A 72,089-nucleotide genomic window follows, 5' to 3' on the forward strand; every position below is an offset into this window, starting at 1 on the left:
AACTTTCCTAGAGAAGGCCCAAGTGAGATTTCTCTTGAAAGATTGGTAACATTTCAACATAGAGAGTTGACAGATTTCAGAAAATGGAAACAACACAAGTAAAGACATGGATAAGGAAAAATGGAGCTTGGAAAAGTAATTCCAAGTAGGAGAGGAATGTGAGATAAGGCTAAAAATATGCACATGTGACTTAATTCAGTGAAGCAAAATAATCAAAGGTTGGGACCGTGGAGACGTGCAAGTAACTTTCACAGATCCCAGCTAATAGGCATAGCTATCCTCAGAAGGTAGCCAGCTGAGCTCTGTGCTCAGGGAAGATCTACCAGCTTAGACAGCTGAATAGGTTAAAATGGAAGAATGCTGTAAGAGAGATGCAGAGGTAAGAGCTGAACTGGTAAGTAGAGCCATTTTTGTCCAGACACAGCAGGAAAAAATTAGTATCAGGGTGAAAAGTGTTATGGTATATATTACAAGTGGGAACTGGGAGAAAGTCCCTGGGAAATCAGCCTGTCAGCAAGGGTCAGTTTAAACCATGGAGCCCATATCTCTTTGGTCTTATCTTGTACGTCTTAACGTAGCTCCGATCAAGGATTCTTACTTGGCAAGATTTTTTGGAATAATCATGTTGTTATATTTTTCCTATTACTATAAAATTCTAGTGACTCTCTGTACAATTTGTTGTCAGATCCATGAGCACTCTGGAATTAGAGTTACTGTGAACTGATGACAATTATAAATACAATAATGGCTATAATATCAGAATCATTTGATTTGGGAATACAAGTGTTGGTTTGTATCAACTTAGTTAAAATTTAATGGAATTCGATCATCGATGATAAGCCCCATACATCTCATCAATTTGTGCCTGGGGACAGTAATCTGGGTAGGATTCTTAAGTTTCTTTTATCTCAGAGATACTTTCTTAACCCTCAGATCCCCTAAATTTTACTTTATTTCTGTATTCTTCTTCACAGGGAAACCTATACAATAATTAGACTCACTTAGACATCACATCCTGCAGCCTCCTAATGCACCCTATTTTCCACATTACACAACTCACCACTCTTTGTTGTAATTGCCTCTTTGGACCACTACCAGTCTCTTAATTCCAAGAGGGCAGGAGCAGGATCTGTCTTATTCACTAGGGAATTTTCATCTCCTAAACAGTAGTGTCATGCAATAATGGGTTTTTTCGGTGTGTTTATTTCGAGAGAGAGAGAGAGAGAGAGAGCACATGCACATGAGCAGGGGAAGGACAGAGAAAGAAGGAGAGAGAATCCCAAGCAGGCTCTTCACTGATAGCGTGGAGCCTAAAGTGGGGCTCAATCTCACAAACCGTGAGATCATGACTTCAGCTGAAATCAAGAGTTGGATGCTTAACCGACTGACCCACCCAAGTGTCCCTAAATGTTTTTTTAACTAAATGAATAAAAGAGTGGGGACACAGAACAGTCCATAAGGTGTGAGTGACTATATTCTGCTCAGCATCAATCAAAACAAGTATCAATTCCAATAATGTAATGAACTTTCAGAATATAATGACCGTAAAGGACAGAAAACAGACAATAATTAAAACACACACATACAAACCACAAAGTGAAAGTCTTCAAATCACAAGTGGCTTAATTACATTTTTTTGCTTTGGGTAAATCAAAAGGCTTTTCAAGCTCTACTACAATTATTATAAAAGATTCTAAATATTAAGTGCTAGATCTAAGAATAAGTAAGCTGAAGTAACTGAGTGTGAATAGGAACAAACACTATCAAGTCTTCCTTAAGAAATGTCATTTAAAGGTCAGCCTTGCTCTTTGCTTTTATTTTCTTTGGATTTAACAAACCAAACATTATTGTAAGCCATTTCTCAGAAAATGAAAGCAATCAACTCAAAACTCAAAGTCCATTAAAGAAGATTAAAAAGTATACACTTTTACCATGTATCATATGCTATTTTCACCCTAGGCCATACTTTGATAACTTGTGTTTTTGTCTGTAAGTCCTCACCAGTGAAGTTCTAACATGTAAGATACTAGAATATAGGTTATTTCATCAGGAGTCTTGATTAGATGAGGAATTAGGAAGCTGCTCACCAGTTAAAGAGTTTACACAAGTTATTCCTGACACAGTACAATGAATTCTTGAGTCTAACAGACCGTGCACACTCATTTAGATTTTCAGTGACTTGGTCTATAGCCTCACTCATTCAGATGTTACACTCATGTATTCAGATATTACTTTCAAAGATTGCCATTCATTTCATATATATTTGAATAGGCATTCCCACACATAAAGACCTGAAAACAAACCTTAAGTTTTTTGAAATTCAATTTTCTCCTAAAACACTCATTAGAAACCTGTTGGAGTACTAGCCCTTTTATATCACCTTGTACCACATCATGAGGATAACAGCGGGTCTGTGCTGCACATGTTACATAATACCAAACATTATACATGTAATTTGGTAAAATCACTGTATGCTCCAGGGAACAGTCTTAACCTTTATCTTATGTTCTTACAGCTAGTGTGTCACCCATAGATCTATAGTCTCTCAAAGTTCTAAGAGTATTAGATAGAAACCTGCTGTTTATGCTAATTAAAGGCCATTGCTTCTGCTAACTTCAGTTACCTTCCATAACTCACACTTATTAGCAAGTACATTCACTTATGTTCTAGGTGTTTGATTTGTGGTTAAACATTTTTCATACATTATAGTTACAATAGTTAAAATTACTGACCTTTAGAGCTAAGTGAATTTGACCTGGGATAGAGGAAGCTATTCATTCCTAGATTAAGCAAGCATAATTTTTAAAAGTATGACAGTCAAACATTACAGAATAGTTTGAAGCTTTGGGGAATGAAGGCAAGAGGATTTTAAATCTCTGTATTTAAATAAAGGTCTCATGGCTTCTGCACCCTGATTAAATTAAATCAGCTGCCTGTAAAACATACTTGCATGCTTAGCGTTACCAATTTACTTTCTACTTGGCACACTCTGAAATGTGTCATATCGAAAACTAGCGTAATTCTAATTGACATTGACCTGTGTCAACTGTGGATTAGCAGTTTTGCTTCAGCGATTGCGTCAAGAGTGTGCAATGCCTAATTGCCATAATTTTATTTTAATATAGGCTGCAGCTAAACTAAACCAGCTAAAAATGGCAATGTACCCTTTGAATGAGCTCTTATTCACTTAACTATTTACAAATGAAAGCTAGGAAACAATGTGGAAAGAGGTGAAGACAATTGGATTCAGAATTCAGAATCTATTACTGGATTTGTTATGAACTTGCATGGCCTTGAATGAGACATTTTATATTTCAAGGCCTCACTTTCCACATCTTTAAAATATGGGATGGATTGAACTATTCTTAAAGTCCTCTACAGCCCTAAAATGCCCTGACTTTCAATCAATTACTAAGGTTGCATTTTTAAATTCAACAAGGAAATCACAATATATTCTGTTTCTTGAACATGGTTTATTTCTGCTGGAAGCTGTGCGTTTGCTCAAAGATCTGTCATTTTGATCATATTTTTATGCAAATTTTATGTGCATGTAGCGATTATTTTAATACAAATAGGTACTCTGGGGGTAAGATTCTACTGGTTTATCAAATAAAATTTTTTTTAATTTGAATGTTTGAGTGCAATACCCCTAAAGTCATTGCTGATCGAATGGCGTCTAGTCAATTGACAAATTTCTAACACCTGATCCAAATAAACATCTGCAGAGGAACTTTAATTCAGAGGCAGGTTGGAGGTTTTGTTATTGTTTTCCTTGTTGTTTTGACAACTTTTGTTGGCATGGTAATAGAAGTGCTTTTGTTTCAGGGTGACATTGACATGGATCTGCTTAAATAAATTAGCATTCCAACATCACATTGACATTTGGTTGGAATAACAAGTTCATGTCAGTGTGAACTGACCCAAATAATTCCACTAAAGTTCATGAAAAATACAAGATATATTATTATGTATGCTTGCTACCAAAATGGGGTAGTAGCATTGGATTGACATCCATTGCCCTACATCTGATCTTATGTGTGTGCATGTACTGAATACTAATAGCATAGAGAGAAAACATAGGTAAAGAGAAGGAACAGAAGCAGTGTTATTTATGAAGATGTGATTACTGGCACTATTTCAAAAAGCTATTTTCAATGGAGATGTTACAGGGCAAATATAAAATCCTTTTACCTAGTTTACCAGACCATTCATGTTCTGACCCTTGCCCAACTCTTCAGCCTTGCTGTCTATTTCTTCACTTCTCATTTTGTCTCAGCCCCACTAACCGATTTTATTTATCGTTTTCTGAATATGTCTTCCTTTCATGACTCTGAGACTACATGCTATTTTCTCTGCCAAGTGTGTCCTCCCTTTCTTGTTCACCTGGCAAAATCCTCTTATTCCTCTCAATCTCTGCTCCAACATGACTTTCTTCATCCACTATTTGAGCAATATTTACCACATACCTTCATGTGCAAGAGGCTGGTATAGATGCTAGGAATGGTTCTGAAAGCTTACAGTGAAATGAAATAAGCCAGCAATTTATAAATAGTGTAAGAGTTTGTGAGGGGGAAATATAAAATGTTATAAGGAGGCACAAGTCGCCCAAATGGGTAGAGGCTGGGAAGGTGTCCCACTCAGACCCACCCTTCAAGACTGAGACGATTGTCCACCCATCTTCTGGGAGTGTTGGTGTCAAGAAGACCTTCCTCTGCCCTTCAAGGTCCTTCTAGTTGGACTTAGAATCAAATTGATATGAGCTAGATTAATAGGAGAAAATCAGGCTTAATAGGCATTCATGTGGGGAATCCACAAACATGAAATTCCAAAGATAATGAGGCAACATGAAGCTTATATGAGCTAAGGAGAGGTAGGGCCTGAGGATATAAGGAGAGGAAGGCCATTAGCACAAAGGTGAAAGGAGATGTTTTGCAGGTAAGTTTTTTAAGTAAAGGGAGGACTCTGTTAATAGCTTCCTTCCAGGTATAGGCTCTCCTTTCCATGTGAATTTAGACAGTTATGGACCAAGAAGAGAGCTTTTCTTGTATCTTCTGTTTTTTGTTTTTTTTTTTTAATTCAAAGTATTCATACTAAAGTGGCCCATCTTGCCCTTTGTCCCTACATTTGCAAGGGACGGCTCACAGCTGAGACCATTTTTGAGAATTTCAAATGGCAAAGGGAGCTTTCTTGTCTAAATTTACACCCCCTTCCCTGCATCAGTTCAATGTGGAGTAGAAGGATACCAAGACCTGGCTGACCTCTTTGCTTCAATCTCTAGCCATTACAACTTTCATTAAGATTATCAGAAACCTCTGATAAAAATGGGATCACAGGGGCGCCTGGGTGGCGCAGTCGGTTAAGCGTCCGACTTGAACCAGGTCACGATCTCGCGGTCCGTGAGTTCGAGCCCCGCGTCAGGCTCTGGGCTGATGGCTCAGAGCCTGGAGCCTGTTTCTGATTCTGTGTCTCCCTCTCTCTCTGCTCCTCCCCCGTTCATGCTCTGTCTCTCTCTGTCCCAAAAATAAATAAACGTTGAAAAAAAAATTAAAAAAAATAAAATAAAATAAAATAAAATAAAAATGGGATCACAGTGCAATTTGTGCCCAGCCTAGTTTCCCCACACTTTTTAAGATATCGATCCTGACAATATTCTGCAATAAACCTCCACAAGCAACTTTCCACATTGGAGTTGTTTACCTGGGAACATGACCTAAGACAGAGGAAGGGTTTACGAGAGGACATTAACATCTGGGATAACAGTTAAAGGGTAAGTAACAGTTAACTAGGTGAAGAAAATTGGGAAAAATTCTATGTAAAGAGAAACACATGCATAAATTCACAGGCAAGGAAGGGAAAGTGTGTTTTATTTTGTTTGGTGTTTGACTATGAAATTTTGACTACTCATAGAGGGTAAGGTGATCACCAAAGAGAGATGAGGCTAGATCTTGTGGTAAAACCTGAATCTGAGGCCACCTTGATCTTCATAATTAGCATGGTGATCTTTAATAGGTATTCTTAAGTTCACATGATTGATTTACTAACCCTCATTGTATATCTATAAATCTTACATTTTTTTCCAGGAGGACAATAGAAAGCCCTTGCACATCACAGAGCAGGAATTAAACCTTTTACATAACAACCCTCACACACTGAAAGCTGTAAATAGCCACTACTAAATTTACACAGGGTAAGGAAATGTTACAGGCCACTGCACCCCCTCACTGATCACCAATGCCATGTCCCTTTAAAACTCTCTTGGCACTGCAGAAACTTGGATTTGGCTTTTGGACAAGAATCCTCCTTCTCTCCAGATGACTGGCCTCTTGAATAAAGTTTATGTACCTTTTCAGGCAACACTCTTGAGTATTGGCCTTTGGAGCAATGGACAGCTGAACTTGGGGTTCAGTAACAAATCCTGAAAGACAATCACATAAGACAGTTGTAACTTAGACTGACGCTATCTGAGGCTGAACCCACTATTATGCAGGGTTTGTTATATCTTTGCGTATAGAATATAGATACTCCTAGCGCCTGGGGGGCTCAGTCGGTTGAGCGTCCAACTTCAGCTCAGGTCATGATCTCGCGGTCCGTGAGTTCGAGCCCCGCGTCAAGCTCTGTGCTGACTGCTCAGAGCCTGGAGCCTGTTTCAGATTCTGTGTCTCCCTCTCTCTCTGACCCTCCCCCATTCATGCTCTATCTCTCTCTGTCTCAAAAATAAATAAACGTTAAAAAATATTTATAAAAAAAAAAAAAAAAGAATCTAGATACCCCTTAAATTCCTATGTTAAAGAATCCATTTTTTGCTAAATATGTTATAGAACTCCAAGGGGGGCTCTTTAATGCATACCACATAGCAAACAGACTCACAAATTTCTTCTTTCTTATGTTCCTATCTGTAACCATTTTAAACATTTAAAAATGTTTCCGTAGGTTCATTGGTATTCCTCCCAACAATAGCTAAAGCTGATTCCTCTCCCCTTGAATGTAGGCTACAAGTAGTGACTCCCTTAATAATAGAATATAGAATAATAGAATGTGACAGAGGTTCTGCTATGTGACTTCTGAGGCTAGGGTGAATAGCTTCTGAGTGTCAATATAGCTAGTGGTTAAAAGGATAGCTCTGCTTTGTTCTCCTCTTGGATCACTTATTCTAATGGAAGGAAGTCACTATGTTTTGAGGACATTCAGTGAGCCCTAGAGAGAGCCCACCTAGAGAGGACCCACTATGTCCCTCTTCCCATCCCATTTCTCCCTATTGGCAGCCTTCAAGTCTGACAGCTAAGGCTCCAGACACTGTGAAGCAGAAATAAGCTCTCCACAGCATATCTGTCTAAATTCCTGATCCACAGAAACCATGAGATAATAAATGGCTGCTGGTGCTTTTAAAGTACAACTTTTTGGGGTGATTGATTTCACACTAGTACGTTAATGCACTTTCCCAAGTCCCTCTAGTCGTTCAAACATCTAAGAGTTCTCTTTGTTTCTCTTGTTTGGATCTACTAAGCATTACCCACTCCAGCTCCTTTATTTTTATTTTTTTCTATATATACCCAGAAGTGAAATTGCTGGATTGTATGTTAAAGATCCATTTGTATCTCATCACCCCTCTTGGAAGGACTCTTTCTGCTCACCATACTCAACTGTCTAGATTCACACAGCTGGTAAGTGAGTTTTCCATAATTAAAACTGTGGCTAAACTCAGTCATTGTGATAGACTGCTTCACCTACCCCACACAATGAAGTGCAGTTGAAGAACTTTAAGCAGAGGAATGTATTCAGCATTGTACTGAATATGCTAGTCAGTGACATCAGATAAGAAAAAGAAATGAGGTATAAAAACAATTAAAGAAACAGAAAAAGTGATCCTGCATGGAGATGCAAGGCATCTCTACATAGACATTTATTGATTCAGTCCCCAGCTTTAAAACCAACAATTAAACAATTTCCAAAACCCACTGGTAAGCAGGGCTATGGGTAGAAAGAACTACTATTATCCCAACTCCTTATATTTTATGTTTCTCAAAATATGTGGAATTTTTTAGGTAATCTTGGTTGTGGTTAGGAAATTCAGAATGAGTAGTGCACTTAGGACAGAGTATATGCAGAGATACCCTTGTTTAATTAGATGAGAGTTTCTATACGGTTTTTGTTTCTATGTTCTATGAACCCCCACTCACTTTTTATTAAAATTCTATCCCTGACTGATTACCGTAAAAACCTTGGCTCATTAAAAGCACTTCTACTGACTTTTGGATCAAGCAACAGGGCAGGTTAAATTAACATGGTCCCCTTCACCCTCTAACACAAAGAAATATTGGATAGAATGCAGAGACAACAATAAAAACAAAGAGAAATAAGTAACTTGAGTTTTAGAAGAGAGAGAAGAAATTCTTTTTTTAATCTTTTCTTTTGGAACTCATTGTGTATTTTTGTTGTTGTGGTTGCCAAAAATGAAAATGAAAGCAAGATGAAGTAGCATCTCAGGGGGGATTTAGTTAGAAGACGGCCCAACAAGAGCATGAGGTCTTAACACTCATCTGAGGACATGGAGCCATTTGAGGCAAGGAGCTGTGACTGAAAATCCCGCAAAAATCCAGAATCTTAAAAGGTCTGCCTGTTCACTGACAGAACTAAATCGACAGCTCACTTACAAGCCAGGGAAATGATAAGCCATTTACTTAAAAATGCCTGGGTTGGGGTGCAGGAACTGGGAATAGCCTGCACCTAAAAACAAGTTTAATGGTCATATTTACATTAACTAAATTATTTAGGAATTTCCAAACTAAGAAATTAACATAAAAACAACTCCCACAGAGGGCACCTAATCGCCCCAACCAGCCTGGATTCCTAACGTAGACCAGTACGAACTCCTGGGACCCTCTGGGAGGCGCCTGATTCTGCCATCAAAGATAGCTAGTATCCCTATATTTTGGAAAGAAAGCAACAAACTTCTCAATAATCCACCAGTGAAATAAATAAATAAATAAATAAACTTCTGAATCAATGCAAACATTAAGGATCCCAGCAAGAAGAAAAATGTAAAACTTTTTTTTAAAAATAATGATTTCTTGGGGCACCTGGGTGGCCCAGGCAGTTTAGCATTGGACTCCTGATTTTGGCTCGGGTCATGATCTCATGGTCGTGAGATCAAGTCCCACATCAGGCTCCATACTGAGCGTGAAGCCTACTTAAGATTCTCTCTCTCTCTCTCTCTCTCTCTCTCTCTCTCTCTAACCCTCTCCCCCACTCGCACTCTCCCTTTCTCAAAAAAATAATAAAATAAAATAAAACAAAACAAAATAAAATAAAAAATGATTTCTCAATGAGGGGCACACCAAAAATAGAAATAATTCATCCTAACCGATATTCTCCAGATACATGAATAAAAGATTAGTATGTCTTGAAAACTAAATTGAAAGAAAATCTGAGAGTATGAAATAAGTATTTCAAAATTTAGTGGATAAAAAAAGAATTGATATAAGGGAAATGAACAGGCAGTTTTGTAAAAGAAAATCTGAACGCTTTATATTTCTTGAAATTAACAGTTCAGTGAAAGAGGGGTGCCTGGCTGGCTCAGTCAGTAGAGTATGTGACTCTTAGTCTCAGGGTTGTGAGTTCAAGCCCCATGATGGACGTGGAGCCTACATAAATAAATAAATAAATAAATAAATAAATAAATAAATAAATCTGTGAAAGAGTTAGATTAGATATGACAATTTGCAAACTGAAAAAAAAAGAAAAAGAAAAAGAAAAGATATGAGGACAACACACAAATAAAGAGCAAGACAGAAATGTCCCAGAAGAGAGGACTGAGAGTGCTAAGCTAGAACTTACATTGAGGTAATACCTTCTGTACAACCTTTAAGGTTATATAGCCCTGGCAGTTGATATGAAAGTTCAAAAATTGCAAGGCAGTTGATGTAACCCCACCCACTACCCTACTATTGGTATAGTACATCCCTCCAGCAGACGTGCTATGCAACAACATGAAACATACAAAAAATAGGCATGACTATTTTTTAGGTTTTAGTGCTAGAAGGATTTAATAGCAGCCTATTAAGTACAGTACAATAGTAGCTCATGTTATAGAAATGTACTAAATGTTCTGTGCCTAACTAAAATCTGACATTTGAACAGTGGTTGCTAGAAACCCTGAGACTGATCTGCCTAAATATATCAATCTTCATCAAAAGAAGAGGCTATTCTGATGCAGATGAGGAAAGCAAATTAAAATAACCACCATGTTACACAAAAGAGTATCAGCATGTAATGCAAAATCAAGAAACATAAATGTATGCAAAAGATAAGAAGAAAAATAATACCCTTAACTGAATTTGCCCAAAAAATTCTCTAATAGTTTCTTGGGGGCAGTATTGGAAGTTATTACCATGTTGGAAAGCTGCTACTATATTAAGAAACATTTTATATATTGATGTAAAATGCAGATGTATAGCATATAATTTATGCTTACTTCTGTTATACTTTTATATTAATAAGCATTATCTGTTTTATTGCATTATTTGCTTTGAGCTCAAAATAAGTTCTTCTGCTATTACTAAATAAAATAACTAGACAAAATGAAAATTACAACTTTCTGTTTCTCAGAAAGAGCCAGTTCAGGTAATCTTATCACACTTGTCTCATAATCCTCACCTGTGACCTGAGTCTTTTAAATGTATCATTAGTAAATAGAATTACAACATAAACTTTTTTATGAAATATACTCCTCTGTGAAAATATTAAGAATAGCAAAATGTGGAGTGCCTGCATTAGTTGAAAGAGCATGTGACTCTTGATCTTGGGATCATGAGTTCAAGCCCCACACTGGGTGTAGAGATTACTTTAAGTAAATAAATAAATAAATAAATAAATAAATAAATAAATAAACAAACTTAAAAAATAAAGAATGGAAAAATGAAAATCATCAAGGACTTATCCACTGACACATTAATGAATATATCATTTCTCATTGAGATTATATTGAAATAATTGATTATTTCATATTTATAAGAGAAAATATCTTTGGGTTGTTACTAATGAACTCATTATGCATCAGGTAAAGAAAAATGAATGTGCTATACAATGGATGGAAAAGACAAACTCACTATGAAATGACAAACCATCCTGTTATATTGTCTTTAAAGAGATAATTATCTCTATCTTTAAAATATCTTTAAAGTATATGAAATCATCAGTGGTTTGACTCCATTTGGCAATTGAGGAGAGGCTTTGGTGTTTATAGGTAGAGTAATGAATAAAATATTCTCAAAAATAAAGAGTATGCCAAGTAAAGTGGGAAATGGCAAACTGAGATCTCAGGATCATGTAGAGCAGGCCTGTGGGTAGTCAGTCCTCTGAGTTGTCTTCAAGTATTATCCTCAGATTTCTTTCTGGGCATCTTGGTTCCTCCATTTAAGAATGAAAACTGCTTACATCATGAAACTTGTATTATTTACTTTCTCCATAATTTCTTACTCACCTCCATATTTGTCGAAGTTTTGAATTTCCAGTTAGTAATATTGACTAGGACACTATGATTATTATCCCCATTTTACAGATCAGGAAACTAAGGTTCAAATGCTAAATTGTTTGTCTGAGATCAGATCACAGAGCTTACAAAGGCGTAACAAGATCTAAAAGAGCAAGAGTCAGGCATTTGGATTCCAGCCTTAGCTCTTTCACTGTGAGCTTTGGATGAGTCACCAAATTCTCTCTGGGCTTTTTTTCAGTTGTCTGTGAAATGAGGTTTTGGACTCTCAGAAATGTTTCTAGGTTTCTTTAAGCCCTAAAATAGTATGAAGTTTCTTAAAGAATATTATGGATAGTGAAGATTTCAGTCATCTGAAAATGGAGTTCCCCCAGATAGGACGGGAGATAGGGGCATTTAGAACTTGGTAGAGTCCTTTATTTTCGTGCCATGTATTTCCAAAAAAAAAAAAAAAATTTTTAACGTTTATTTATTTTTGAGACAGAGAGAGACAGAGCATGAACAGGGAAGGGGCAGAGAGAGAGGGAGACACAGAATCGGAAACAGGCTCCAGGCTCTGAGCTGTCAGCACAGAGCCTGATGCGGGGCTCGAACTCACGGACCGCGAAATCATGACCTGAGCTGAAGTCGGACGCTTAACCGACCAAGCCACCCAGGCGCCCCTCCTGCCATGTATTTTCACAAGTTGTCTCCATTTCATGCAATTACATACATTTTAATGAAGATTAGTTATTAAAAGTATTATAAAGCATGTGTTTTAAAATAATTATATAAAACTCTTCACACTTTTCCAAATTTGCAAACTCCAAAACATTTTTCTATCAGATCATTAGTTATAATTTTGGTCAGGAAATGTGGTCTCTAATAACTAACTCCCCATGTACAAGGCTGGGCCTGTGTGAACATGAAAATAAAAAAGTATATAAGCTTCTGTAGAGTTTTATGTTTACTTTTATCAACCTGTGTCTCTCAATCTGTGTTGTACATGAGAATTTCTTCCAGGAAGAAAACTCACAGAGGTAAATATATCAGAAACAAAGCAGGATGATTAACAGAATACTCAGAGAGTAGGGACCATAATCGCTAAATACTGCAGTACTGTTCCAACACGAGAAACGATACATACTTGACTGACCTTTTTCCAGAGAATAAAAGAGAAAATATGGAAAGAGAATATAGAAGAGAATAAAAGAGAAAATAAAGAATAACAACCAAAATGCCAGACTGCATTAGATAAATGGGGTCTTACTCTCATTCAAATCACTCCAATTTAATGAAATATAGAGGGTTCTCATGCAAGGTGACATGTGTTGAAGTCAAGATTGTATGAAAGAAAGCAACCATAAATAAATATACATGTAAATAATGTAAATATTTATTTATTTTAATATTATGTATTTTATATGTATGTACGATTGCACGGGATTGCGTTGACAGGTGGCGTGAGCCGAACTCCTTAGGAAGAGTCTGGGAGGAGGAGCCTCAGCGCCAGGGCACCCAGGTGTTTCTCATCCCAGGCCTCCCAGGCCAGCCGGCTCCCAAGACCCCGCGAGATCAGGCTTCCACCCGGAAATGTACCTGCAGCTGCTTGCAGTGCCTCGCACAGATGCATTTACTTGGCTGTCTCAAAGTTTTCAACACCTAGGAAAAAAACAGTTTCTCTTTCTGGCTTTTATTCTCGATAATCTTTAGCTAAATTTGTTTCACAAATTAAAAAGAAGAAGGAGAAGAAGAAGAAGAAAAAGTGAAGAAGCAGTTTCTTGTTCCTGCTTCTAAGGACACTAGAAATCCAACATAGAAACCAGGGGACATTGATGACTGGATCTATGTAATAATGGGTGAGTTGCCTGACATCTCTGTATTTATTTTCTTTGGATGTAAAATGGATATAACAATACCTTCCCCGTAAGTAGGGTCATTTTGAAAATTAAAAGTTTTAATAAATGTACGTGGCACATAGTAAGCTCTAAATAAATAGTAAGTGTAATTCTCATGGTGTCATCGTCAGTATCCACAGAGGCAGCAGCATTAGTTGCCATTTATTCCTGTAAATAAGAACTTATCCATTGGATTGTATAGTCAAGTAACTTATCCCACTGACCTGATAAACACTATTTTATATAATAACCCATAGTCAGCTTTACATCTAGTAGACAAGAGAATTTGAATTGTTTTATGAATTATACTACTTTGTGAAAGTGAGGAAGTCACTGAAGCAGATGGGCTACACTTGTTTTCTGTGGAAACCTACCAGGATGGTTCCTGGAGAGAGGAAGATTAGTTAATTCACCCAGAAAACTAAGATATACATATGCAGAACAAAGTGGTACAGTTGCCTTCCAAGTAAATTTTTGTTTTCCTGCCTTGAAACAGAAATTTTGTATGGCCCTAAAGCATACTAATCTCACTGCAAGGAATCATACGTCCTTGACGAATGTCACCCGTCCAGTCTGTTGGGAAACCAGTGACAGTGTGGGCAAGGATAAGACACAAGGGTAAGTGAAAATTGTCTCAATCATTGGAGATAGAAAAGATAGTGTAAAAGAGACATTTTCCTAATATTTAAACTTCTTTCCATGATAAATTGACCTTGCTATGTAAATTATTTTGCTATAATTTTGGATATGATTTCCTGTTGGCTTATTTAGAATTTTCTCATTTACTATCATAATTAACAACCATCTATACTATAGTTTAGTATTGAAGGTTTTTTTTTCAGGCTTTTTCTACCAGATACATTATAAACCATTAGATGGTTTTCTGTATTTCTTCATGCTCTGAAAAGGCAATTATAGTATTAAAAAATGCTATACAGACTTAGAAGTTAAATTAATGTAGAAAGCTATTTACTCAGAGTTTATCTCATTATTTCCTTATAGTTTTCTATATCTATCATCTGTGTTTCTTTGAGTCAATTCATAATAGTGGTTTGAATACAATGCACAATTGTAGATACTGAATATATCAGTCAGGGTTCTCGAGAGAAATAAAACCAATAATAAAACCAATAGAGTGGTGTGTGTATAAAAATATTTATATTAGGAAATTGGCTTATATGATTGTGAAGGTGGGCAAATTCAAATACTGTAGGATAGGTTGGCAGACTAGAAATCCACATAGGATTTCTGTGTTGCAGTGTTGAGTCATAATTCCTTCTCCAGGAAACCTCAAGCCTTCAACTGATTGGATGAGGCCCACCTCATCATCAAAAGCTATTTCCTTTGCTTGAAGACAACAGATTATAGATGTTAAACAAATCTGTAGGATACTTTCACAGCAGTAACACAATATCCAGAATACTGTTTGACCAAGCAACTGGGAACTACAGGTTGCCAAGTTGACACACAAAATTTAATCATCATAAACATCCTGCTTTTTAGAGTCAAATTGATAACAACTCTTCTTGAGCATTTTCTCTCTTAGCTTAGCCTTAGTTGCTAATAAATGATCTGAGGTCTCAAAGACTGACAGAACACATGTTTATTCTTCACATACCCTACCCGTGGGTAGGCTTGGCTATGGTTCTGCCCCATATTGTCTTCCTTTTAGGACAAAGACTGGTGAGGCAACCTCTAGCTAAAACACTGCCAGTCTCATGGCAGACAGGAAAAAAAGAGATGATGAACCCTATGCTGGCTTTTAAAGTTGGTATTTATGGTATACGTATTCAGAATGCATTAGCCACAGAAGATCACTTGGCCAAGTCTGCTGTGGGGGTGTGGGAAGGGTTATATAATCCTCTATCCAGGCAGAGCCTGGTAGGTGAAATGGTCAAGCCTGACAACTATGAGACAGTGGTGTGTAATCCTCCCACAGGAGGGAGAAGCAAAAAATAGTACTATCTATCATAAAGGTAATTTTCAATGTGTCATCAAAATAGTCTTCTCAAATGTTTAAATAGTTTGAGCTTTCTATAAAATTGTCAATGAATATTCACTATGCAAACAAGGACTTATAGGAAGTAATGTTAACTTCAATGTATTTATAATAGAACAAGATTTTTTTTGATGTTTTTTCTTTAAGATGTGAAAGTGGTTAGTAGTTTTAAATTGATTCTCCTACTTAATAGTTTATATGCTCTGATTAATTCCATAATTAGTAAGTTTGGTAAATATGGGATTATGGAATATAAACTATTCAAGATAAAGATGTCAAATAGTTACAGGTGTTGAATTCTTCTGGCTCCCTACCCATCTGATCCTTAGTAATGTGACAGAAATGAGCATGGAGATGTAAAAATAAGGGAAAATATGCATCACTACTGAGAGCTATGGAGAGTTTCCACTTAAATTCTAGAAAATGCTGTACCTAATGTGGACAGTTTAGGGAATAACCCAGTGGGTAGCTTGCTATTCATCTTCTAAGTAAACAATACAGAGCCCTTTGGATACGTAAACAAAGATTGTGTACCCCAAGGATAATTCCACCATTCTGTAGGTGGGAGAATCATAAATAAAGACAGGATATGAGAAATGTAAAGAATAAAGAATATTTTACTTGAAAACCCCTTTCCTGCCACAGAATACAGAATTCGAAGGTATCTAGCTGATTGGTGCAAGGACTGGGTCCAAGTCTTCAAACACAAAGTTTGTAGTGATGTGTGTGGCAGTGTTATCCTTAAATGACCAGAGAATCTCTACTGATAGCATGAGAAATGAAGATAAGAATAATTTTAGGAATTAATTACCGTCTAGGAAAATGTAAGGAAGTTACATTAAGAAGGATGATCGAGGGGAGAGGGAAGATGGCGGCTTAGGAGGACCCTGGGCTCACCGCGCGTCCTGCTGATCACTTAGATTCCACCTACACCTGCCTAAATAACCCAGAAAACCGCCAGAGGATTAGCAGAACGGAGTCGCTGGAGCCAAGCACAGACGAGAGGCCCACGGAAGAGGGTAGGAAGGGCGGCGAGGCGGTGCGTGCTCCACCGACTGGCGGGAGGGAGCCGGGGTGGAGGGGCACCTCGCTGGCCAAGCAGAGCCCCCGAGTCTGGCTTGCAAAAAGCGGAGGTGCCTGACGGACTGTGTTCCGACAGCAAGCGCGACTTAGCGTCTGGGAGGTCATAAGTTAACAGCTCTGCTCAGAAAGTGGGAAGGCTGGAGGACAAAGGGAAGGAGGGCTGCTGGGCCCCCTGCCGACGGAGCTCAGTTTGGTGGGGAACAAAGACGCTCGCCAGCGCCATCTACCCCGCCCATCCCCCAGCCAAAATTCCAAAGAGAACCAGTTCCTGCCAGGGAACTTGCTCGCTCCACGCAAACACCCAACTCTGCCCTTCTGCGGAGCCAAACCTCCGGCAGCGGATCTGACTCCCTCCTGCTGCCACAGGGCCCCTCCTGAAGTGGATCACCTAAGGAGAAGAAAACTAAGCCTGCCCCTCCTGTCCCTGTGCACCTTGCCTACCCACCCCAGCTAAGACGCCAGATCCCCAGCATCACAAGCCTGGCAGTGTGCAAGTAGCCCAGAGAGGCCACCCCACCCCACAGTGAATCCCGCCCCTAGGAGAGGGGAAGAGAAGGCACGCACCAGTCTGACTGTGGCCCCAGCGGTGGGCTGGGGGCAGACATCAGGTCTGACTGCGGCTCCGCCCACCAACTCCAGTTATACACCACAGCACAGGGGAAGTGCTCTGCAGGTCCTCACCACGCCAGGGACTATCCAAAATGACCAAGCGGAAGAATTCCCCTCAGAAGAATCTCCAGGAAATAACAACAGCTAATGAGCTGATCAAAAAGGATTTAAATAATATAACAGAAAGTGAATTTAGAATAATAGTCATAAAATTAATCGCTGGGCTTGAAAACAGTATAGCTGACAGCAGAGAATCTCTTGCTACAGAGATCAAGGGACTAAGGAACAGTCACGAGGAGCTGAAAAACGCTTTAAACGACATGCATAGCAAAATGGAAACCACCACGGCTCGGATTGAAGAGGCAGAGGAGAGAATAGGTGAACTAGAAGATAAAGTTATGGAAAAAGAGGAAGCTGAGAAAAAGAGAGATAAAAAAATCCAGGAGTCTGAGGGGAAAATTAGAGAACTAAGTGATACACTAAAAAGAAATAATATACGCATAATTGGTATCCCAGAGGAGGAAGAGAGAGGGAAAGGTGCTGAAGGGGTACTTGAAGAAATAATAGCTCAGAACTTCCCTGAACTGGGGATGGAAAAAGGCATTGAAATCCAAGAGGCACAGAGAACTCCCTTCAGACGTCACTTGAATCGATCTTCTGCACGACATATCATAGTGAAACTGGCAAAATACAAGGATAAAGAGAAAATTCTGAAAGCAGCAAGGGGTAAACGTGCCCTCACATATAAAGGGAGACCTATAAGACTCGTGACTGATCTCTCTTTTGAAACTTGGCAGGCCAGAAAGAATTGGCATGAGATTTTCAGTGTGCTAGACAGACAAAATATGCAGCCGAGAATCCTTTATCCAGCAAGTCTGTCATTTAGAATAGAAGGAGAGATAAAGGTCTTCCCAAACAAACAAAAACTGAAGGAATTTGTCACCACTAAACCAGCCCTCCAAGAGATCCTAAGGGGGACCCTGTGAGACAAAGTACCAGAGACATCACTACAAGCATAAAACATACAGACATCACAATGACTCTAAACCCATACCTTTCTATAATAACACTGAATGTAAATGGATTAAATGCGCCAACCAAAAGACATAGGGTAGCAGAATGGATAAAAAAACAAGACCCATCTATTTGCTGTCTACAAGAGACTCATTTTAGACCTGAGGACACCTTTAGATTGAGAGTGAGGGGATGGAGATCTATTTATCATGCTACTGGAAGCCAAAAGAAAGCTGGAGTAGCCATACTTATATCAGACAAACTAGACTTTCAATTAAAGGCTGTAACAAGAGATGAAGAAGGACACTATATAATAGTGACAGGGTCTATCCATCAGGAAGAGCTAACAATTATAAATGTCTATGCGCCGAATACCAGAGCGCCCAAATATATAAAACAATTACTCATAAACATAAGCAACCTTATTGAGAAGAATGTGGTAATTGCAGGGGACTTTAACACCCCACTTACAGAAATGGATAGATCATCTAGACACACGGTCAATAAAGAAACAAGGGCCCTGAATGAGACTTTGGATCAGATGGACTTGACAGATATATTTAGAACTCTGCATCCCAAAGCAACAGAATATACTTTCTTCTCGAGTGCACATGGAACATTCTCCAAGATAGATCATATACTGGGTCACAAAACAGCCCTTCATAAGTTTACAAGAATTGAAATCATACCATGCATACTTTCAGACCACAATGCTATGAAGCTTGAAATCAACCACAGAAAAAAGTCTGGAAAACCTCCAAAAGCGTGGAGGTTAAAGAACACCCTACTAACGAATGAGTGGGTCAACCAGGCAATTAGAGAAGAAATTAAAAAATATATGGAAAGAAACGAAAATGAAAATACAACAATCCAAATGCTTTGGGACGCAGCAAAGGCAGTCCTGAGAGGAAAATACATTGCAATCCAAGCCTATCTCAAGAAACAAGAAAAATCCCAAATACAAAATCTAACAGCACACCTAAAGGAACTAAAAGCAGAACAGCAAAGGCAGCCTAAACCCAGCAGAAGAAGAGAAATACTAAAGATCAGAGCAGAAATAAACAATATAGAATCTAAAAAAACTGTAGAGCAGATCAACGAAACCAAGAGTTGGTTTTTTGAAAAAATAAACAAAATTGACAAACCTCTAGCCAGGCTTCTCAAAAAGAAAAGGGTGATGACCCAAATAGATAAAATCATGAATGAAAATGGAATTATTACAACCAATCCCTCAGAGATACAAACAATTATCAGGGAATACTATGAAAAATTATATGCCAACAAATTGGACAACCTGGAAGAAATGGACAAATTCCTGAACACCCACACTCTTCCAAAACTCAATCAGGAGGAAATAGAAAGCTTGAACAGACCCATAAGCAGCGAAGAAATTGAATCGGTTATCAAAAATCTCCCAACAAATAAGAGTCCAGGACCAGATGGCTTCCCAGGGGAGTTCTACCAGACGTTTAAAGCAGAGATAATACCTATCCTTCTCAAGCTATTCCAAGAAATAGAAAGGAAGGAAAACTTCCAGACTCATTCTATGAAGCCAGTATTACTTTGATTCCTAAACCAGACAGAGACCCAGTAAAAAAAGAGAACTACAGGCCAATATCCCTGATGAATATGGATGCAAAAATTCTCAATAAGATACTAGCAAATCGAATTCAACGGCATATAAAAAGAATTATTCACCATGATCAAGTGGGATTCATTCCTGGAATGCAGGGCTGGTTCAACATTCGCAAATCAATCAACGTGATACATCACATTAACAAAAAAAAAGAGAAAAACCATATGATCCTGTCAATCGATGCAGAAAAGGCCTTTGACAAAATCCGGCACCCTTTCTTAATAAAAACCCTTGAGAAAGTCGGGATAGAAGGAACATACTTAAAGATCATAAAAGCCATTTATGAAAAGCCCACAGCTAACATCATCCTCAATGGGGAAAAACTGAGAGCTTTTTCCCTGAGATCAGGAACACGACAGGGATGCCCACTCTCACCGCTGTTGTTTAACATAGTGCTGGAAGTTCTAGCATCAGCAATCAGACAACAAAAGGAAATCAAAGGCATCAAAATTGGCAAAGATGAAGTCAAGCTTTCGCTTTTTGCAGATGACATGATATTATACATGGAAAATCCGATAGACTCCACCAAAAGTCTGCTAGAACTGATCCATGAATTCAGCAAAGTTGCAGGATACAAAATCAATGTACAGAAATCAGTTGCATTCTTATACACTAACAATGAAGCAACAGAAAGACAAATAAAGAAACTGATCCCATTCACAATTGCACCAAGAAGCATAAAATACCTAGGAATAAATCTAACCAAAGATGTAAAGGATCTGTATGCTGAAAACTATAGAAAGCTTATGAAGGTAATTGAAGAAGATTTAAAGAAATGGAAAGACATTCCCTGCTCATGGATTGGAAGAATAAATATTGTCAAAATGTCAATACTACCCAAAGCTATCTACACATTCAATGCAATCCCAATCAAAGTTGCACCAGCATTCTTCTCGAAACTAGAACAAGCAATCCCAAAATTCATATGGAACCACAAAAGGCCCCGAATAGCCAAAGGCATTTTGAAGAAGAAGACCAAAGCAGGAGGCATCACAATCCCAGACTTTAGCCTCTACTACAAAGCTGTCATCATCAAGACAGCATGGTATTGGCACAAAAACAGACACATAGACCAATGGAATAGAATAGAAACCCCAGAACTAGACCCACAAACATATGGCCAACTCATCTTTGACAAAGCAGGAAAGAACATCCAATGGAAAAAAGACAGTCTCTTTAACAAATGGTGCTGGGAGAACTGGACAGCAACATGCAGAAGGTTGAAACTAGACCACTTTCTCACACCATTCACAAAAATAAACTCCAAATGGATAAAGGACCTGAATGTGAGACAGGAAACCATCAAAACCTTAGAGGAGAAAGCAGGAAAAGACCTCTCTGACCTCAGACGTAGCAATCTCTTACTCGACACATCCCCAAAGGCAAAGGAATTAAAAGCAAAAGTGAATTACTGGGACCTTATGAAGATAAAAAGCTTCTGCACAGCAAAGGAAACAACCAACAAAACTAAAAGGCAACCAACGGAATGGGAAAAGATATTTGCAAATGACATATCGGACAAAGGGCTAGTATCCAAAATCTATAAAGAGGTCACCAAACTCCACACCCGAAAAACAAATAACCCAGTGAAGAAATGGGCAGAAAACATGAATAGACACTTCTCTAAAGAAGACATCCGGATGGCCAACAGGCACATGAAAAGATGTTCAGCGTCGCTCCTTATCAGGGAAATACAAATCAAAACCACACTCAGGTATCACCTCACGCCAGTCAGAGTGGCCAAAATGAACAAATCAGGAGACTATAGATGCTGGAGAGGATGTGGAGAAACGGGAACCCTCTTGCACTGTTGGTGGGAATGCAAATTGGTGCAGCCGCTCTGGAAAGCAGTGTGGAGGTTCCTCAGAAAATTAAAAATAGACCTACCCTATGACCCAGCAATAGCACTGCTAGGAATTTATCCAAGGGACACAAGAGTACTGATGCATAGGGGCACTTGTACCCCAATGTTCATAGCAGCACTCTCAACAATAGCCAAATTATGGAAAGAGCCTAAATGTCCATCAACTGATGAATGGATAAAGAAATTGTGGTTTATATACACAATGGAATACTATGTGGCAATGAGAAAAAATGAAATATGGCCTTTTGTAGCAACGTGGATGGAACTGGAGAGTGTGATGCTAAGTGAAATAAGCCATACAGAGAAAGACAGATACCATATGGTTTCACTCTTATGTGGATCCTGAGAAACTTAACAGGAACCCATGGGGGAGGGGAAGGAAAAAAAAAAAAAAAGAGGTTAGAGTGGGAGAGAGCCAAAGCATAAGAGACTGTTGAGAACTGAGAACAAACTAAGGGTTGATGGGGGGTGGGAGGGAGGAGAGGGTGGGTGATGGGTATTGAGGAGGGCACCTTTTGGGATGAGCACTGGGTGTTGTATGGAAACCAATTTGACAATAAATTTCATATATAAATAAAAAAAAAAAAAAAAAAAAAAGAAGGATGATCGAAGTAAGAGCTTCTACCCTGAAATAGCAAAAGGCAGAATTATGGGGGTGAGAGGGGAGATGTACAATTTATGACAGGCAATATATACAATTTAGGCCTCCTATATTTACTACTAAATGATTTATAAATTAACAAAGAAAATACTAGGAAATATTATTGTGTACATACACACACACACACATACCACAGGAAACACTTCAGGATAGCAATTGCTCTTATAATGGCCCTAAAGGAAGCTGGGATCTGAATCACTAGCTTGGCTCAGAGTTTAATTGTGGACCTAAGAGTGCAATTATGTTTACACTAGTTTCTTGTCTCATAGAAACAAATCCACTTCCGTTCTTACCAGAGTTGGTAGTTCATTTCTGGTACCCATCCAGAGAGTGGAAAGAGAGATTTTGGGCCTTATTCAGTGCACTCTTGCTCTGTACTTCAAGATGGGAGTCCACATCTGTCCTCAACCTATATGTAGTTCTTGGCTTAAGTCCCTGACCTACATGTATTTCAAGACCTCATGCCCAAAGACTGTGTTCCTAGCTTGCCCTATGTTATGTACCATCTGTCCCCATTTACTAACTTAGGCCTTCTGTCTCAGGTAATGATTTCTCTTTCTTGATTTCAAAAATGAATATGTATATATGTATTTAAATACAAAATTATTATGAGTTTAATGCAAGAAGGGAACATTTTATTTTTAAAAAGGGAACATTTTAAAGTGTTCTTAGCCTTCTTGACCCAAAAGTATTCAGTACTTTTTGTATACATAGAGATGCCTTTATAGAGCAAATGTTTCTGTCCTGTTTTATTCTAATAGGTGAGCCAAATTTGGTCTCTGTGTATTGGACCCTAGCTTGTTTGTTTCTTCTGTTCAATTGTTTATTTATTTATTTTGAGAGAGAGAGAGAGAGAGCGAGCAAGCAGGTGAAGGGCAGAGAGACAGAGAGGGAGAGAGAATTCCAAGCAGGCCCTGCACTGTCTGCGGAGCCCAAAGCAGGGCTTGAACTCACAAACTGATATATCTTGACCTGAGCCGAAACCAAGAGTCAGACGCTTAATCAACTGAGCCGCCCAGGAGCCCTGCTTGATTATTTCTTTACCGTGTACCAAGACCCATCAGCTCAAATATCCACCAGTGCCAAACTTTTTACCCAACCAGTTATTTAAAATATAGTCCAACAGCAGATTTTTTTCTTCAGAATTCTTTGGCCCAAACATTCTCTGCCATGCTGCAGAGTGACATCACCTAGACTCCTAAATTCCCCTCTGATATCCTTGCCCCTGGGGAAGTTCCCTTCCGTTCTGAGTAGGGACCCCATGCTATAGCCTCTAGACAGACTCCCACTATGTGGGACTTGGTGTCTCATGCAGCTTTATCCAAGTGTCTCCTGATACTGCCTCAAGTGGCCATCTTCCTTGATTATCCCGAAATCCTTTTAACCCCTGCTGCTGTGTATGGGGACTGTAAATGATTCCAATTTGATGCTTTTACTCCTGGATCCAAGCTTCTGTTTTCATTATTAATTCCAGGAGTTTTAGGTTGACTCCATTTTTAAGGCCCTTTCTCATTTTTTTCAGATAGCCATTTTGTCATGTTTTTCCAGATAGTCATATTTCAAACATGTTCATATGATTTTACCCAAAACCAAAGTAAAATGAGAGTAGATAACCATTGAAAATGTGTTGTGAAGAAAAAGCATGAGGAAGGCAATCTAGTTTTATTAATAACCAAGTATGATTTAAATAGCAATCTCTGATAGTAGCTGCATGCAAATCAAATGAATAAAACAGTTTATTCTGATACAATAACTCCACATAGAGACACAAAATTAAATTTCTCCTTTCCTTTATCCATGCAAAACACAAATCATAAGAATGCACTTATATAGGAATTTAATTATATGTTCAAATAAATGTATATCTTAAAAAAAAAAAAAAGGCTCCAGGCAGCACCAGATTTCTTTCCCTCCAAACAGCTATGAAATTTTGGGTTATATGGAGCTTATTTACTGCTTTCTTATAATAAAATGACAATCTCAAAGAGCAAATATTTTTGATCTCAAGATATCATATCATTCCATAAATAGATCCCAAGATATCACAAAATATTCCATAAACACCATAGTTCATATCATAGGTTTTATACTTATTGCCAAGGAACAAAACTATCTACAAAAATTTTATCAAACTGAGATTTCTACATATTAAAGGGGTGACTAGAATTATTTCTCAAAGTGATTATGACGCCCAAATTTTATACATTACTATCTTTTATATCTTTAGTGACAGTTTTTAGCAAACACAAGATAAAATTGAGTATTTACCATTCTATAAAACATTAAATGGCATACAGTCTGATAATAGAACTTCTGATTACATAGAAATAATTTGCATAAACTGTAAACTTACTGTTTGGAAAGTGTATTTTAGGTTCTATATCATAATTATAATTCAGTTTTAAAGCTTGCATCAGGAGATGTTAATTCAAATGCTTTCAGCAGGCAAGCAGGTAATATAAATGCATAAGACATTATAGATAGATGACAATCTATCTTGGTTACTTGGTCAAAGATAGAGTTCATTTCTGACTTAAAGGCATTAAAATTCTTTTTTATTATTAATAGAATCCTAATCTCAGATCATCTGATATTATCACTGGCATCAGTTTGCTCTCAAGATTTCCAAAATAATTTCACACGAATTTTTTCACTTGAATTTTACAGTCTTCCAAAGTGCAGTTTATCCCCCATTATCTAATAATAGATGACAAATTTAAGGTCTGGACATGTTGATTAACTTTCTAAGAGTGCTCCGTGAAATTATATACATAGATTATGTCATAGACAATGTAGACATGGTTCTGAGAGATGCTAGTCAGCACTGACCTGGAAGCCTTACCCACACCAGCAGCCCGCCTAGAAACAACTCCACTATTATTGGACCACTATCATTTTCCTCAGGTTGGAAAGAAAGCAAACCTAGTCAGAGAAAGGGAAGAAAGGTATGATGAATGGAAATTTGCTCTCAAAATTTGTGTTACTAAAGTATATAGCGAGGAAACAGTCCTCTGGCATACATAAATCCTGACTGTGGAAAAGGATAGCGATTAATAGTGAATGGAGTTGGGATTCAGAGGTCCAGAGTTTGATGATATAACTCTTCTGTCATGGAAACAGAGGTCACAACAAAGCTGATCTTACACTGACTCTGAAAGAACTAAGGAAATGGGAATCCCATGTGCATAGGATCCATTACCTGGGACAGAAGCAACTAAAGAGTCACATGGCTCAACTTCACCAACCACCTGGTACTTTTCAAGAAATCATCTGCATCAAATGAACAGGTTATATGTTTCCTTTCAGAGGAAACTTTTAATTAGAAATTTTAACAATACAGGATTTATTAAAAGATGCAGAGTCCTTACTTCAAGTCAGCATGCATAGTCCAAAGGCATTCACTATGTGTTTAAATAAGTAAGGTATATAACAGAAAAAAACAGTAACACAAACTCATTTATTCAGAAGTAAATTATAAAAATAATTTTAACTATTCTTATGACCACTGAATATCCTAAGACATATGATTCAACAACAATATTCTATAAAATCAAGGACAAGAGATTTCCTATCCCATTGGGTTTTTCTTAGGCAATATGTAGATTTTGACTGACAATCTTATAAGCCCCCACAGAGCACAACTTAACATAAACATTAAGAATTGATGCAATTACCACAAACCTTTCTGAGCAGACATAGACCAAAAGAAAAGTAAAAATTTCTCCAGAGCATGCCTTTTGCATTCACTATTGTTAATTTATTTGCTTGTTGTTTTTAGATCTATCATAAGTATATTCAAGGAAAAGTGAAATCAATAAATATAACAGATTCAAATGTTTGATCAGCAAGTTGTGTGCATATAATGAATCAAAGGGACTTCATTTTCCATTTTAGTTGTATGCTAAAAGATGTGGTTTTATGATTAATAAATAAAAGATATATTTTTATGTTTGCCATAAAGGAATTATGTTCAAGAATATAAAATTTAATTAAATTTCACATAAATTCCATATAAAAATATATTCATGTATATTAAAATATATTCATATACTCATATAAAAACATTTTTCATAGAGAAATCAGTGTGGTCATTGAGAAAAAGGTAGAAGATATTTCTGTATAAAATCACTTTACTAACATAGCATCATTTTGAATAAGCAATACTAAGAAAAACTATTAACAATATATAAATATTTTGAGAAATAAGCATAAGAAATACTTAGTAAAAATGTTAATTTGATTTTCTTAGTTTTTTTAGCCAAAAGGAAAAAAAAAGTTCATATCTCTAAACAATTTCATCATATAAAGACAGTTTAATAAAAACAAGAGTTCCATGAATGTGTTTTGCCCTGTAGCTCTACATTTCACCTAAGTTGGTAAAATATATATCCCAAGGAAATTTAGCAAGAATTTATCAAATAGATAAGAATTTATCATTTTTTAAGTGAAGAAAATTTAAAATTATTCCTCTAATGGCTTTTTTATTACTATTTTTTAATGTTTATTTAGTTTTGAGAGAGAGACAGAGCACGAGCCAGGGAAGGACAGAGAGAAAGGGAGACATAGAATCTGAAATAGGCTCCAGGCTCTCAGCTGTCAGCACAGAGCCCGATGCAGGGCTCAAACCCACAAACCATGAATTCATGACCTGAGCCGAAGTCAGACACTTAACCAATTGAGCCAAACAGGCACCCCTACTGACTTACTTTTTTAAAGAAAATTAAAACTTAATATTTACATAGTAATAATTTCCAGATTGTTCTCCAGAAAACCCAGTGGCTCCAGCCAATATAATATAACCACATATACACAAAAAGTGAATTGTGAGCAGCATATATGTAAATCCAAATACACACATGTATTTGTAGGTTTTTATTATTTATAGTGTTGACCAATTTCCTCAAGTATTTGTATTTTTTTTTCTTTTTTATATATTTGTATCTACATTCTCATTATTGGTTTTTCACAATTGCTAATTCTCTCTTGTATGTCTTGAATGAACTATCTCCCAGTTATCTCTTTCACTCTCCGCTGGCCCCCCAAAAAAACTCATGGATAAATTTATATGTGAAACCTAGCTTTTACATTTTATCCTGATTGTTATTTTATGATTTTGCCAAGTTGATTTCAGTTGTAGGCTAGCTTTGAATTTTAAAAATTGGGAGACTTTTCCAAAATATAAATTTGGCCTACTTTTTGTTATTTTTATTTACAGAATTAAATAATAGTTGTAAAACAAAACTAGAAGAGTACTAAAGTATATAAAATAAAAATAAAAACTCACAGTTCTTCCCTAACCCCAAATTCCAAGTGTGAATGTTTTAATGTTATGTGTATCTTTCTGAAACTCACCTCTCCCCCACCTTATAATGTTTTGGGGATAAATGTTTAAAACTGTGTGTGTAATAAGCATAGCATGCCTATTTACATACATATTGTTTTTACACTAAATATATACACTGGACAGCCTTTTCATGTTTAGTGCATACTAATCTATCTCATTGTTTTTAATGGCACCATTATACCTTTATGCAATTATTAGACCTGAAGTAGCATTCCATGGAAGGTTTTCCACAGTATAGAATTCCATTAGATGAAGAGAATCCCTTTGAAAGTGTTGGAAAAGAATTAATGTGATGAGGTCCCCAAGAAGGTAAGAATAAATGGAATACAGAGTACAAGTTAAAGAATAAAGAGCAGGAAATATGAAGGGAGGAATTATGCATGGCTTTGCATACAGGTAGTTTGATAGATGTGATGACAGGACATTTTGTCAACTTCTGTCTAATGTCTTATCTTTACTGTCTAAAGTAGAAGATATATTTTGCTGTGGATAGTGAGAAGAGGTGGTGTAGTGGATTTGGATTTGTTAGTGTCAGGTTAACTAAGCTGTAATTAACTTTCCATAGTTTCTTTAAGGTTTTGAATTAAGGTCAGCTTCAAGAGAAAGTTGTGTGATATTTGAAAGGTGAAAAGTAAAGAGCTGCTATTGTGCCCTGAAGGTTGGTGTCAGACCTGAGGCTCCTGTTGCAGCTTGTATAAACTGTAATTCATTTGCTAGTTTATCTTAGTTGGTCAGTGGCCAGCCTGCAACTCCTTCGTCTCCTACTGGATCTCATATCTCTTCCTTCAGTTTCTCCAAGATCTACGAGAAATGCATGCACAACTCTGGTGAAGGTTATGATTTCCTGTTGGGAATGATGAGAGACAGACATGGGTTCCAGTTTTTGCTGAGGACTTAACAGTTTGTCCTTGCTGTTTGTCTGCCTCTTCCCATCCAGCTTTATTTGCAATTATTGACCTAGAGTACAGTGACTTCTTACCAGACTCAGAAGCAAACCTTCCAGATATTTCCACCCCAGATCCAACAATTGAATCACATAAAGGTATAATCACTATTAATAAGTCCCTTACCGTATATTACTTATTGTGGCTCTGATTCTTGAGTCAAATTCTATGTAGTTAGTATGCTTTGATATTCCAGGAGGGCTTTTCTTTTAACTCTTTGCAGTAAGTGAGAGAAAGCTAATTCAAAGTAAAGAAGAAAAAAGATATGCATGGCTAACTTAACTGGGAATTACAAAGTTGATATGACTTTGATCACATATCATTCAAGGGGTACACAAAAGATATTATTAGAGCTCTCTCTTTCTCCACTTCTTGTTTCAGCTTCGTCTTTGCGTTGGCCACATTTTCATTCTGATTTTCTCTGTGAATGACACCTGCAGTCTCTAGGTTTATATTGTATCAGACTAGCAACTATACCAGAAAGCAGTGGTACATCTTTTCAGTAGTTTTAGCAAAATTATTAGGGTTGACTTTTCACTGGGCCAGCTTGAGTAATGGGTTCTTCCCTACATCCGTAACTGACAGTGCTACAGAATGTATTGATTAGCCAAGCCTGGGTCATGTGCCCATATCTGAAACTCTGAAGTGGGTCAGACCAAAACCAGTGGTATTGTCTGAACGTGGAAGGAAAGTTTTCTAGTTGAAACTCAATGCAGTATGCTCAGAAAATTGAGGAATAGATGTGACGCAGACAAAATCCAGAGTATCCACTACAAGAAAACTGACAAGATTTGACATATCAGTGTGGAGAATGGGAGATAAAACTTAGTAGGTACGTGGAAATGAGTTAGAGACAACATTAAAGGCCCAGTTACAATTGGAATCTTCAATGTATAGAGATTTTGATTTTCAGCACCTTGGTCAGCAGCCAAGAGTTGAGGTATAAGGATAGAGAAGGAAGATGGTTTCTAGAGAGTAATCCATTTCCTTGCCTTTGCCAGCTTCTAAACCATCAGTATTCCTTTTTTTATGACTCTCTTGCCACATCTTCAAAACTAGCAATATGTCATCTATCTGACCCTTCTTCCGCAGGCACATCTCCCTCTGTCTGTTTACAGCCCTGAAAGATTCCCTACTTTCAAGGATTTATATGATTCAATTGGTCCCACTGAGATAATCCAGGATAATCTCTCCATCTCAAGGTCCATACTCTTAACCACATCTGAAAAGTCCCCTTTGCCATGTGAAGTAATATACTTACAGTTTCTGGGGGATTAGAGTGTGGACATCTTTGAAGGAAGGAGGGACATTATTCAGCCTACCACACCCATCATCTCCCAATCACTTATTTTATGTGAATCTCTGGTAAATGACACATATTATGGAAATTCTTTTTTTAATTGAGATAAAATTGGCATAGGACCATATATAAATTTCAAGCTTACAACATTATAATCATCTGTATCCATTAAAAAGTGATCATTTGGTCCCCTATATCCATTTCCCCCACCCTAAAACCTCACTTCCCTTCTGGTATCCACCAATCTGTTCTTTGTGTCTATGAGTTTGTTTTTATTTATTTTGTTTGTTCATTTGTTTTGTTTTCATTTCTGTTTCTTTTAGATTCCACATATGAATAAAATACCATTTTTGTATTTCCTTCTGAATTATTTCACTTAACACAGTATGCTCAAGGTCCATCATGTTGTCACAAATCGCAATATTTCATTCTTTTTATAGCTGACTAGCATTCTTTGTGTGTGTGTGTGTGTGTGTGTGTGCGCGCGCGCGCGCGCGTGCACACGCATGCATGCCACATCTTCTTTATCCATTTATCCACTGATGAGACACTTAGATTGTTTTTATATCTTGGCTATTATAAATATTGCTGCTATGAGCATTGAGGTGAATGTATCTTTTCAAATTATTGTTTCATATTCTGTGGATAAATATCCAGAAGTGGAACAGCTAGAATGTATGGTAACATTTTTCTTAACTTTTTGAGGAATCTCCATACTTTTTTCCATAGTGGCTGCAACCAATTTAAATTCCCACCAATAGTGTACAAAGGTTCCCTTTCTCCACATCCTCTCCAACACTTTTTATTTCTTGTCTTTTTGATGATAGCCAATCAAACTTGTGTGAGGTGATATCTTACTGTAGTTTTGATTTGCATTTCCCTAATAATTTGTGTTGTTGAACATCTTTTCATGTGCCTGTTTGCCTTCCGTATGTCTTTTTTGGAAAGATGTGTATTCAGATCCTCTGCCCATTTTTTAATCAGGTTGTTTGTTTTTCTTGTTAAGTTATATGAGTTCTTTACGTATTTTGGATATTAACCCCTTGTCAGATATGTGATTTGCAAATATCTCCTCCCATTCAGTTGGTTTCCTTTTTGTCTTGATAATGGTTTTCTTCACTATGCAGAAGCTTTTAGTTTGATGTAGTGCCATTTATTTATTTTTGAATTTGTTTCTCTTACCTTTAGAGTTAGATTCACAAAACCATGCTAAAAACAATGTCAAAGAATTTACTTCCTCTGTTTTCTTCTAGGAATTTCATAGTTTCAGGTATTACATTTAAGTCTTTCATCCATTTTGAGTTAATTTTTGTGTATGGTATCTAGTTTTATTCCTTTTCATGTGGCTTTCCAGTTTTCTCAACACCAAGATTTGAAAAGACTGTCTTTCTCTTTATGTTTTTGGCTCCTGTATCATAAATTAATTGTCTGTCTATGTGTGGGTTTATTTGTAGGCTCTCAATTCTGTTCACTTTTCTGTGTGTCTGTTATTATGCCAACTACACTGGGTTTTTGTTGTTGTTGTTTTGCTTTTTTGGTTTTGTTTTTTTGTTTTGAGAGAAAGCGAGAATAAGCAAGGGAGGGGGGAAGGGGGAGAGAGCATCTTAAGCAGACTCCACACCCAGTGTGGAACCTGAGATGGGGCTCAATCTCAGGACCCTGAGATCATGACCTGAGCTGAAATCAACAGTTGGCCACCTAACCAACTGAGCCACCCAAGTACTATACTGTTTTGACTGCTATAGCTTTGTAATAAAGTTTGAAGTCAGAGAATGTGATACCTCCAACTTTGTTCTTCTTTTTAAAGATTTCTTTGTCTATTTGGGACTTTTTGTGGTTCCATACAAAATTTTAAATTATTTGTTCTATTTCTCTGAAAAATGCCATTGGAATTTTGATAGGAATTGCTTTGAATCTTTAGATTGCTTTGGGTTGTATGAACGTTTTAGCACTATTGAGTCTTCTAATCCATGTGCATGAAATATCTTTCCATTTATCTGTGTCTTCTTCAGTTTCCTTCATCCATGTCTTATAGTCTTCAGTGTAGAGGTCTGAAACTCTTAGTTAAATTTATTCCTAGGTATTTAATTTTTTGATGCAGTCATAAATGGGATGGATGGTTTTCTTTTTTTCCTTTTCTTTTTTTCCTTTTCTTTTTTATTTTAGAGAGAGAGAGTGGAAGTGACAGAGAGGGGCAGAGGGAGAAGAGAGAGAGAGAGAGAGAGAGAGAGAGAGAGAAATCTTAAGCAGGTTCTACGCTCAGCATGGAGCCTGGCACAGGTCTCAATCCCATGACCCTGGGATCATGACCTGAGCCAAAATCAAGAGTCAGCCACTCCAACTACTGAGCCACCCAGGTGCCCTGGGATGGATGGTTTTCTTAATTTCTCTTTCTGGTAGTTCATTTTTAATGTATAGAAATGCCACTGGTTTCTGTAGATTAATTTTGTTCCCTGCAACTTTATTGAATTCATTTATTTTAGTAGCTTTTGGGTGGAGTCTCTAGGGTTTTCTATATAAGGTATCATGTCATTGGCAAATAGTGACAGTTTTACTTCTTTATTTCTGATTTGGATGCCTTTTATTTCAGTTTCTTGCCTAATTCCTGTGGTTAGCTCTTCCAATATTATGTTGAATAAAAGTGGCAAGAGTGGGCATGCTTGTCTTGTTCCTGATTTTAGAGGAAAAAGTCATCATTGAATATGATGTTATCTGTGGATTTGTCATATATAGCCTTTATTATATTGTGTTATGTCCCCTCTATACCCACTTTGTTAACAGTTTTTATCATAAATGGATGTTGAATTTTGTCAAATGCTCTTTCTGCATCTATAAAGATGATCCTATGATTTTTATCTTCCTTTTTTATTATTAATTTTTTTTAATGTTTATTTTTGAGAGAGACAGAGCGGGAGTGGGAAGGAGCAGAGAGTGAACGGGGAAGGTGTGGCTTAGTCTGAATCTGAAGCAGGCAACAGGCTCTGAGCTATCAGCACGGAGCCTGATGTGGGGCTCAAACCCATGAACCCGCAAGATCATGACCTGAGCCAAAGTCAGACACTTAACTGACTGAACCACCCAGGCGCCCTTCCTCCTTTTGTTAATGTGGTATATCATGTTGATTTGTGGATATTTAACTGCCTTTGCATTCCTGAAATAAATCCCATTTGATCATAGTGAATGATCTTTTTAATGTATTGTTGAATTTGGTTTGCTAATATTTTGTTGAGTATTTTTACATCTGTGTTTATTATTGGCCAATAATTTCTTTATGTGTATGTGCTGTTCTTATCTGATTTTGGTATCAAGATAATGCTAGCCTCATAAAAAGAATTTGGAAGAGGAGACTTTAATTTTTTGGAAGAGTTTGAGAAAGATACATATTCAATTTTCTTTGAATGTTGTGTAGAATTCACTAGTGTAGCTGTCTGGTCATGGACATTTGTTTGTTCAGAAATTTTTGATTCCTGTTTTAGTCTCCTTACCAGTAATCAGTCTATTCAGATTTCTCCATGATTCATTCTTAGAAGATTGTACAATTCTAGGAATTTGTCTATTTCTTCTAGATTGTCTAATTTGTTATCATATAATTGTACTATCTCGTGTAATCCTTTGAATTTCTGTTATCAGTTGTAATGTCTCATTTCTGATTTTGTTTATTTGAGCCCTCTTTTTCTTTGTTAGTCTAGTTTTGTTAGTCAATTTTGTTTATCCTATGAAGAACCAGCTCTTAGCTTCTTTTTTTAAGTCTCTGTTTCACTTATTTTCACTCTCATCATTATTATTTACTTTATCCTATTACTTTGGGTTTCATTTGTTCTTTTCTTACATCCTTTAGGTATAAATTTAGATAGTTTATTTGAGATTTTTCTTATTTCTTATGTTAAGTCTGTATTGCTAAGAACTTCCCTCTCAGAACTGCTTTTGCTGCATCCCATAGATTTTGGTATATTTCTGTTTTCATTTGTCTCTAGGTATTTTTTTATTTCTTCTTTGATATTGCCAGTGATCCATTGGTTGTTTAGTAGCATGATCTTTAGTCTCCACGTTTTTTTTCCGGTTTTCACTTTGTAATTCTAGTTTCATAACACTGTAGTCAGAGACGATGCTTGATGTGGTTTCAGTCTTCTTGAGTTTATTGAGACTTATTGTATGGCCTACCATGTAATCTAACCTGGAGAATGTTTCCTGCACACTTGAGAAGAATGTATATTCTGCTGTTTTTGGTGGAATATTATGTATATATCTATTTGATACATTTGTTCTAATGTGCCATTTAAGGTTAATGCTACAGAGAATATTTACAATCCCAAATCTGAGAATCTTTTTGTAATAATAGGTTTCTTCATTTTTTTTGTGTTTATGAAATTTTGGGTCTTCTATCTGTCATATTATTTTAAGTTTTCTTCTTCCTTTTTTAAATTTTTTTAATGTTTATTTTTGAGACAGTGGGAGACAGAGTGCGAGTGGGGGAGGGGCAGAGAGAGAGAGAGAGGCTCAGAATCTGAAACAGGATCCAGGCTCTGAGCTGTCAGCACAGAGCCTGACGCGGGGCTCGAACCCACCAACCGTGAGATCATGACCTGAGCCAAAGTCGGACGCTCAACCGACTGAGCCACCCAGACTCCCCAAGTTTTCTTCTTCTTCAAATAAGTTTATAAACAAAATAATATATAATAAACTAGAATATATCATCACATGTTTTGTGATTTTTCAATACTGTGATTATTGTGTCCAACTCTCTCTCTCTCTTTTTTTTAATTTAAGTAAGGTAATTGGATGACATACCAATATATTATGCCTGGCATATTGGATAATACAATTGTTACCTTCACATGTGTGCCCTTGTGAGTGGTTGAGAATTCTTATAGCACAATTTTTCTCCTCAAAAGTTGGTACAAATTATTACACTGTATTTTGATTTCTAATATTGAAGAGGCTACATCTAAAACTTATCTGAGTTTTATATGGCATTTGACATGTTTTTTTTTTAACTCTGATGTTCATATGATTCTTTGTCTTTAAAGTTTAATACTTTTTTCCAAAATAAATATTCACTTGGTTACTTTTCATTATGTGTATCTGTTGTAAATAGTTTTATGTGTAGACGTGAGTCTTCCCTTAGAAATTGTTTTCCTCTAATTTTTAATTATTTTTTCAGCTATATCTGTGTTTTATTTAATTGTACTAATATCAATATGAATTATATATAAATTATTTTTTCTGACCATTTTCATCTCTGTTCCTTTTCTCTATATTCTAGAACATATTCTTTTAGCTATGCTCCACATCAATTATTATGTTTTGAACAGTTTCAACTTTATATTATACTGCTTCTAATTTAGTTTTAGGTTTTATATTGATAGTCTCTTCTCGTTTAAATTTATTCCTCAGACATGCCAGAAGCTTTTTCATCTCACTCTATTATTAGCATATTTTTATCTCTTATTTTACAGAACTTTATGCTTTAATTTCCTGAATGATACAAGTTTATGCCGCCTCAAATGTTCTAGTGATAGTATATTTCCTGAAGTAAATCATCCAATGTATGCTTTTGAAGCCACCTTTTTGCATGTTTGTCAAGATAATATGTGGATTATTAATTTGTGGCAGATCAATAGCAAGTCAATAAGTGAGATGTTTTATATTCTTTCATCAACCATTACCCAACATATGAATGATAAAAAAAAAAAAGACTCCAAGGGCACCTGGGTGGCTCAGTTGTTTAAGCGTCAGACTTCAGCTCAGGTCATGATCTCACCATTCGTGAGTTCGAGCCCCACGTTGGGCTCTGTGCTGACTTCTCAGAGCCTGGAGTCTGCTTCAGATTCTGTGTCTCCTCTCTCTCTGCCCCTGCCCCACTCATGCCTGTCTCTCTCTCTCTCAAGAATAAACAAACATTAAAAAAAAAGAGTCCAGGTTCTAATCACTAGGTTTGAAAGAACTACCAAAGGGAAGCCAAAATAAAAACAAATAAAATATCTTAAAAACTGATTTTTCTCTTCAGCTTAAAATAAAAGAAAGGGGTCTGTAAGTAGGAAATGAAAGTAGCAGTAATGTAAGAAAAAGAAGTAAGTTAATAGTGAGTGTGAAATTTTCTGTGGTGAGGAAGTAGACTGTTGGGGCTGGGAGGGGTGTCCCAGGTTCAGTCCTTAAATATCTTGCTGCCAGTGACAGAGAAGGGGACATGGGAAAGTAGAGAGAACCTAAATGGAACTAGGTGGGGGGTTGGATTCACATATAGTCCATTCCAGATAATATTTGGAGTCTAGAACTATGCCATGGACTCAACTCTAGGACTGTGAAATGTTATGCAGTCTAGATTTATTTCATTTAAATTGATTCAGGTATTTTGTATAACTTTATGTGTTTGTTTTAATGGTGATTCATGTTTTCAGTGAGAACACACCTAAGCAATCCTAGTGTCTCCCTATTTCCCCTTAAATAGTATAGGTGAATCTTGTAATCCCTCCCTGTGATTTATGTCTGAGAATTTGTATAAAGCATACGTTGTATATTCTATGTTCAGTTACACAACAATCTGAGGAAAGTTGGTTAGTTTCAACTAAAAAAAATTTTTTTTGCTTCGTTATATTTAGTTCTGTAATTGTCACTATTTTGATTTGGGGTGGTTGGGGGTATTGGTAAACTTTGCCTAGTGGGTGAGGGTTCTGCTCTTTCTGGATTGTCCATTTGCATTAAAATTGCCGAGGAATTAGGTTAGTAAATAACTGAATTAAATGATCTGCATGCTTTGTCACCTTTCCCACTTTAGCTATCTTTGCTGGTACTTATCTTTAAAACAATGGCTCCTTGTAGGCTGTTTTCCATCTTTTTCATGGTCCAACCTTATCTCCTTTATCTTTTAATTATATTAGAATAATCTCACATCATAATTAAAGATCTAGGTCAAAGAAAGAAATAGCCACACATTTTATCACATAGCCCTGTCACCAAGGCCTTCATTCCTCCAAATTAGTGTATATTTTATGGGTTTTCTAAAAGGTCTTCCCATAATTTCCTGCAATATTGCACTACTCTCTAAAAAGGGGAAATGTGCATTTTCTCCTGGTGACTTCCTTTGATTTGGCTCAGTCTAAATTATCTGGAGCATGTGTTTGGCACCATTCCATAATTTCAGCCCTGGTGAAGGGTTTTGTTCTGTTTTGTTTGTTGCACATTTCTTTCTGGTTGTTTAGATCAGTTTCTTCTCTGTCATCCATTATACCATAATCTTTCTCAGAATTCCCTCCTGCATGCTTTTTCATTGTTGAAATATTTATATAGCCTACCAAGACAACTCTGGGAAAACAAGCAGGTCTAGAGGAAAGAGATTGGCAAGCTGCCTTAGCAACAGCATCTGGCACTAGCAACCAGCTGAGGCTTACAATGCTCTGGTAGAGAACACATCAATGCAAACTTCACAAACCTGAGAGCACAGTGGTTCCCTCAGCCTGGGCCTATCGCAGTTTATCTGAATTTCGTGTTCCTTTAATGTCCTGATGACTGTAAGCCAGAATGTGCTGTTTGCCTGGAAATAGTTGTACTTATCACATCACCACATAGAAAAACTACAGGGGCAAGAGACATAGTGCCACTGAAGAAAAAAATAAGCTGGGAAAGTTCAGTCAACCTTGGGTGAAGTAATTGCAAAGCTGCAGGGGTAACCCAGAGCAATAAACTGAATTCCTAGTCATTTACCATACTGCTATAATCACCTTTGCAGTGATCTATGATAATAAATCAGCAGATCTGGCTAAGGCAGCCACTCCTGGGGTAAGACAAGATTAATATCAGAGCTTCACAAATAAGTGTACTCGTTCACAGGATGGAGACAACTCTCCTTTCACACTTGAAAATAAGAGTAAGAAGAGAGCTATACAAGTCTTGGAGTACAGTAAGTAACTGACATTGCTAAAAATAATACTTTTTTTTAAGAGGTAAAAGCATATTCATATTCTTCCTAGTCACCTTTCTGAGAGAGTATGGTATCTTTTTAGCCCTGGGAAGAGTGACAAAAATCTCCAAAGTGAAACTTTTAAACTGAGGTTTAAACAGTTTATACTTTTAATTTGAAAAAAAAAAAAGAGTCTTATCTTTTACTAAAAATCAGATTTTATGTAGCTGTATACAAAAATCTTATGTATATATGCAGACTGTTGAATGCTTTTTACCATGAAATTAACTACTGCATTAGAATTTACCACATAGGGAAATAGAGTACAAAATGATCTTGGACTTACTAAGTAAACTATGACATTAAATTATGATCATTGAACCACTTTAGAATATTCAGTTAAATCTAGAGTTTAATTTTTTAATATTTATGCATTAAAACTGAAAAATATGTATTGAGTAGATATTCAAGAACTCTGAGGGGCGCCTGGGTGGCTCAGTCGGTTAAGTGTCCGACTTCGGCTCAGGTCATGATCTCACAGTCTGTGAGTTTGAGCCCCGCGTTGGGCTCTGTGCTGACAGCTCAGAGCCTGGAGCCTGCTTCAGATTCTGTGTCTCTCTCTCTGCCCCTCTCCTGCTCATGCTCTGTCTCTCTCTGTCTCAAAAATAAATAAAAACATTAAAAAAAAAAGAACTCTGAGAAGTTTGGGATAGAGAGTTGAATAAATTGTTACAGTAGATAGAGGTAACTGACATAAGTGAATAATTATAAGAGAATGGAGTGGCTAGCCATCCAGACTTTTAGAAGAGCCCTTGCAGAGATGACATAAGGGTTGGGTATAGAAGGATAATTTGTAGTTCATGGGCAGAAGATCATTTCAGGATTTCAGCTAGAAAGAATAAAATGAGCAAAGGAATAGATATATAAAAGGCTATGATAAGCTCAGACAACAGCAAATTGTTCAATGATAATAAAATGTAGAGTACATGAGAAGTGCTCTGAAATTAAAATGAGTAGGGATCTTATGCCTAATAATGAAGGACTCTGTGCATCACAGTAAGAAATGTTAATTTTTTCTAGCAGGCAAATGGCAGGATTTGAGTATTTTTAAGCTAGAGAGTGGCATGAGCAGATATGCCTTAGAGTAATATGGACAAAGGAAGAGGGTGAGATTAAATTTAAGGAGAAAAAATAATTCTAGTTTCAATCTCTAAACACTCTATAAAAATACTTTTTATCAGTAAAGTCATATTTATTTAAATGTTTTTGTTTAGTTTTACAAATTCAAAAAGTAATACCTTGTTTTTCTACTCAGTTAAATAATGTTCAAAATGAGTTACTCATCTAAAACATACATGTCCGAAACATACATATCAATAGTGAACATTTCAGAATGTTTCACTGTTTTAACTTGATATCCCTGATTATTGATTCCTTTGTTATATTAGAATGTTCTCTAATCTCCTTTCATGATTGTTTTGTTAAGTGTCTGGAAGAGGACTTATTTGTCTTGTAGAATCAAAATACAGAGAGCTGGGGCACCTGGGTGGCTCATTCGGTTAAGTGTCCAGCTTCAGCTCAAATCATGAGTTCCAGCCCCGCATCTGGGCTCTGTGCTGACAGCTCAGAGTTTGGGGCCTGCTTCAAATTCTTTTCCCCCTCTCTCTCTGCCCCTCCCCAACTTGTGCTGTCTCTCTCTCTTTCTCTCAAATAAAAATTAAAAAAAAATACAGAGAGTTTTCTGCTTTTCAGGTGATTGTTTGAAACTTGAAAGCCTACCACTGATTCCAAAGACAAAGATAATCATCTCATCAGGTGGACTCCCGGAAAACAACCCCTTAGAAATAGTTCATTTGTAGGTTTGCTACCGCCTCTGTCAATAATTTTCCACTAAGTCTATTTGACTTGCATGTTTACCCAAAATAGTTTTTTAAACTACAAGAAGTAACAAAGCAAGCAAGTAACACAAAGCAAAAATAATAGTCTTACCCTACATACCTTGAATCCACCCCCCATGATAAGCAATGTCAACAGTTGATATCTAGCCAGTGTTGATATATTTTCCAACTTAGCTAATATTAGCTAATATTCCTACCTTCAAAGGAAAGAAAAAGAAAAGCTGCAAAGCAAATCTCAGCTCAGTCTTCCATATCATACAAATAGCAAGAGTTTAAAGGAAATTATTCTTCTGAGCAATGAGTTGCCTTTGGTGGGGGTGCTGTAGCATTTCCCCTTACTTCTCCTTGTAAGAGGACAGAGAGCTGCTTTCCTACTCTTCAAGCCAAGTGGATAGGGCTTTTAGAGAGACCAGAGTGCCTGCAAGAAGGGGAGCTGATCCAAATCCCCACTCGATGCCTGATAAACTGCAGAAGCATTTAGGCACTCACTGCTATAGCAGAGGGGGATGAGTGAAGGCCCTTGGGTGAGCAAAACACGCATTTCTTGGAATTTGGAAGCATCCAGTCCCTGAACTTCAAGAACTTCCCTCTGTCCCTCCTGGGAATTCTTCAGGCAAAGCCTGGCTGGAGCAGTTACATAAAGGCAAACAGGACAAGAGAAGAGGAAGGGTCTTGGTGGAGGCAGCTGGGAGTGGAACTCCCAACATTTGGAAGTTTATATGGACCAAGTGCCCCCTGAGGAAAGTAGCCTGGCTTGAGTTATACTTATAGTGTTAAAGTAAAATAAAATGGAGATCTGGCCTGAAACTTCCTCAAGCAGGTAAAACCATTTAAGCCATGTAAGCAAAATTAAATCTAGCTTATTTCATAATCATAAGCAAAACTTAACTTCGGTTATTTCTTATAAATGCCTCTGATACTTATAAAAGAAACTTAAGTCATCTTCCTAAAGTAGTATAAGATAATCACTTTTAATTAATTCCCTGCTGTCTAGAAAACCCTCATTGTTATAACCAGTCATTATAAAGGTTAAACAACTTCCTCTTTTTCACTTTATAAGACATCCTGTTATGTCAGCCTCTGAGGTTCATATTGGTTTTGGATTTGAAGACTCTCAGTTTGCAGATTGTTCTTTTGTGCCCAGTAAACTCTCACTTAATACTATGTTATTGCTCTGGATTAACAAAAGCAGTCACCCAGGAGGGAGTCATGCTGATACAGGAACACCCAGAAAGATGAAGCCATGGATGGTATGGTACCATCAAGAGCAGAAGCTGATGCAGAGGTTGTAGGGAGACCCCAAGAGATCATCCAGTGATTGCTCCCCTGTATCAGAGAACTGAGTTGTGCTAAGGCATCTGCAGAACTTCCAAAGAAGCTTCACATCCATGCTCAGTACAAAGCTATGGTCAAATCTTCATAATTTAGTAAGTCAAAAGAGCAAGACCCAGAAGACTATATTTACATGATTCCCTGTTATGAAATTAAAAACCAAGCAAAATTGTGGGGCACCTGGATGGCTCAGTCAGTTAAGTGTCCGACTTCGGCTTAGGTCATGGTCTCATAGTTTACAAGTTCAAACCCTGTAGCAGGCTCTGTGCTAACAACTCAGAGCCTGGAGCATGCTTCAGATTCCGTGTCTCCCTCCCTCTCTGCCCTTCCCCTGCTCAAGCTCTGTCTCTGTCTCTTTCCTTCTCTCTCAAAAATTAATAAAAACACTAAAATTTTTTTAAATCAAGCAAAATTAAATATATTGATTAGCTATACCTATATATGTGATCACTTTTTTAAAGAAAAAAAAGAGGCAAGCATAAAATTTAATATAGTTATCAGCTCTAGAGAGAGGCAGGGAGACAAACTAGAGGAGGCCTACATAAGCAGAAGTAAGTATTCTTAAGTTTTTGGCGTGGGTGATGAGTTTGAGGATACTCATTATATTACTAAAAATAAATACGTATAAAAAGGCCTTTGCTCAGTGATGTCAGTATATAACAAACCAAGGATTATAATTCATCTATTTATGTTCACCAAAGATCCATATTTAGAAGAAGGAGAGAGTCTCACTATAGTATTCGTGTCCTCTATTGAAGTATTTTTTACTGCACTGTTGTTTTTAATTGGTCACACTTGTCTATATCTTCCAGATGTATTATAGCAGATAGTGTTAGTAAACTTCTATGTCTCTATGCCATGTAAGTTGAGACTGTACATGGAAACATTCAAGTTATGTGCTATCCGTCAGCTGCCCCTCAGTCAGCCTTGACCCTCAGCTCTTGCTGCTTCAGACCTCATATTAATTTTCCAATTTGGTGAATCATATGGGTTGAATGATGCTTGCTTTACACCAGTCTTGCTTGTTGTAAGTTTTTCAGAGATTCCTCAAAAACTCTTTATGGTTTCCAGGCTGACATAATGTCCTCATATTTCTTTGATCATTTGGTCACATTCTGGAAGGTGGATCAAGTGGAAGAAAGCACAGGCTAACATCACCATGTTTGTAACAGAAGTCATCTCAATGCAAGTCATTGATTTTAAGGTTGTCTTTTTTCCATAAATGCTTAATTGAATAGATCCAAGAACTGATCAATTATTATTGAACTCTTACTGAATAGAAGTAAGAAATATTCTGTTCTCTGTCTTTTTTGAGTAAATCTATTTCAAAGAGGTTTTTGGGGCTGAAGATAGGAGATCCTCCTCTGATGTCACTGTTGTTGCCTCTTCTGTGACACTGTGAGTCATGGGTGGGCAAGGGAAGTAACGCCGTCAGTCTGTTCTCTTGTTTGCACCCAATCCGAGCCATGGTATTAATATATGAGAAAACCTGCAAGTCATACTCACCTAGAACCTCTAGTCTAGTTGCTCCCTCTGCAGGTATGCAGTTCTCCTAGTTATTGGTTTGCCTAATGCCCTGTCCTCTTACCTTTCTGCTCAGTTTTCAGCTTCTCAATGAAATCATCCACCTATTGGATGATTTTGGATTGGCCTCCCTATTGAATACCAGAAATTTTCTTCTTACTCCCAAGATTCACAACACCCCTTACCCTGCTTGAGTTTTCCTTTTGCCAAAGGACTCTCTAATATATTATTTACCTATTTTGTGTTTACCATTATTTTCTGAATCCTCCAATTAAAATGTAAAGTATATAAAGGTAAGGATCTTTGTGTCTTTCACTGACTGATACATCCCAAGCACTTAGAGAATACCTGGCCTCCAATGAGCATGTAATAAATTAGAGTAGCATGAATATATGAAGTTTGTAACATGTTCATGGCAGTGCTCCCACTTTCTAGTGATGCTTGTTTTCCTTTTAATCTTTTACAGTAAGTACTCATTTTAATAGGACTCTGGAGTGGGAGAATGAGATCTAAGTAGAAGAGTTTTCACTGCCAAGTAACCAAAATGAGTTTACATTGCCACCTTACCAAAATGCATCATACTTTTATCATTTCTAAGTAGACCTAAATGATCTATGTGCCTGATAAGTACCTTCCCTTCCCACTGGAACTGCACAGGTTAAGCACATTTATTATCGAAATAGGATGTCATCTTGTTAGCATGGAAACAGAGCAAGAGATATAAGTTGGAGGACTTTAACTGCCTGTGGCATCAAATAATGTTAGCCTGATGCATCCAATCTTACTCAAGGAGAGACCCACAAATAAATATTTGTGCTGGTTCATCAGGGAAACCTCCTCCAAGCATAATGGTGCAAATATACTGTGATTTTCTGCTCATTGGACCCTGCCTTTGCAAACTTCTTGCAGACCCCTTCACCCTGTAATCACAGAGCCTTGCTTTGTTAAGATGACATTGCAGTGATGCATCCTAATGTGTGCAGACAAGACATCCTTGATTAAATTTTTAGTATTTTCTGAAGTCTTTGATAATACAGTCACAGGCAGCCTCATGGATTATGTCATTTCCAAAGCAGAATGATTTCATGCATTACATTTGTATTCTCCCCAATTTCATTTTTAAAGGGCAATCTTAACTTCCATTTGGGAAAGGCATCATACCATTGCATTCATATTCTTATGACATTTACCTACCTTAGAGGGCTGGTTTCAGGGTCACATCACCGACGTATTTAGAAATGCTTTAAAAATTATCATCTAAATATAATGCAGCATTTCACTTTTTGGTTATTGATACTGTACCTCCTCTCTGAGAGGAATTTTCTGCCCACCATATAAGTTGGCAAATGTTGAAGTGTTGTGATTCATTGGTCATACCAAATTTCATTATCATCTATTTGAATACGTTCAGTAAACGACATTAAATTACTGTATTTATCACTTTGAACATATCATTACATTTAAAAGATAAGAAATTTCTTATATCAAACAAAAGTTTTATAATTATGTATCTGCTATTATCTTGGATTTTTCAGAGCAGATGAATTAACATTAACAGCTCTCAAGCTTTCCCTTTTTTTGATCCAAGAGCTGTCCAAATTATTTTAATTTCTTGTGACTGACAATTTCAAGTAAATATCCCATATTTTAATGTATTCTCACACCATTTACTCCCTCCCATTGTGCTTGCCGCAGCATTCAGCTAACCTAAATACGAGAGTCAGGCATGGGGTGCAAGTGCAAGAACAGCTGTGGTTTCTTGTGTAAATTTATGGATCACCTCTTCATGGATAATAGAGATTTGAAGTAATAAAAATCTTCAGTGACAAAATGGAATATTTTCTTCTTGTTTAGGAAACTGAAATCCCCAAGGCTTTCTGAAGTAATGGCATTGAAAGCTTCCCAAAGTTAACAAGTAACTTGAGAAATCATTAATGAATTGAGCGGTAAGATCTTTATCTAAAACTAGGACAAATGATGGAAGAAAAGCATTTCTTCAAAACTGGAAATATGTAAAAAATGATCAAAGATATTTTAGCAAATCATTTTTTGCAGTATGAACTGTGGGCCTCGATAATATAACCTAAGATACGAAGAGTGCCATGAGCAATATTATCTGTACCTGAGTGAATAAGCTGACATCAAAGATGTCTCTGAGGTTTCATCCCTTACTGAAAGCTGTTACCTTAGCTGGTGTGCTGTGCTGCTGCTTTAGGTCAGAAAAGCTTGAACTTCTTGCTTTCAGATATTCTGAAGAGTGAAGTCATTAATAAAAATGTAGAAAGGTATTCTCATCATGTTCCCTATCAAACCTCATGAGAATATTATGCGCAAATATAAATGCTTCCTGCTAGAAAAGTGAAGGTGTGGATACAACTTTTGCTATTATCATAATGTATTATAGCGGACTTCACATGTGGGACCGTATGCCTTTGGGCACATCTATACGCAAAGTGTCAGAAGAGTCTGACCCAAGTTCTGAGAGCTACATAAAGCTATTATTTCTAACCTGAGTGGACTGGTAGGAGGTAAAGCATGCCCAAGGAAAAACCAATTTAACTACCTTTTGTCGCCTTTCAGATAAATCAAAAACCTAGATTGCTGAGCCTGAATGTCTTATATAAGTACCTTCTAAAAAATTGTAAATAATACCCTGTACTTGAACAGGACAAATGTGGAAGATGCAGTCGCCTTTATGAAATGTCTAGTTTTATACACATGGGGACAAATCATCTGTGATTATATGGGACTGGGAGGAATGGTTTATTTAAACTCAAATGTTTTATTTTTTTTTAATTATTTTTTTTTCAACGTTTATTTATTTTTGGGACAGAGAGAGACAGAGCATGAACGGGGGAGGGGCAGAGAGAGAGGGAGACACAGAATCGGAAACAGGCTCCAGGCTCTGAGCCATCAGCCCAGAGCCTGACGCGGGGCTCGAACTCACGGACCGCGAGATCGTGACCTGGCTGAAGTCGGACGCTTAACCGACTGCGCCACCCAGGCGCCCCTCAAATGTTTTATATATAGGCATCTTTTGAGTCACATTACTGAATTATTTTTCTTCTTCTATTTGACCTGATTTGCTTCCATATAATACTAGCCTTAAATTTAAAATGAAGAAATAAGATTCTCTCTTGTTATAGAGTAAAATTAGGTCAAGGAATTAGAAATAAGAACTATCTGGGCCCAATAGAACATAAGACTAGAGAAAGGGATTTTATTCCACTTGTACAATAAGTAGTTGTTTGAAAAACAGGTTGCTGAAATGAACTTCATCCATCCCCACATATGTTAAAATAAGATAACATGTGAAAAGACTTTGAAACTCTAAACACAAGATTATTTTTTTAAATTCCTCAAACTCTTAGCATTTCGGTACTGATACACTTTGCTCTTGATTTTTTTTCCTACAACCAAAAAAGTTAAATATACATTGATAACTAACTTATTAAAAAAATCTTATAATTTATAATGAATTATTTAGAAAGAAGGCTAGCAAACCAGAAACTCAAGTTAAAATACGTATTTCCAACAACAACATAGTTTTTCTCAAAGGGTAAGATGTTTATAGAATGAAGTTTTTAGGGAAATGCATCTCCTTTTGCTCACCGAGGCTTGACCCATTGCTTTTAAGTTGCTTCAGGCCTTGTGAGTAAATGTGGGAAGTGACCAGGAAAATGGAGGGAATCCAGTGAGAAAGAGCTGGCAGAAACAAAATGGGCGCAGTGGTACTCTGCAGAAATTTACACTTTCTAAGAAGTCGGGGAGTGAAATTAAAGCTGTTGAAAAACAAGCCTATTTTGCCAATGCCCCTCAAGTCCTGCTTCCTGAAGATATAGCAAGGACACATGCGAGGCTTATTTCTTGAGACAGAATATAGGATTACATACTGCTTATGGGTAACTGTAAACCCTCAGCTGTCAGTGTTATCCAAAGCGGCAGGCTCTCATTATCAACTTGCCCTTTGTATGCTCAGCTTCAGTAACCCTGCTGGGATAATCGATTTTTTTAACCAGCATTCCTGGGTTCTGTTCTCTTGCTACAGTCAGCCAATACTTCCACTTTCCTTTTTTCACCATCCGTTTTTTAAAAGCATTCATATCAGCTATTTCCATCATTCCTCTGTCAATTCAGCAAATTTTTAAGCTAAACAATCAGGAGAGAAAATCTCTTACACTATGTCAGAAAGCACTGAATTATTTTGTAGTGATTGAAGGGGTTTCCTGTTCTTCCTGGAGCTATCTAAGTGAGGCTATATTCTGTATACCAATATATGGTAACTCTTTTAAGGAGACATCAGTGCAGAATAGAAGAAACACATGGAAGGAGAGTCGGAAACACTTGTGTTTGTACCCCAGGTCTTTCTCTTAGTAGTTGTCACTTATTATTCTTTCTCGATAGCCTCTTTGTTAAAATGAAGATACTAATCCAAATGATTTTCAAGACTATGAGGGCAGATCAAAAGGTTTTGTAAGTAAATGGGAATATTGTTTTGAAATACTATTTATTTGATTACGTCTAGTTTATCTTTAATCCTTGTTGACTCACAGATACTGTATAACGTGTCAAAAGCATCATCCTTAACTTTCAAGACTGATCTAAATCCAGCCAACTAACATGCATGTCCATTATTTCAAATTATGTGAAGAAAGTACTTTCTACACCTTACCACTAGTGGAGACAGACTGTGAATCCGGGTCTTCCAAAACCAAGATGGTTTTCTTTACTTAGAACATTGTGCTTCCCCAGAGGTACTATTTCACTGGCTATTTTAGATAGGTGTCGAACCAATGTTGAGGCCAAAGAACCATCAATCTCCAGATTCAGAAGTAGGCAAAAGTAGTTAGAAATTCTAACCTTGTGAAATGATAAGGATTCAAAATGCCCAGTGTCTGATGAGAAACTACAAATGATCTCATTAAAATGACCTGGAGGAAGAGTAAAAATTCTTCCATGTAGGCTTACAGAAAACTGGAAAGAAGCAGGGATGGCTTTACCTCTAACTGAGCCAAGTTGACCACAGCCCACTGACTCCTGAACTGAACCAAGAATACTGGTTTTGATTTTGGTTTTGGTTTAGGGGTCTCAGAGGATATTGGATAGAGTAGTTCCACACCCACTTAACAATATAGGAAATTAGAAATAGTGTCGTTCTCACCTTAACAATAGGAAAAAGCCAGATAATCTACAAAATAATAACTATTCTTGAATTCATTAGACAGCTGAGGTCTCAAGACAGCCTAGTGGCCTGAAGTCTAGGAAGAGTCCAAGTCCCCAAAAGAGACAAAAAGCAGTGGCTTCCCTGCAGCAAACTACAAGGAAGAGATGTCAAGTCAAGTGCCACACAAGCAGACAAGAGTACCTCAGCTAAAATATTTAACAAATTGCTAAAGTTCAAATGCTGGGAAAGAGCATTAAGAAATTGAAGTCAGTGCTGCTTGAAGGTATTTATAGTAACAGTTTAAACAAAACAAAACAAAACCCAGTTCAACTTCTGAGTAGATTAACTCCACATATAAAACACTAGCAAAAGAAGAGGTATGTGCATTTCCAGGCATAAATACTATGTGTTTTAGAATTTGTTCTGCCCTTAATGATAGGAGTTCAATAAAAGTCATGAGAAAAAGAAGAAAAACAGCTCATTGTCAAAGGCAGGGTCATCAATAGAACCAGACTCCCCAAAATGGCCCAGTTATAGATAGGAATTATCAGAAAATAAATTCAAATTAGCTGTGATTAATATGGCAAATTTTTTTCTGGAAAAAGTAAATGTTATTACATGAATATATGGGAAGTTTCAGCAGAGAGAGAGACTCCATTAGAAAGAAACAAATGGGTATTCTAAAGATAAAAAGCATGATAATAGAGGTAAAAATGCATGTCATGGGTTCATAAGTGGATTAGACATATAGCCTAAGTAATTTAAAAAAACAAAAAAACAAAAACAAAGAAACCAAGAGCTATGGAACAACATCAAATGGTTTAGCAAACATTTACTTGGAATCTCAAAAAAACGAAGAGAAAACAACAACAAATTTAACTATGGATAAAGAAATTAAACCACAGATCCAATAAGGTCAGAGAACCACCAAACAGGACAAATACTCCCCTCTAAAAACATATCTATTGGGGTGCCTGGGTGGCTCAGTTGATTAAGTGTTTGGCTCTTGGTTTTGGTTCAGGTCATGAACTCATGGTTCACGAGTTTAAGTCCCACATCAGGCTCTGTGCTCTGTGCTCTCAGTTTTCTGCTCTCAGAGCTGTGTTCTCAGTGCGGAGCCTGCCTGGAATTCTCTGTCTCTTTCTGCCTCTTTCTCTGCCCCTCCTCACCTCTCAAAATAAATGAATGAAAACTTAAAAAAATATATTAAAAACATACCTATCATATTTAAACTGCTGAAGAAAAATAAAGAGAAAAATCTTGAAGACAGCCAAAGGAAAAAGGCACATTGCATACAGAAGAACTAGAATAAGAATTATTGTGTTAGAAATTATGTAAGCCAGAAGACAGTAGAGTGACATATTTAAAGGTTTGAAAGAAGAAAAAAAAATTGCCAACCCAGAATCCTATACAGAGCAAAAGTATCATTCAAAAATGGAGGTCAAATAAGAACATTTTTAGACAAAAGCAAAGAAATTTTATTATTAGCAGACCTTCAATATAATGTATGTTAAAGGAAGTTCTTTAAGCAGAAACCATGTATTACACATAAGCTAAGATCTAAATGTATACATAGATATCTCCAGAAATAGTAAAATGAAGATACATGTAAAGTATATTTCTCTCTTTTACTAAAATAGTATAAAGCAGGGGCGCCTGGGTGGCACAGTCGGTTAAGCCTCCGACTTCAGCCAGGTCACGATCTCACGGTCCGTGAGTTCAAGCCTCGCATCAGGCTCTGGGCTGATGGCTCAGAGCCTGGAGCCTGTTTCCGATTCTGTGTCTCCCTCTCTCTCTGCCCCTCCCCCATTCATGCTCTGTCTCTCTCTGTCCCAAAAATAAATAAACGTTGAAAAAAAAATAGTATAAAGCAATAATAATGCCAGTGTATCTTGGGTTTATAGCAGGTGTTAAAGTAAATTGTAGATAAGAGAAGACAAGATGGGAAGGAGGAATTACAAGTATGTTGTATGAGGTATATACTATTTATGAAGTAGTTTAACATTATTTGAAGGTAGATGGTGATTAAAGATAAATATTGCAAACCTAGTCTTTTAAAGACGTATAAATATTAAACCAGTAATGGAAACAAAATAAATCCCAGAAAATATTTAATTAATTGAAAAGCCAGCAGAGAAAGAGAAAAGAAAAAGGAGACGTAGAACAAATAGAAACAACTAACTAAATGTAAGATTTGATCTGAACATATCAATAATTACATTGAATATGAATAGTCTAACCATATCAATTAAAAGACAAAAGATAATGGCAAAAAGACAAAAGATTGTTCGTAGAATTTTTTAGAAAACATCTATATACCATCTGAAGGGAAACAGTGATAGATTAAAACTACAATGAAAAAATATATCCCAAGTAAACATTAATCAAAAGGAAGTGGGGCACCTGGGTGGCTCAGTCAGTTAAGCATCTGACTTCAGCTCAGGTCATGATCTCATGGTTCGTGAGTTTGAGCCCTGCGTTGGGCTCTGTGCTGACAGCTCAGAGCCTGGAACCTATTTCAGATTCTGTGTCTCCCTCTCTCTCTCTCTGTCCCTCCCCTGCTGGCACTCTGTCTCTCTCTCTCAAAAATAAATAAACATTAAAACAATTTTTTAATAAAAAAAAGGAAGGAGAAGTGGGTATCTTAGTATCAAAGTAGGCTTTAGAACAAGGAACATTACCAAGAAAAAAAGAAAACATTTACGTAAAAATAAGGAATCATTTTAACAAGAAGAATACTAATCTCAAATGTGAATTCATTTACTAGCACAACTATAAAACACATGAAACAAAATTAATGGAATAGAAAGGAGAAGTAGATATATCCACAATTATGATGGGAGATATCAATGCTCCTCTCAGTAATGAATAGAATGAATACAGATGGAAAATCTATAAGGATATGGAAGACCTGAAAAACACTATCAACCAATTTGACATAATTGATATTTATAGAATCCTCCACTGAACAAAAGCCAATATGTATTGTTTTCAAGTGTACATGAAATATCCACCACGTTGGACCATATTCTAGGCCAGAAAACAAACGTTAATAATTTTTTAAAAATTTAAGCCATGCAAGGATGCAGAGAAAGGGGAACACTTGTGCACTGCTGGTGGGACTGCAAACTGGTGCAGCCACTCTGGAAAACAGTATGGAGGTTCCTCGAAAAAATTAAAAATAGAGCTACCCTACAACCCAGCAATTGCACCACTAGGTATTTATCTAAAGGATACAAAAATGCTTGTTCAAAGGGCACATGCACTTATAGCATGTGTTTATAGCAGCATTAATAATCATGGAGGACATAAGTGAAGTGAAATAAGCCAGACAGAGAAAGGCAAATACTGTATGATTTTACTTAAATGTGGAATCTAAAATAGATTCATAGAAGCAGAGAATAGAATGGGTGGGTAGGGGGAGGGGAAATGGTCAAAGAGTACAGAGTTTCAGCTGTGCAAGATAAGTTCTAGAGATCTACTCTATAGCATAGTACCTACAGCTCACCATACTATACTGTATACTTAAAATTTTCTAAGAGTAAATCTTATGTTGTGTTGCTACTATTACTACTACTGATGGTAATACCCCACACAGTTCATAATTCTACCATATATTTGATAACAAGATCAAACAAACACAGCAAAGTTAGAGAAAGTTTGTAGATAATTTCATTTATCAAAATAAATATGAAAAATCTCAAATAAAATTGAGCACTGTAAATATCAAACCAAATCCATCAATATATTTATAAAAGTAAATAATTCTAACATTGAGAATATGAATAAGCAGAGCTTATCCCAAGACTGAAAGAATTTTCCAGTATTAGAAAATTTGCTTATATAATTCACCATCTTAATATACTTAAAAGAGGAAATTCCCAGCATTTTATAAAATTCAGCAGTCTTTTATTATAAAATTTTCTGGAAAGTAAGAATATAACATGATTTTCTTAATTTTAGTCAAATAATATATCACAAATGTTAGTAAACACAGTGGTGAAACTTTGAAAACATTACTGTTAAAATAAGAAAGATGGTAAGGGTTTATCTTAACTGTTCTCAGTATTCAAAATTGTACTTAGGCTTCAGCCTAAGCAATAGAACAGAAAACAAAAGTGAGAAGAGGATTTAGAAAGCATAAGATTATACTGAAATTATTTTCATGCATGTGTTGATCCACAAAGAAAATCCAAGAGCATATGTAGGTTAACAAATGGAAGCAGTCAGAGTTCAGGAAAGTTGTTCTTAGGTTTTGGTCTTCTGTTTGATCACTTTCCTGTTGTGTTCTACTTTCTGAGACCTTAATTTATAGTTCAGTCTATCTGTTGAAATCTTAAAACTTCTCATCCATTTTTGTATTCAAGAACTGTTTCTTGTCGTTGTGTGTTTTTTTTTTCCCAATACCTTTGTCATATAATTTAGATTGTGTTTGTAGATGCAACATCACTTTGAGGATATTACTGATTTTTGTTTCTGGCTTCATCTATCACTGAGTAATTATAACAATTAGTAGGATTGGTAGTATCTTTTTAATGTTGTAATTATGCCTCAAATTCTTACTGAACCTTTTCTGGTCCTTTTAATTTAGGAATAACCCAATAAAAATTGATAAGGTGAGGCTTGTTCATTGATGGGCTTTAGGGTAAACAGATATTAAGTAGACATTTTTCACCATGAGACCCCACCCCCACCCCCAATTCAGCAAGTGAAGATCTTTCCTCTTAAGGTGTTTGTTTCTTAGGACACACATCCTCCAATCTCCTGTCAGTAGGTGTGTTCATATTGGGGTGGGAGAAGATAATATGCTGTTACCCTGAGAACAAAGTGGGTCTGAAAGGCCACACAATTCAGAGTAAAGAAATTAATTTAATTCCTTTGTTTTCAGCTCCTTCCTTTGGCTCTACTTTCCGCTGTGCATAAATTCCCTTAGGAGTAGCCTTTTCCATTCAAATTCTCTGAAGGAAAGAAAAGTAGGAGGCAACGTCTCAGTCATTAAGAGTATGGAGACAGACTGCTTGGGTTTGAATCCTAGCACCACCACTTACTCTATGGGCCACCATAAGCAAGTTAACCTATCTGTGCCTCAGTTTTCTTACCTGTAAAGGGAATAATGTTAATACTCTACTCTTAGGTTTATTATAGAAGTAAAACAATATTTTCTGTAAAGCACCAACAATTATAGTTAGCACATAGTGAATGCTATCTATATAGATACCATACTAAGTGCCACATTAAGTAACCACTCTCTAGACAAACTTCCAATTGGTTCCCCAGTTTTCTGGCCCATATTTCACACCTCTCTGCCAAAGGCAGTGGGTGCTGCCATAAACAGAACTTATTGATGATGCTTATTTTCATTGTTTTTTCCGGGTTGGTATTTGCTCACCTAGTCCAGATACAACAATAAATCTACTGGTGACAGTCCATGCTGTACAGAGCATTTAATAGTTTTACTATCATTCTGAGGTAAAGCCTCTTCAGGTTCTTAAGCAGTAGCTTTTCTTTCTTTCTTTCTTTCTTTCTTTCTTTCTTTCTTTCTTTCTTTCTTTCTTTCTTTCTTTCTTTCTTCTTTCATTTCCAGGGTCAGCTATCACTTCTCCATCTGGTTTTTGTCTCCTAAAAATTTGCAGAAATGTTTCATCTGCAGCTCTCTCTCCCATTCTCATTGTCCCTTGTGGATCCATAAGATTTTTATTCATGTGCTTTTAATTTAGTAGTGATTTAATAGTAATTTTTCAATTTAGCAATAGTGATTAAATATTTGATCAGAAATCAACGTGTCTCATTTTCCTTCCTTTTTTAAAAAAAGCTTATAATGTCAAATAGAAGCAATGGGATGCATTTGTTTAGACACATTGGTATGTGTGTGTTCATGTGTATGAGTTTGTGGGTTTTATGTTAGCTGTGAAGTCTTAGGAGTTCCACAGGGATGCATATTGGGGATGAGCTGGCTGTGTAGTGATAGACTCCAAAACTCTTTTTGAGGAAACCTCAAATAGAAATGCCCCTTTTCTGTTGAGCTTATATATTGTTTTTACACTTACATCATATTTGAAGAAAAATGTATTTGAGGAAATCACTAGCTTTCAACTTTGTGGTTACCAAAAGTACAAAGATAATATAAATATATGATTGTGAGTAAAGATAGTAATGAGACATTTCATGAATATATAGAAAATATATATAGGGTTCAGTCATGTGGGAAATACACTGGTGGTCCCCAGAAATACAAACTACTTAATGGAATTGGATACTTGAATGGATACAAAATGAAACCTGTGAATCCATTGCAAGTGATATTTCGGGATGAATAAATAAAATATGAATGAGCAATCCAGAAAATAGCCAGGATCTAAGTGAGAAGGTTGGGTGTATTCTATCCTTCAAAATAGAAAGGAAGACCTTAAGCCTATTTGTAAACTTCCCATTCCCATTAAGGAAGCTAGAATAATCGGGGTGTCTGGGTGGCTCAGTCGGTTAAGCATCTGACTCTTCATTTCAGCTCAGGTCATGATCTCACTGTTCTTGAGTTTGAGCCGCGTGTCAGGCTGGGGAAGCTTGCTTGGTATTCTCTGTCTCTTTCTCTTTCTCTTCCCCTCCCCCACTCACTTTTTCTCAAAAATACACATTTTTTAAAAGAGAGCTATGGTAATGACTATACAAACTGCTGAACGTCCCCACATTATTGTCATGCTGCCATATTTTTATCTTTAATGTGTTATGCTCAGCCTGTCTTCTCGTAAAACTTATTATTAATAATCTTCAGGCAGCCACTTTGGGGAATTTCACATGATACAGTGGGTGGGGTTGCCAATGAAGAAAAAGAAGATAGACCTAGATGCTGAAACCTGTAGCAGGAAAGAAAAGGGGGGCACTTCATGCTGGTCTCGGCATGCTCTGAGAAATGTATAAAGTTCAGGTTCACTCAGAATTGTACAATCCTCCAGCAGAAACTTATCCTTTCCAAGGATGAGGTACTGTTTTCTCTACCATGTCAGCAAAAATAAAACAGCTGCTAGGACACATTAGTAGATATTATTAAAATGCAAGCTTTTATTCCACTCTCTCCCTGAAAATATCGAGTCAGCATTGAATAGCAATGTGCACAGGTCAGCAGGTACTTCCTAGATTTTAATGGATTCATTTGCCAGAGAAGGAAGCATAGTGTCTGAAATTAGGTTAGCATATAACTTCCTTTTACTCTGAGTTGCCCAGAAGAAAAGAAAAAGTAAACAATACCTTGGATTTGTTGGTCCAGATTAGATCCAGATTTTCAGTGCCGTTTCTCATGATTTATCACGTAGTTGTTTTTATCACTCTATAGTAAAGGAAAAGAAAAGACAAGTCACAGGTATGACTTGATGTCACTGATTGGTTGCTGATATACTGTCCCCACCTTTTCATTGTTAAAAAAGAAAACAAAGAAAATATGAAAATTTGCATGGCAGGCAAAGGTAAGATTATCTTACCTTTGTATAGTCTATTTCATCCCTAATCCTCTGAAACAACAACATGACCACAGAGGAAAGGGATTGGCAAAGATTTCTGTTCTTTCCTAGAACAAGTAGAAACTTCGCCACTATAACGTACTATCCTCAGAGACAAACCTAATTATTTCTAACATCTCCCTTTTTTGTTTGAAGTAAAGAAACACATATTTGTGATTTTCCAGAAGCTTTCTGAGAAATTGCAGTTATTTTTGCATGTAATAGATAATCCTAAAATGTTTTATTTGTTTTCAAAATCTAGAGTATTATTTTGGGAATGCAAAATAAAAAATACTTTCACAGATTTGTTTACGTGGCTGATTAAGAGTGGCAAGTGACTGAGAAACTACTTGGTTTCCTATTGTATCAAGTTGACAATAAAATATTTCAAAATACATATACAAGGTAACACTATTATAAGGTATCTCAGCTCTTCCAAAAGTGAAGAACCTTAGTTCTTGATGGTTTTATTTCCCCGGTCCTTTACCATCATGGATATAACAACAGTAACATAAAGCACAGAAAATTATTCTACTAGGAAGCAGAACTGCTTCTATCTAAGCAGATTACACAGAAGGTAGTGAACACCTTAGGAGCACCCGGGTGGCTCAGTTGGTTAAGTGCCAACTTCAGGTCATGATCTCACGGTTCATGGGTTCGAGCCCCGCACCGGGCTCTGCACTGCCGGTGTGGAGCCTTCTTGTGATTCTCTCTCTTCTTCTCTCTTTGCCTGTCCCCTACTTGTGCTTTCTCTCTCTCTCAAAATAAATAAATAAACTAAAAAAAAAAAAAAAAAAGAGAGAGAGAAAAGAACACTTATCCATAGTAGAGGTTAAGGCATCAATTAGTAGGCCAAGGAAGCCAGCCCATCAAGACTTAAGCAAATGTTGCTAAAATTTTAATGTATTTTGTGACCTACTTGTAAATTCAAGTATTCTGAACCAAGGCAAAATACAATTCAGTTGCATATTGCCCTTCATTGTGCTTTTTGGTATTCTGGAACAGACTGACATTTCACTTTAGAACAGCTCTTCTCTCTCAATAGGTCTGAGATCAAAACTGTTTTCATTGTGGGGTGCCTGGGTGGCTCAGTCGGTTAAGCATCCAACTTCAGCTCAGGTCATGATCTCACAGTCTGTGAGTTCGAGCCCTGCGTTGGGCTCTGTGCTGACAGCTCAGAGCCTGGAGCCTGCTTTGGATTCTGTGTCTTCCTCTCTCTCTTCCCCTCCCCTGCTCATGCTCTCTCTCTCTCTGTCTCAAAAATAAATAAAAACATTTAAAAAATTAAAAAGAAAACAGTTTAAAAAAACTATTTTCATTGTAACATGAAGCTGTTATTTGCCTTCTGCTCTCTTCTCGGGAGTATACTGTGCAGCTTCCTAGAGGCTGTAGAACATGTGATATTTGGAACACAGAATATAGAAGCTGACCTAAGAACCCAGCTATCTATCAAGTAAGACATTTAAGAGATTTGCAAAAATGTCACTCTAATCATAATTATATTTTTGCTTTGGAAAAGTGTTATTTCTTCATAAAAATGTTGCTTTGTTAACACGAAATGAGTTCACTTTGACTATTTTCGAATGAATTCAGCATATATATTTTAAAGTTTTACTTATTTAAATTTCTGAGGGTGTAATTTTGATAGTGGTCATTCACATTAAATCCCACATAAAAGAAAAATTTTAGGGGCCTGAAGACCAAAAAGTTTGGTAGCTGCTGCTTTAGGGAAAAACACTCTTTTCCTTAGGAAAAAAAAAATATAAATAAAATAAAAGCATGCACAGTTGAATTTCTCTGTCATGAATGCTCTTTGTCTCAACTGTCTATATTCAGTATAACTTCTACCCAAAGTCACTGACTTATTTCACAGAGAAAATTGGGACTTGGTAATTGAGAATTGACTATAAAGCACAAGCATTTTAAGACGTGTGAAGCTCATGAAAAGAACACATCTTGTACCCACACGCATTCTTCTTACACCTTCTCAAAGAGGAAAACGATGAACATATTTAAGAAATATGACCCAAGAAACTTTCCGTAGCATATAAAAATAAGAAGCAAAAGTATATAACCTTAGCTATTCTTAGTAATCTGTGTTTGATAATTCTATTTTATTTAGAAAATCTGAGTGTACAATCTTATTTGTTGTTTTTAGGGAGATGAATCACAAAGAAAGATTTGGCCTGGAAAATCCAATGAATAAATTAAAGAAAGTATGGATTAGCAAATAAAAAATAGCTGTAAGATTATATGAGACCTTTTGTTTTTATGATGGTACTCTATGACATTCTTTCCTCAAAACGTTGAAAAGCTGTAGAAAATTGACAATATGGTAGGAAAATGTGAATTACTACAGTTTTCCCCAAAAAAGAAAACCTGAAAGGTCAGTGGGTAAGGAAAAACTTAAGAACTCTTTAAAAATTCCCTTCAGATAAACTCTGTGGTACACACACATACACACACACACACGCGCGTGCGCGCGCAGGAGAGAGACAGAGTGGGAAAGACAGAGAGGATAAGTAAATGAAGCAAAATATAAATTTATATAAATATAAGTAATATTCTCAGTCATCCAGTCAGGCTGCAATGTGAGCTAGCCTTATGCACCTAAAAAATAAGAAAAATTCCATCAAAAGCCAATGTCCAACATTTAAGTAGAGTGACTATATTTACATCATATTTATAATAGAGTTTTTAAAAAATTTAAATGAGGAAAAAGGTAAATTTCACCCAAGCTTCCCTTCCTTAGGCTGTTCTACTGGAGGAAATGTTCCAGCAAATATAAGTCAGCAAGAAATAGAATTGGGGTTGGAAATAAGAAGGCAGTACAGGAGTGGGGAGGAGGAAAGTAGGAGAAGAAAAAAATAAAGATGTAGATTCTGATAGAGGGAATGCAAGGTTTTCTAGAGATAGAAGATCTCTGATTTTACCTTAGGAAGACAGATTTCTAATTGCGGGAAATAACCAAACTTTAAGGAAGGAGTTCAGTATGCTGGGAGCCATAAAGATAGATATCCCCACAGTTTTTCATCCATCTTCTTCCCTGTTGTTGTTTATGATTCCCATTCTTTCATTGTGGTCACTGCAGTGGAGTCTCAGGAAAGAGAGAGATTACTGTACATCTTCAGCCATCCTTCTAGTTAACTCTTTTTTAAAAAAAATACGTGTATAAATCTCTGTATATATACACACATACGTAAATACATGTATACATGTATGTAGGAATTACGTATTCCTACATACATAGAGAGAGAAAGAGAGCTTTTAATAGGAGAGTAATTTCTATAAGAATTATTTTAATGAAACAGATACAGAGAGGGTTGAAATGAGCTAACCAAAACTCTTACACTCCTATGGTCTCCTTTAACAATTCAAGGCTTTCAATGAACAAATTTAAAATGTCAGGGAACTATTTTATTTTAGGTAACAAGTAGTTACTGAATACGACCAGAATAAGCTCCTTGGACCTGTGGCAAAAATGAATGGAGAGAACACAGGATACATCTTCGTGTCTAATGTAGGGCACTGGATCCAGCCGTGAAGAGTTAGTTCCCTCTGAGGTTCACCATGGTGTTAACTTCAGTCCTGCAGTATTTTTTTAATTAATTTTCTTGGGCTTTATTTGTCCTACAAATGAAAATCTTTACCTAATATTAAAATCTGCCATATAATATCATCTGCTTCTACCCCTTCCTAAGGGGCTTTCTACTATTTCTCATAAAACAGAATTTTCTCCTAATCTGTATCATGCATAACCCTTCCTTTTGTATTCCTGATTCCAGTTGTGCATTTAGGCAAACACAATCTCTTGATTTTCTTGAAATTCTAATTAATATACAGCACCTCTTACATTTATTGATTGATCACTTACTCTATGAAACACTCTTTAAGGCTCTGGACATACAATGGTGAGCAAAAAGGAACAAAGACCTTAGTTACCTAGAGTTCAAAAATCTCATTATAATTCACAAAATTACCAAATCATCCCACCAATAATGCAATGTTATAGCTGTTATACTTTTTATGAGTAAGAGGTACATAAGGCTATGAGGGAGAGAGGTTGATTTGAGGAGGTTAGAGGTTTAGGGAAGTGATAAAAAAAAATATTTGCTTGATGAATAAGCAGTTGAATAGATAGTTGAATGAAAATAAGAAAAAGATACTTTCCCTTGAAGTTGAAAACAAAACATTTTTAGAAAAAATCTGTCATCAAATTCCAATATTTATGTAATAGGATATTTTTTGTTTATGTGATTGAAGTACATAAATTCATTAAACTAAGCATGAAAGTCTGGTTGGTTTTATGTGTCCATTACCACTTTTAAATAGGATCTTACTTTTTTTTATTATGTTTTGCTCCTTCCGAATTGAATTTATATTGCCTCCTTATTTTATGAAAATCTGATATCATATATTATCAACCTTTTATAGTAATTCCATCTCTTTATGAATTTATGAATACAACTAATTAATTCACAACCTTAATTTGGCAAGGTCAGTAAATAGCATGAGAGATTATAAACATCTGGATGGAAAATCCAAGATCTTTGAATTAAAGTGTTTAGTTTTCACTCGATGTAAATCTTAATAAATAAAACCCCTAGGCTATTTGCACAAGTGACATGTCTCAGAACAAATTGATGGTGTATGTATGATAAACCGTTTGTATGCATAAAAATTCCTGATATTTACTGGAATTAGGTACAGCAGATGTCACATTAACATTTGGCAAGAAAAAGCCCATATGAATGATTGGAGAAAGTAAATAGTCGACAGGGTTTTAATAGAATGTGTGTACACACCAGAGACTTCAGAAAACTATTAAATATTGAAATATATAAACTGACATCGTACTTGGTGGATGTATTTGGAATGAATGGGCCAAAGTAAAAATCAATGCTTCACAGAGGTGGGTTTTTTCATCTCTTTGTAAATCCTGGAAATGTTTCCTTCACCAGAAAGGTATCGATCAACATTTTTTAGGGATTTGTAGAAAATGTTAGAAAACTAGTACCAAGACTATCCAAACAGAGAAACAGCTTCATTAAACACCCAAAATACATACAAATGTTTCATTCTCTTCATCACAACAAAATTTAAAATTCACAGTGTTCTCTATTATTGTTATTTATAACAATTATAGTCAAATTGGTATCAGTAATAATTAGAGATGTATAGAGATGGGAAGAGAAGATGGAGGTAAACTGACTATAGAATATTAACCTGAGATTTTTGATTCTCTCCTATTGTGAAGAATGGATATATGTTGGGGGCAAACAGCAAAATAAACAGTATCAACTACCCCCTCCAACTCTTTGAAATAGCAACCATATATGTAAACAAAACTTTCTCCCTTAGCTTGAGAGCTCATTTGTTGAAGTTGAAACCCAAGAAAAGCAAGAAAAGAAAAGAAAAGAAAAGGCAAGAAAAGAAAAAAAAAGAAAATCCACTTGGCCCAATGTAGCAGTACCCTCTGGCAAAGTGGAAGAAGAGGGAGGCTAAACCAAGCTGACCCTTGTCTTAGGAAATGTGAAGTGAAAGACCGGAAGTTACTATTAGGGGAGGAAACTGAACAGAGTGGCAAAAACATTGTATAAATTCCGCATTCAGCTTTGTTAGACAGTGAGCAGGGTATGTACCCAAAGGAAATGAAGAACAGTAAGAAAGTGAAAAATTATTTTTTAAAAATAAAATGTAGCCTATATGAGAAAGAAATACCAGACACTGCTCATGAAAATGTAAAATGATAAAACCATTTTAAAAACTGGGAGTTTTTGCTAACTCTGAATATTTGCCTTCCCTACAACTCAGCAGGTTCACTGTTGGTGTATTCACAAGATAAAAGAGTACATCTGGCCACCAAAAAACATACAAAATGCTCGAAGCAACTTTATTCAAAGTAGCTAAAACTGGATGCCCATGAAAAGAAGAATAGATATATTGTGGTATATTCATTCAGTGAAAATACTATACAGATATGAAAAATGGACTACTACATATAAAAACATAGATATTATGTTCATAGATATTATGTTTTGAAAAAAGCTAGATACATAAGTGTATTGTCAGTAACATTCCACTTATATTAACTTCAAAACAGGCAAAGTTATCTAATGATTATAAATGTCAGAGTTGTAGTCATCTGATGGGTGTCTTCAGGACAGATGCAAGAGAGTGTTAGAAATAGAGTACTAGAAATAGTCTATATATTCTGTATATTCCTTGGATAATGACTAGACAGGTGTAAATGTGTCAAAAAGTCATGATTATTAACATTCAAGATTAGTGTATGTCATATATCAATTGAAAAGAGTGTTTCCAATCATGGCAAATAGATAACTCATCCCAACCCTTCCTTTGATATTATCTGGAAAAACCAGAAAAGTATGGAAAGAACATCCATCTGGAAGTACAGGAGAACTAATAAGACTGTGAAGAATTCAGGGGCCAACATCCAAGAAAAAAAAAAAGAAACTAAGAGATGTGAGCTCAGAAATCAGGGCTACTTTTTCCTAGCTGTATTCTATCCATTCAGGTGTAGGCTAATATCTGCTGCATAAACTCTTACGGAGACAGCTGAAAGCATGTAATACCAAATAGAGTTTTGACAGGTTAAGTTGACAAAAATTGGAGTTCAGGATTTAGGTATCAAAGGGCTTCAATTTAGAAATAGACTACTCTCATGGTACTGTGGAATTGGATGCCCAAAAATAGAGAAAGGAAGAGAATCAGGATTTAAAGATGTAATTACCACTTTGTAAAACTGAGTAGCTACATAAAGCCATAATTCCCGGGAGCACTATGAGGTAAAAGAGAAAAATCTTAAAAGCAGCCAGAGTGGCAGTGGAACCCAGAACTCACTGGAAGTCCATCTTCAGAGTTTGGGGGAATACTTAGTAATGTACCCTTTTACTATTTCTCGTTTAATTTAATTATTTTGCAGTGGTGGAACATTTATTCCCATAGTCTGCTCTCTTTGACCTTGAATGTGTCAGCTTTATAGTAGGATAAAATATGCAAACCTGTTGTGTTTTTTGTTTGTTTTGTTTTTGTTTTTCTTCCAAGTTTTTATTTAAATTCAAATTAGTTAACATGTAGTATTGGTTTCAGGAATAGAATTCAGTGATTCATCACTTACATATAACACCCACTGCTTCTCACAAGTGCCTTCAGTAATGACCATCACCCATTTAGCCCATCCCCCAACCCAGTGCCCCCCCACCAACCCTCAGTTTGTTCTCTATAGTTAAGAGTCTCTTTAAGATGGTTTGCCTCCCTCTCTGTTTTTATCATATTTTATTTTTCCTTCCCTTCCCCTATGTTCATCTGTTATGTTTCTTAAATTCCACCTAATGAGTGAAATCATATGATTTGTGAAAGGGGAAGCCTCTTATACTGTTGGTGGGAATGCATACTGGTGCAACTGACTCTGGAAAACAGTATGGAGGTTCCTCAAAAAATTAAAAATAGATCTACCCTACAACCCAGCAATGGTACTAATAGGTATTTATCCAAAGGATACAAAAATATTGATTTGAGGGGGCGCATGCACCCCAATGTTTGTAGCAGCATTATCAAAAATAGCCAAATTATGGAAAGAGCCCAAATGTCCAACAACTGACAAATGGATGAAGAAGGTGTGATATATATGTACAATGGAATATTACTCAGTGATCAAAAAGAATGAAATCTTGCCATTTGCAGCAACATAGATGGAACTAGAGTGTATTGTCTTAAGTGAAATAAGTCAGAGAAAGTAACATGCCCTTTATTTTTTAAGTTTATTTTATTTTGAGAGAGAGCGAGCATGAGTAGGGGAGGGGCAGAGAGAGAGGGATAGAGAGAATCCCAAGCAGGCTCTGTACAGTCAGTGACTTGGGGCTTGAGCTCACAAACTGTGAGACGGTGACTGAGCCCAGATCAAAAGTTGGGAGCTTAACTGTGCCACCCAGGTGCCCCAAAAGTACTGTGCCCTTTTAAAACAAAAGCAAAATGAAATGTTTTCAGACAAAGAGAAACAGATTATTTGTCACAACCAGATTTGTGCTAAAAAGAAGGTAAAAGATATTCTAAAGCCAGAAGAGTAATGATCCACAGATGCAAGTTTAGAGATGCAAGAAAGAGCATAAAGTAACAATAAATGTAAATATAAATAAATATTTAATATTTAAAAGTCATAAAAATTTTGTGTTTATATGTTTATAATTCAAATGTATGAAAATATATGGCAAAATATAATAATAGCATGAAGTCAGAGAGACAAACAGCATTAAAATGTTCTGAAAGTCTTGGTCAGGAAAAGTAGACATGTTAATACACATTAAACTTTAATGAATCAGAAATGCATGTTGTAATCTGTAGAGTAACCTTAAAAATAACAAGTTGGGGTGCCTGGGTGGCTCAGTCGGTTAAGCGTCCGACTTCAGCTCAGGTCATGATCTCACAGTTCGTGGGTTCGAGCCCCGTGTTGGGCTCTGTGCTGACAGTTCAGACCCTGGAGCCTGCTTCAGATTCTGTGTCTCCCTCTCTCTCTGCCCCCTCCCTGGCTCACACTCTGTCTCTCTCTCTCTCTCTCAAAAATAAATAGACATTTAAAAATAATTAACAAGTATACAAACTATGATGCTAACACAGGGAAAATATTGACATTAAGTTAAGAAATACATACATATTTAACACATATATATTTAACCCATATAACAAACAAAAGATCACAATGAAAATTGGAAAATATTTGTAAATACACAATGATGAAAATATAGCAAATAAATTATGTGGGATGTAGTTAGATTTGTGCTTAAATGCAGAATGTATAGCCTGCAACTCTGATATAGCAGAGAACAAAGCCTGAACAGAAATTTTCTTTTTTATAATATTTATTTGTTTATTTATTTTTTCAATATATATAGTTTTTTTTAATATAAATTATTGTCAGGTTAGCTAACATACAGTGTATACAGTGTGCTCTTGGCTTTTTGAGAGAGATAGACACTGAGTGCAAGTGGGGGAGGAGCTGAAAGAGAGGGAGACACAAAATCAAAAGTAGGCTCCAAGCTCAGAGCTATCAGCACAGAGCCTGAACTCAAGAACCACAAGATCATGACCTGAGCCGTAATCAAGAGTTGGGCGCTTAACCGACTGAGCCACCAGGTGCCCCAAATTTTCTAAGTATCAGTAGAAGATAGAAAAGAACAGCACATTAAAGTGGAGGAATGAAAATTATAAAGATAAGAGCCGAAATTACTGAAAGAAAAAAAATTAATGAGGAGGATCAAGGAAGCCATTTTATGCTTGTATACCTTTAATCGCAGAAGTAATACAAGGTTTTCGTGCAGGTGGAAGCAGCCTTAAATCCAGGAACAATAAAGATGGTGGAGCATGAACAGGACTGATGCTGTTAAATCAGACTTGCAAAAGGCCCATTGAGTTTCAGATGTTAGAGGTCCATTAGAGATCTGATGAGGAAGGGGAAGAGAAGGGGTAACTGAACCAGAAGCAACAACTTTTTTAAAAAGAAAAGGAAAAGAAAACATACAGCACAACTAATAACCAGTGAGAGTAATATGAATCTTAGCTATAGATGTATTTTTAAAATGAACATAATTTCCATTAGCTCTTGTTAAGAATGGTTGCAAGGATTTAAAGAGAACATTAGCTATTCTGGATGTATTTTTCCAGAGGTACTGGGTAGAAAAGGAATACTTCTAAATGACCTGATATTCTTACCAGAGGATATAGGAATCTCCTACAGTGTAAGCAACCAAGAGAACATAGGCTTCAGACTAAAAATATTTGATGGCCACAGTAGGATGTGGGTCAGGGTTAAGCTATATTTTCCTCCTGCTCATTTTGGTAGCAACAAACCCCAGATTATATTCGGACTAGTAATTAAAAGGTCAGAGCAATAATGGAGGGGAAAAAATTGTTTATCTAGACCTGGATCTGAGAGGAAAATAATTTCAGTGGAGTCCAAGTGGACTCTAAAACACACTGTTTTGGGGGCACCTGGGTGACTCAGTCGGTTAAGCGTCTGACTTTGGCTCAGGTCATGATCTCGCAGTTTGTGGGTTCCAGCCCCCCCCCCCCGCCATTGGGCTCTGTGCTGATGGCTCAGAGCCCGGAGTGTGCTTCGGATGTTGTGTCTTCCTCTCTCCATCCCTCCCCTGCTCACACTCTCTCTCTCAAAATTAAGTAAACATTAAACAAAAATTTAAAACACACTGTTTTCTAGCATAAATATACTAAAAATGTTAACTGTCTTCTAATATTGTTCTAGCTATACTGATTTTAAAATAGAGCCTCTTGAGAGCACAATTAATAAATACAAGATAAAGTAAGATAAAATCATTTCTTTATCTCATCATACCTTGTAGCCTTAAAGCTACCTAATCAGAATACCTTAGAGGAAGAATTTAATGGTAAGTGAGAGAAGATGAAAGCCTAAATTTCAGAAGAAAGAGACAATAGAAAATCTAAGAGCTAAGTTTTCTGATAAATTATAGAGAATGTACTCTGTTTTATTACTTTCAGTCTTAGAAATTAATATCTCAGATCATATTTCTCATTTTCACCTTTTCTATATTTCCATGAGGAATATCTGGCATGTCATTTCATTTTGTCTCATTAATAGTAATGACTCAATGTGAAAGAATTGGATTTTGAATTGTCCATTACTGTTAATGGGAACATTGAGGGAAGGCATCTTCCATATCTAATGATGTCAGCTTGTTTACTTTTGGAAGGCATGACTTCCAGGGTTTATACAGGAGGAAAACTCCCTTCAGAAATAATCTTGTCAGGTTAATGTTGAAATTCCTTCCACAATAAACTGTTAGATTTCTCCCAGTTCCCCAAATCAGAATTAATCACTGTGTGCCCACTAGCATTTTTGTCATACTTCTTCAGGCACTTTTTGATCTAACTTTATTATAGTTTCTCATAAACATGAATACCTCACCATGAGGTTATAAACCACTTAAAGGTAAGAATGAATCATACTTTTCTTTTTCCACCATACGCAGTAAGCACATGAAATAAATGTTTTTGAATGAATAGAAAATCAGCTTAATAAGAAACATGTAGTATTTTACAAGTCCCTATGGGGGGAAATGCAGTACTATTTAGAGTGTATTTGTCTTACCATCCTAACATATGTACATATATATAGTTGGAGCATAAGGGATTCAGTACACAAGGGAACTGGGAGGAGATATTGACTCCTCAGGGGCATGTAAAGAAGTTAATGCACAATTGGAATATTAAATATAACGTTATGAATCTTGTTTTCCCTAAGCAAAAATGAGCCAGACCACCCAGGGAAGATAACAGAAACATCAAACATAATGATGTTGAGGAGCAAGAGCAGATGAAACAAAGTCACGGCTAATTGTATTAGACTGAGAGATAGGCAGTCTCTTTAAACTGGAAATCAGCAAATCAGTACCAGGGGAGAAGACTTTGGAGTCATGGGATAACTGCTAGAGGGTCTAGTACCCATGTATAAATCAGTCACCAAGGTTTGAACCAGTGTGATCATAACTCAGCAGAATAGAGATTAAATCTAACTTTCCCAGGAAAAGGGGGCTAGGACATGCAAAGGGAACAAAACACCATGACATACATGGATGAAAATCTAACGCCCACTGCCTCCTAGAATGTCTCTATCAAAAGGACCTTCAAAAAAAACAAACAAACAAACCAATTTATTGCCCCCAATATACAGTGTGGTGATTAGAGATTATGTGATTAGGAAATATCCCAAAATCTCAGCTAAGAGTTCTAGTCTTTTCCTATGGGTCTACATAGACAGAAAATCTAGGACCATTTGCTATCACAATTACATGGAGTCCTTGTCTGTTACACATGTAGGTATGGTGTGGCTAGACTGCACATTTGTGCCGGTTTTATTCAGTACTTTTCAGAAGAAGAAATCAGCAACAATATCCTCACTAATTAGCCCGGTTAGAGAATGATTCTTTAAGTTTGAGAATAGAACCTCTCTTGGTACATAAATTGAAAAACTTTGTTTTTCACACAATTAATATTAGCTGAATGACTCTTGCAATGCTTTTATTGCCAGAAAGCTCTTGCACTTGTAGTTGATGAGTAGGATCTCCCCCATTTCATCCTCCAAGAACATGGAAGTAAAGTTATCTCATAAGAATACAATATAAATCAAAACAGTGAATCAGAACATAACTATACAAAGTATGCCTCAAAAGAGAATGGCACTAAAACCAGCTAAACTTGGTACCAAATTTAAAGGTTTGTGATGGAGGGTGGATGGTGCATGAAAGCATAAATAAGCGTTATATATTATTAATTATATATTATAAAGAGTTATAGAGACAAACTTTGACATTATTTCCCATTTCCATTATTTCCTAAATTCCTGTGCTAATATCCTGAGCAATTTACAAATCTGTTACAATTATGAGATGGATATATTGGATATCAAGTCTGATGTCATTGAAATGAACATCTCAAATAGCCTGATTTGACCTGAAAAACATACTGTCTTTGGCCCATGCACTTTTAAGAATTAAGCTTATGTTTACAAAATAGAAATTTCTCCTCAAATCAAAATTTTGGGCTTCTCTTGAAAAATTAGGTCTGACAATGTTGGGATAGCATTTCTGCATGATATGACACCATTCTTAGTATCTGCAGGGTGGCCGTCTCCTTGTGATGCCCATAACTTCCAGTTTGCAAGTACCCAGCATTAATTCACAAGGCCAGCTTCATACATTAACACTATCTGCTTGGCAGCTAAACATTGAATTTCACATCCCTTGAACCAGTCTGAAATTCTGGAGGCTTTTCTGTAGTTCCTATTAATAAGGACAAATTACCAGCAATATTTCGATGTAAGTTTTCTTATTAATTCAGGTGCATAATGGAAAGTCATTGTCAGTAATTTTTTTTCTTTTTTTAAAAATTTATTTATTTAAATTCAAGTTAGTTAATATACAGTGTAGTATTTGTTTCAGGTGTATAACCCAGTGATTCATCACTTACACAAAACCAGTGCTCATGCCAACAAGTGCCCTCCTTAATTCCCATCACCCATTTAGCCCTTCACCCCACCCAGACCCCCTCCAGCAACTCTCAGTTCTCTGTATTTAAGAGTCTCTTATGGTTTGCCTCCCTCTCTGTTTTTATCTTATTTTTCCTTCCCTTCCCCTATGTTCATCTGTTTTGTTTCTTAAATTTCACATGAGTGAAATCATATGATATTTGTCTTTCTCTGACTTATTTTGTTTTGTTCCATCCATATTGTTGCATATGGCAAGATTTCATTATTTTTGATAACCGAGTAATATTCCATTATATATATATGACATCTTCTTTATCCATTCATCAGTCGATGGACATTTGGGCTCTTTCCATAATTTGGCTATTGTTGATGGCACTGCCATCAACGTTGGGGTGCATGTGCCTCTTCATATCAGCATTTTTGTATCCTCCTTTGAATAAATACCTAGCAGTGCAGTTTCTGGGTCATAGGGAAGTTCTATTTTCAACTTTTCAGGGAACCTCCATACTCTTTTCCAGAGTGGCTCTACCGGTTTGCATTCCCACCAATATTGCAAAAGCATTCCCCTTTCTCCACATCCTTGCCAACATCTGTTGCTTCCTAAGTTGTCCATTTTAGCCATTCTGACAGGTGTGAGGTGGGATCTCCTTGTGGTTTTGATCTGTATATCTCTGCTGATTAGTGATGTTGAGTATCTTTTCATGTGTCTGTTAGCCATCTAGATTTCTTCTTTGGAAAGTGTCTCTTCATGTTTTCTGCGCATTTCTTCACTTGATTGTTTTTGGGGAGTTAAGTTTGACAAGTTCTTTATAGATTTTGGATACTTACTTGATATGCCATTTGCAAATATCTTCTCCCATTCTATCTATTGCCATTTAGTTTGGTCAATTGTTTCTTTCACTGTGCAGAAGCTTTTTATTTTGAAGAGGTCCCAATTGTTCATGTTTGCTTTTGTTTCCCTTGTCTAGATATGGAGACGCATCTAGTAAGAAGTTGCTGTGACCAAGGTCAAAGAGGTTGCTGCCAGTTTTCTCCTATAGTATTTCGATGATTTTCTATCTTACATTTAGGTCTTTCCCCCATTTTCAATTTATTTTTGTGTATGATGTAAGAAAGTGGTCCAGGTTCATTTCTCTGCATGTTGCTGTCCAGTTTTCCCAACACTATTTGCTGAAGAGACTGTCTTTTTTCCATCGTATATTCTTTCCTGCTTTGTCAAAGATGAGTTGGCCATACATTTGTGGGTCCATTTCTGGGTTCTCTGTTCTGTTCCATTGATCTGTGTCTGTTTTTGTGCCAGTACCTTACTGTCTTGTTGATTACAGCTTTGAAATAGAGCTCGAATCCAGAATCGTGATGCCTCCAGTTTTGGTTTTCTTTTTCAACATTACACTGGCTATTTGGGGTCTTTTCTGGTGGTTATACAAAGTTTAGAATTGTTTGATCTAGCCCTGTGAAGAATATTGGTGTTATTTTGATAAGGATTTCATTGAATGTGTATATTGCTTTGGATATTTCATTCTTTTTGATCACTTTGGATAGTATAGACATTTTAACAATATTTGTTCTTCTAATCCATGAGCATGGAATGTTTTTTTATTTATTTATGTGTTCAATTTCTTTCTTTCTATTACTTTCTATAGTTTTCAGTGTACAGATCTTTTACCTCTTAGGTCAGTAATTTTTTTGTGGGCCAGTAAGTAATTTATGATAAAGTCAACTGACATAATTGTGTATTCAAACATGTACCTCTGAAATTCAAAGTTTAATCTTTCTGATAACTTAAAGATGTTGGAAGTGTAAAATAGTTGATAAACAATAATCCTAAGTCATTACTCTTCTAATAATAAACAATTAGAGGGGCACCTGGGTGGCTCAGTCGGTTAAGCGTCCGACTTTGGCCCAGGTCATGATCTCATGGTTCGTGAGCTCAAGCCCCGCGGCGGGCTCTGTGCTGGCAGCTTGGAGCCTGGAGCCTGCTTCAGATTCTGTGTCTCCCTCTCTCTCTGCCCCTCCCCAGCTCATGCTCACACTCTGTTTCTGTCAAAAATAAATAAACTTAATAAAAAAATATTTTTTTTTAATTTTTTTTTTAACGTTTATTTATTTTTGAGACAGAGAGAGACAGAGCATGAACGGGGGAGGGGCAGAGAGAGAGGGAGACACAGAATCGGAAGCAGGCTCCAGGCTCTGAGCCATCAGCCCAGAGCCCGACGCGGGGCTCGAACTCACGGACCGTGAGATCGTGACCTGAGCTGAAGTCGGACGCTTAACCGACTGAGCCACCGAAGCGCCCCCCAAAAAATATTTTTAATTAAAAACAAATAGTTTGCGTAGTCTTTCATTGTAATAGATGTTTTAACAAGCAAGTATGTGATATGTAAAGAAAATAATTTGTTTATACTCTACAATCATAATAGATTTCCCATAGGTAATCATATTAAAAACTAATTTGGATTAAACAGATTGTGAAACCATTCAAAGAAAAGTATTATTCTACTATGGGTATATGGGTATGGAGGGATAGGGACAGATATATTTTCTTTTGAGGGGAGTACGGATGGGGAGGGATATGAGGTATTTGAGAGACAATTAATAGTGGAGATTTGTCTTGTTAGGAAATACTTTTATTTATTGGAAAAAGATATGAAATAGTGAAGAGGATGCTATTATAATGTTCTGAGTAGAGATACCAAATCATCAGTGCTACTTTGTTCCTCTTCTGTTCATGTATTCTTATAACAATTCCACTCGTGAGGTATATAGTATATTCAGTAATTGTGATTCTTGGTCTTCAAAATATCCATTATTTAAAGAAAGTGCACTTTTCTAGACCCTGCCCCTCTGGTTTATTAATTGGGCAGAAGTGTGTCAATGGATTGAGTTTTATGGTAACTGTATTCAGCTATCAACCAACCTGCTTACAGTGGCATAGCAAGTTGAAACACACCATTCTGCCATTAAGCAGATACATACCCCCTCCTCTCAAATATGCTCCCCCTGCCTCCATTCCCTAGAGAGTTGGGGAGTGGCATTATACTTCCTATTTTGACATTACATGATTAGTAGCATCCCAATAATTATATTTTCTCAGACTTCTCAGAATTGGCAAAACGTTCCAAATCTCTTGTCCTCCCAAATTCAAACATCTATGTGTCAAAATAATAAAGAAAATAAATCTTACATGCCAGGAAGGTAGAGCCATACATTTGAAGAGTGTTAGGGAAGGTCATCCAAGGTAATGTAGAAAAGCAATTTGAAAAGAGGGCAAAATATATTATCCCTGAGAATCTTTACTCTGAAGGTGTACCCTCAGAGGACTGAAGCATTGCTCAAATGCTAAGGACTAGGTTCTCATGTAAGTGATATTCAGTAGTTCCAAAAATTTGCACTTACTTGTATCTAGGGACTTTATTCCCCAAAGGATCAAAGCCACCAGGGCCTCCTATTCCAGGGCCTCCAGGATCATCCACACCACCAGCATCATCTGCCATTTGGTGTTTTCTTGGAGAGGAAGTTAGTTCACTTTTAGATGATATAAGAATCAACCTGACTTCATTTTCTATGCTAAAAATTACATATACTTCAAGTAACTGCAATATGATTTCACAATTAATAGAGTTGAGTCATGGGCACCTGGGTGGCTTAGTCAGTTAAGCACTGGACTCTTGATTTTGACTCAGGTCATGATACAAGGGTCATGGGATTGAGCCCTGTGTTAGCTGGCACTGAGTGTGGAGCCTGCTTAGGATTCTCTCTCTCTCTCTCTCTCTCTCTCTCTCTCTCTCTCTCTCAAAATAAATAAATAAACTGTAAACAGTAGAGTTGAGTCAGATACTCAAGGTATGGAGGACAGGTGGGGTGTAGGAAAGGCTTAGTGTTAACAAGATAAGAAAATCACTATCCATTAGATTCCCAGTAAAGAT

This window comes from Puma concolor, chromosome D4, assembly GCF_028749965.1.
Source record: "Puma concolor isolate L17-30 chromosome D4, mPumCon1.1.hap2, whole genome shotgun sequence".
NCBI classification, from domain to species: Eukaryota; Metazoa; Chordata; class Mammalia; order Carnivora; family Felidae; genus Puma; species Puma concolor.